Genomic DNA, 64697 nt, shown 5'->3' with positions numbered 1-64697 from the left:
TTACAAGCTCCCTACCAGCGTCCCTGGATATTTTCTCTCTGTCTCTCACTCTGTTTCTCTCTCTGTCTCTCTCTGTCTTTCTTTGGTCCCAGGGGGACATAAGAGACAGCTGTCCTCAGGTAATGGTAAGAGCCAGGCCTGTCAGAAGATGAGAATAATGATAAAAGCTAATAGTTGGCAGACACCCCCAATCCGCCGTGCAAAGCACTGTTCTGAGCACGCTCCGCATATCATCTTATCTAACATACACAACAACCCTATGAAGTAGGAATTATTATCCCCGTAGTATAGTGAGAAGTGGTGGGAGGCGCAGAGGTTAAGTTGCTTCGTAAGGCCACAGGCTAGCACGGAGCCCTGCAGTCCCAGCCCGGATCTTAGCCTCAGCCCCTGGGGGTCCTCCCTCCTGCAGTCTCAGCCTCACTTCTGGGCTCTACCTGAGATGTCCTCGCCAGGATGCCAGGAGTTAGCTCCCAGGGGGTCCATGTGCTGTGAATTTTCCCAGGTTGGCCCAGGACCTGCTGGGACTTCTAAAGGTCTAGAAAAAGGCCTGGGCCTCAGCAGTGCTTTGAGTCCCCATTTAGGGGCCCCTGGCCTTGTCCTCACGTGAGGCATAGGGAGGTGGTGGAGGAGAAGGAGCTTCTGGGGACATCATGACCTGCCCCTGCTTCTATTGCAGACATGGCTGCCCCACTGCCTCCTGCCTAGCTCCCAGGCCACCTGCAGGGGGAGTCGAGAGTGGGAGAAACCGGTTCCTGCTCCCGCCCTAAAGGGAATGCTGGCAATGGGTCTGTGCCCTGGAAAATCCTGGAAGGGCGTCTAGTACCAGGACTGGACTAGACTGCACTGCCTGGTGAGCCACCAGCTGGCTCCCACGGACTCCAGCGTGTGCATGCGTGCTTGTGTGTATGTGTGTGCGTGTGTGTGATTGGATGGTGCTTCCACTGTGTGTGTGTGTGTTTGAGTGGCTCTTCCAGTGTGTGTATGTGAGAGAGATCAGATGGTGCTTCCACTGTGTGTGTGTGTGTATGTGTGTGTGTTTGAGTGAAATCAGATGGTGTTTCCACTCTGTGTGTGTGTGTGTGTGTGTGAGTGAGATCAGATGGTGCTTCCGCTGTGTGTATGTGTGTGTGTTTGAGTGAGATCAGATGGTGCTTCCACTGTGTGTGTGTGTGTGTTTGAGTGAGATCAGATGGTGCTTCCACTCTGTGTGTGTGTGTGTGTGTGTGAGTGAGATCAGATGATGCTTCCAGAGTGTGTGTGCGTGAATGTGTGTGTGTGTGTGTGTGTGTGTGTGAGAGAGAGAGATCAAATGGCGCTTCTAGAGCAAGGCTCGTGTCTCCTCTGGGAAAGAAATCAGGCAGTGGACGTGTGAAAGCCACAAGTATCTGTGCAAGGGAGTACTCAGAGCCATTCACAGTAAACTAAGGGTATATTTATTGACATAGACCAGGGAAAAGCCTGCTGAAATCCATGTGTGTAATATGATCCCACTTGTGGGAAATGCATATTGATATAAATAAAGGATGCTTACACTACAGTAGAATAGAGTGCTATACTAGACACATGAGTAAAGTGATGTGGCAAATAATGACATTTCGGTCACATACGTGGGCATAGACAACAACGGTCCCATAAGATTACAATGGAGTTGAAAACATTCCTATCACTTAGTGATGTCGTACTGAAATGCATCGCTGACGTGTTTGTGTGATGCTGGTGTGAACGGTTGACTGCACTACCAGTCATATGGCACATACAATTGTGTCCAGCACACAATCCCTAATCATGATAAGAATAAATGACTGTTATTGGTTTCTATCTTTTTTTTTTCTTTCTTTGAGATAGAGTCTCACTCTGTTGCCCAGGCTAGAGTGCCGTGGCGTCAGCCTAGCTCACAGCTCACAGCAACCTCAAACTCCTGGCCTCAAGTGATCCTCCTGCCTCAGCCTCCCGAGGAGCTGGAACTACAGGCATGTGCTACCATGCCCGGTTAATTTTTTCTATATATATTTTTAGTTGGCCAATGAATTTATTTCTATTTTTAGTAGAGTCAGGGTCTCGCTCTTGCTCAGGCTGGTTTCGAACTCCTGAGCTCAAAGGATCCCACTGGCTCGGCCTCCCAGAGTGCTAGGATTACAGGCGTGAGCCACCGCACCTGGCCTATTGGTTTCTATATTTACTAACTATATATTTTTTATTTTAATGTACTCTTTCTATTTATTAAAAAAGGCTAACTGTAAAACAGCCTCAGGCAGGTCCTCAGGAGACATTCTCTAAGAAGGCATTGTTAACATAGGAGGCGACAGCTCCATTAGTGTTATTGTCTGAGGACCCTCCAGTGGGACAAGAGGTGGAGGTGGAAGCCGGTGACATCTGCATCCTCACCCTGTGGAGGCCTAGGCTCATGTGTGTGTTTGTATCTTAGTTTTCAATAAAAAAGTTTAAAAGGTATGAAAAACTTAAAAAATGGGAAAAAACTTATAGAAGAAGGATAGAAAGAAAATTATTTTATATAGCTGTACCATGTGTGTTTTAAGCTAAGTGTTATTACAAAAGACTCAAGAAGTTAAAAAAATAAAAGAAGTTTAAAACGTAAAAAGCTTACAGTGAGCTAAAGTTAATTTATTATCGAAGAAAGAAGAACTTTCAAAATAAGTTTAGTGTAGCCCAAGTGTACAGTGTGTATAAAGTCTACAGTCGCGTGCAGTAATGTCCTAGGCCTTCCCACCCACTCACCACTCACTGACTCACCCAGAGCAATCCAGTCCCGCAAGCTCCATTCATGTAAGTGTCCCATACAGGTTCACCATTTTTCATCCTTTATACTGTATTTTTACTGTATCTTTTCTATGTTTAGCTATGTCTAGATACATGAATGCTTACCTCTGTGTTTCAGTGGCCTACAGTGTTCAGTGCGGTAACGTGCTGTACAGGTTTGCAGCCTAGGAGCAGAGGCCATGGCACGCAGCCTAGGTGTGTAGTGGGCTCTGCCATCTGGGTCCGTGTCAGCGCACCCTGCGATGTTCGTACAAGAATCAATAACCTAAGGACTCATTTCTCTGACTGCCTCCTCATCGTGAAATGATGCCTGACAGTGTGTGTATATCCACAGCCATATACATAATCATGACATGCAAACTCCATGCGGGCAAGGACTTTTGTCTGTATTGTTGTACTCCCATTGTTGCATTCCCATTGTTAGATTAGTACCTGGCACAGAGCATCTAATAAATTTGTGTTGACTAAATAATGTTGAAAGATATTTGTGTTTGGAAAAATCTCAAAGTCATAGACCAAAATGTTAATAGTGGCTACTTCTAGGTGGCAGTATTTTTGGAAGAGTTTTATTTTTTTTTAATTTTATTTTACTATCTGTTAAAGTTTTCAGTGAGTTTGTATTATTTGTGTAGAGAAAAAGAAGAGACACAAGGATTGGGATCTTCTTCTTCCTCCAAGACCTTGACTTTAAGAAACCAGGCAGTGGGTGGGATCTGCCTGTTCTGTCCCCTCCACTCTCCCACCCAACATCTTCCTGCCCCAGTCCCCCTCTCCCTGCTCCCTCCTCACCCATACGCTTCAGCTGGCACTGCTTCCGGGCTGGGCTTTCGTGCCACCTTAGCAGGTAAACTCGTCAGAACAATGGATTGGGCTGACTCAGGAGCTCAGAGAGAGCCCTAGGCTGCACCTATACCCTCCCCACCTGCCAGGCCCGGCCAGCAAGCAGCTCTGGGGCCACGAGGAACTGGGCTGGTGTTGCAGCAGGAAGGAGTGAGGTTAGACCTGAGAGCTTCCTGACAGCAAAGGAGCCTGCTGCAGGTCAGCGAGGTCACAGAGCCAGTCTCCTTTCCTGAAGGGCAGCGGGTGCACTCCCTGCTCTAGAGGGGATTATTTGTTGCGTCTGAAGCACTCGGCACAGTGCTTGGCACTAAAAAGTGCCCAGTCATGTTGATGGGTGGATGACAGCATTAATGAGCATGTCTGGAGCGGGGGTGTTGAGCTCCCCTTCCCTGTGTCTCTGTGCTAGTCTCAGGGCTTGTTTGAGGCTGTCCATACTGGAGGATGCAGTGAGTCTTGGCCTGGTGGGCTCTAGTCTCATGTTTGCTGTGTGTCCTTGGCAGGTCAGGTCTCTTTTCCTCTCTGGGCCTCAGTTTCCTCTGCAATGAAACAGGGTGTTGAACAAGACGATCTGTTGGGTCTCACTGCTCTGTCCTTCTACAACTGGCAAGTGTTATGCCCAGGTGGCATGCTTTTGCTGTTAAGTTGCTCTAGTTGCCTGTTGGTCGCCTTAACTAGAGTCCACATTTCCCAAGTGAAGGCACCAGGTTCCGTTGCCACAGCATAGGCAGGGCTGGCCCTCCTGTCGGGACTGTGCCCAGCACCCTGCTGTCTGCCCTCCGGGGCCCAGCTCCCCTCACCCTCCCTGAACCCTACCAGCTGTGTCCTGACCTTGTTACTCTCATGACTCAGGATAGGCTGTCGGGAGGACGGAGCTGTGGCTTATCCTTTTGAGGAGTGGGTGGCCTACAGGGCAGAGCAAATGGCAATTGGTTTAGGGATGAGATTAGTTCTCAGGATTTCCTCCCTTTCAGGATAGATTGGGAGACATTCCTCGGTCCCTTCTTTTCCCTTTCCAACGTGGCTTTTCATCACTTCTCTCCCCGGGGAAAGCCTCCGGGACTAAACCTCTGTTTTCCATCCCCCAGTCCTGACATCTAACGCTGCTGCTGGAGCTGGTCTTATTTTCCTGGGTTTGTGTGTGCCCAGGTGTGGGGACCACCTCCTCTATCAGAGTTTCTTAACCTTTTTCTGGACAATGATCCCTAGTAATAAATTCGTTTTATATCACAATTCTAAACACACACACACACATACACACACACACAAATGTCAAGGTGCAATATTATCCTTACTACCTTGATAGACTCTCATGTGCTGGCAGAGAACCATTAAATTTATTTCACAAATCATTATATGCTTTATAATTTGCAGTTTTGAAAATACTATTCTTTCAGATTGGATTTTCTTGGGAACATGGGCATGCCATCCCCAGGGCAAGGCTTTCTAGATGGCCATGGGAGGGAGGCTGGGAAGAAGGCCGGGCAGGAGGGAGCTGGTCCGTACAATCCCCCGCCCCGTCTCCCAGTCCAGGAGCTCCTGCTGGAGCTTTGACCATACATTTGCAGGGTGTAGGAACTTTCCCCTAGAAGTTGCCTTTTACCCTCTGGGGTGTTGGGAGGTTGTCCTTAGTAACATGCCTTATAATATTTGCCACGTCAGGAGCCGTTGCTAGCAGCAGGGCACCCAACTGGCTGAACCTGCTTGGGTCAGAGTGGCAGTGGCTGGGAGCTGAGCCTTGGTCGGGCAAGTCTAGACTCTCAACTCAAGTGTTCTGGTCTGAACACTTCCCTCTTCCCCTGTCGGGGGCCCCGAAACTCTGCCTCGCCCCTTTCCTCTCTCCAGAGCCAGCAGTTTTTTCCTAGACATGGGTTCCTGACTCCCAGTCCGGGACAGTGTCCCCTCCACCTTCCTCGGCCCTGACCAGTGGTGCTGTGTGAAGCTCTTCCCAACTCTGCATTCAGTGACGTCAACTCGGTAGCTTGAAATCAGCCATGGCAGGAGTATTTACACCAGGGAAAATGGCAAACACTATCAAACAGAGATTTGTCCTCCTCCCCAACAGAGAGCTGGTTGTGTAACAACAGCTACCCCGACCCCCACCCTGGAGCAGAGTGTGTCGGCAGCCTGGCCGACAGAGTGGGAGCAGGCGTCCTCCCCCTTGGGCGCTCCCCCAGCCCGTGGCGCTGGGGAAACTCTGGTCCCCTTTGTTAAATAACGTGACGCATATACATCCATAGTGCATGAAGGCATTTTAGAGGATGCAAACTGTTCCTAAGAAGACTACTGGGATGGTATAAGTTTAGAAAATTTGGGCCGGGCATGGTGGCTCATGCCTGTAATCCTAGCACTCTGGGAGGCCGAGGCGGGCGGATTGCTTGAGGTCAGGAGTTCAAAACCAGCCTGAGCAAGAGTGAGACCCCGTCTCTACTATAAATAGAAAGAAATTAATTGGCCAAATAATATATATAGAAAAAGTTAACCGGGCAAGGTGGCACATGCCCGTAGTCCCAGCTACTCAGGAGGCTGAGGCAGGAGGATCGCTTGAACCCAGGAATTTGAGGTTGCTGTGAGCTAGGCTGATGCCACGGCACTCACTCTAGCCTGGACAACAAAGCGAGATTCTGTCTCAAAAAAAAAAAAAAAAGTTTAGAAGATCTGGGTTCTCATCCTGACTTGGCCTCTTTCCATTGTTGAGATCTTGGGCAATTGCTTTTATTTCTGTGTCTGTAGAGTGATTAAATATAATATCCGCTTCTCATATTGTGGTGAGGATGAATGAAGATGAAGGCTCTGCAAAGGCCCAGCACAGTGATTGGCACTCACAGAGGGTTCCCAAAGAATCTTTAAAAGTGCTTTATAAAACATGATCACGTCAAACATGTAAATGGGTTATTATTATTCCAAAGTTTGGCATCGTCCCTCATTCCCATTCTCAACTTGAAACCCAGAGACATACACTTGAATTCTGAACTCCCAGGCAAAGTTTTGCAAATCCCTTCTCTCCAACGCCTCTGTGAGGGGCTGTACAGCTTGCTCACCTGTGTGGCATCCCTTGCCAGTTGCAATGCGCCCATTGTCTGTGTGGGTGCCACCTTCCTACATTGCCAGTTCAGTGAGGAGAGCAGCGGCTCCCTGCCCCCAGCCCAGCAGGCGGGAGGATCCCGGGGCAGAGAATGCTGGAATGAGCTCTGCCCGGCCTGCACAGAGGAAAGGGCAGACCATTTAATCTGCTCCCTCCTTTCTTCTGCCTGACAGGCCAAGAGAGGTGTAATAGCCACATCCATCCTTTGGGGTGACTTCAAGCCTTCCAGCATCAGTGCGGCAAGCTGCGGTGTGCGAGCTGCCCTGTGCTTGCGAGAGGGAACTGTGCAAGCTATTGGAGGAACACAAGATGGGCTTAGATGGCACAGAGACAAGCACTTTGCATTTTAATCGTTATGTTTTATTTGCATATGAATTAGAAAAGGTAGAATTAGCACACAAAACCCGTGATTTCAAGGATGTTATTGCTTAGGATCAGGATAAGAGAAAAGTGAGCTGATTTAGATTCGATGTAAAGCAAAATCTCAAATATAGAATAGTACCTATGGGATGGTGGTATGACACCATGGCAAAGGTGGAACACAAATGACTGTGATGCTCGCGATAATCAGGATATTCTGGGTTAGAATTTGGCATGTATTTCTCAGCTGCAAAAGTCAAAGACTGAGGGAGGGTTCCATAGTGCCTGGGTCAGGGGAGGTTGTCAGACTGTCTGTGGTGGGAGAGGGGAGGCTGATTGAAGGCAGGGCCCTTTTCTGTGCAGTCCCCCTCAAACAACGTGACAGTAGCCAAGCGTTTCACTGGCCTGTGAAAGCCAGGGAACCCCAGTGATTGTGGGTGGCCTGGCCTGCCCTTGAACACTGGGTGGCTCCATCCCTATTTCCTAGCCTGCATCCTGCTCCGTTTATGCCTGGGGAGGCCCTAGACCCTGGAAGATGATTTCCATTTTTTCTGAAGTTGCCAATAATAGGAACACCACCTGCTACTATTTCAAGACCCGTAGGCCCCCACGATATCTCGTGTATCCCTCCACAATGGTGCCTCCAACACTTTATTGCACTTGCTGGTTTTCACATAGGTGGGTTCCCACCTCTTCCTGCCTCCCTCGTCACACTGTAAGTTCCCCTAAAGGAGGGACTTTTATTTTTTTAATTTTATTTATTTATTTTTATTTCAGAATATTACGGGGATGCAAACGTTTTGATTACATGATTTGCTTTTGTGGGGTTTGAGTCAAAGTTATAAGCATTCCCATCACCAAGAGGGATTCTATTAATGCTCGTTTTACCTGGGGTATCATGGTGCCTGGCATCTGGTAGGTGCTTAATAAATGTTGAGTGAATGGATGAATGTTGAAGGATGGTTTCAGTTTTGGATTCTGCTGTGTGACTTTAGGCAAATTGCTCCACCTCTCTGGGCTTCAATTGGCTAAGGTGTCCTTGTACACTGAAACTCCTGGCTCTCTGAGAGGAGCAATGTAGTGGTGAAGTGCAAGGACTGTGGGGCCCAACTTCCTGTGTCTGAATCCTGCCTCTGTCACTTAACAACTGTGTGGATTTGGGCATGTTATTTGTTCTGTCTGTGCCTCCTTTCTATAAGTTTTCCCTTTTGTAAGATGGTGATAATAAAAGTATCTACTTCATAGGGTTTTCAGGATAAATGCTTTAAAATTGGCACGTAAACTTAAACATTACATGCTTAATATATGTGAAGTTTTTAGAATAGGCCTGTTATATAGGCCCCATTTATTGTTCGATCATTGGATAAAATAGCTCATGAACAGCATTATCTTGATGGTTACTGTAGATAAGACAAAGGCTCTCTGGGATTCAATGAGACATTTGACTAATTTTCTGATGTCCTTGCAGGCAAGATGGGAAAACTGGGGTCTGGATAAAAGGATGGCTGGGTGGATCCCTGAGCAGAGGGGGGTTTGCAGTGGCGTGCCAAAGGGCTCTGTCCCTGATCTCCTCCAAGACCAGGCCACTGGATGTGTGAAAAGAGGGATCTTCCACCATCACCCCAACATGCCAACTTGCAGTCGGGACAGACACTCTCAGGCCCACCCTGCCTTGATTTTTTGTGTTCACGTGTGTCTTTCATGGCGACTCAATATCCTTTCAGGGTGAGAGGGGCCTTATCCATCTCATAGCTCCTGTATCACTTAGCTCAGTGGCTCAGTGTTCAGCCAACTGTAGATGCTAGTAACACACACACACACACACACACACACACACACACACACACACAGAGTAACAAAATCATATTTCTCAAATGTACGGATGCTCCCTTCTTGGGTGGGCAGGAGGGGGGATGCCTAATGTTTCAGGGAAGAGAACTGAGACACAAGCATCTCCAGAGGTTGAAAGATGGCAGGAAATCAACAAGATGAAACTGAGTGGGGATTCATTCATTCAACAAACATTCATTGAGCACCTACTGAATGCCAGGCACTGTTCAAGTGCAAAGGGTATGGAAATGAGCAAAAGAGACAAAATCCCTGCCCTCATGGAGCTCACAGCATGGTGCGGGAAGACTCACAGATCAAATGAGCAAGTGAAGTAATCAATGTGTTAGGAAGTGATAAGTGGTAAGTAGAAAGAAATGAAGCAAAGATGGGGAAAGAAGTGGCAGAGGAGGGGTCACCTCAGTGTTGCATTTTTTTATTTAGGGCAGCCAGGGAAGGTCACTTTTTTTAAACATATATATATTTTTGTTTTTGTTTTTGCATTTTTGTTTTTGAGACAGAGTCTCGCTTTGTTGCCCACCAGGCTAGAGTGAGTGCTGTGGCATCAGCCTAGCTCACAGCAACCTCAAACTCCTGGGCTCAAGCAATCCTCCTGCCTCAGCCTCCTGAGTAGCTGGGACTACAGGCATGCGCCACCACGCCTGGCTAATTTTTTCTATATTTTTAGTTGACCAATTAATTTCTTTCTATTTTTAGTAGAGATGGGGTCTGGCTCTTGCTCAGGCTGGTTTTGAACTGCTGACCTTGAGCTATCCTCCCGCCTAGGCCTCCCAGAGTGCTACGATTACAGGCGTGAGCCACTGTGCCTGGCCAGAAGGTCACTTTTTTTTTTTTTGAGACAGAGTCTTGCTCTGTTACCGGGGCTAGAGTGCTGTGGCGTCAGTCTAGCTCACAGCAACCTCAAACTCCTGAGCACAAGCAATCCTTTTGCCTCAGCCTCCCGAAGAGCTGGGACTACAGGCACGCACCATCATGCCCGGCTAATTTTTTCTATTTTTAGTAGAGACGGTGTCTCACTCTTGCTCAGGCTGGTCTTGAACTCCTGAGCTCAAGGGATCCTCCCGCCTCAACCTCCCAGAACCCTAGGATTACAGGCATGAGCCACTGCTTTTGAATAAAGGCCTGAAGGAGACGAGGGAACAAGCTGTGTGGTTATCTGGGCAGGAGCATTCCAGGAAGAGAAAACAGCAAGTGCAAAAGCCCTGAGGCGGGAGAGTTCCTGGAATGTTTGAATAAATTAGGGGATAAACTAGGTTAGGCCCCTTTCATGTGCTATATTTTTACCTTTTTATCATAATTAAAGACTTATCTGATTACCTTTTTAATGTCTGTTTCCCCGAGACTCTAACTAAGGTCTCTTAGTGCAGGGGTGGAGAACCTGGGGCCTCAAGGCCACATGTGGCCCTCCAGATCACTGAGTGTGGCCCTGCCACTGAATCCAAACTTGAGTCGAAAGGCTGCATTCAAGGATCCAGAAGGCCACATGTGGACCCGAGGCACGGTTCCCCACCCTGGGCGGGGCACTGGAGAGCTGTGCTGGCTGGGGCTTTCCAGAGACAGGGACCAGGGCAGGGTGGGGCTGTAGAGCATGAGGAGTGGCTGAGGATGGTCAGCTTGGAGCAGGGGAAACTGAGGAAAGATACATCCCACAGAGCCTTTGCATTGCAGGATTTAATGTTAAGTCCATGATGTGAGCTAATTGTCCTGCTGCTGCTGCACAGACTGGGGCCTCTTCTGTGCACCTTTGTGTGTAGGGCCAAATCAGCGGTGAGGGGCCTACTTCAGGCTCCAAACTGATTTGTTGTTCTTTCCATGACTGTGTAATTTTTTTATTATTATTTTTAAAAGGGGAAGCGTCTGTTACAGCAGCACCTGCAAACCTGGGCTTTCAAGGTCCCTGGATGTAACTGCCACGGGTTAAGATTCATCTCTTTAAACAGATACTTATTATTGAGATGTAGTGTATGCCAGACCCTGGATGGATACGGCAGACATCATGGGGTTCTGATCAAGTGTTTGGTGGTGTTGTCTTAGGAAGCTTGAAGGGTGGGCATGTGCAGGAGGGAGGAGGTTCACTTTGGGCTGCACCGTGGGGCAATGGTCTGAGCTGGGTGGGGGTGGTGGCTCAGCCTGAGTGGCTGCGTGGGAGACCTTGGACAAGCCCCTCGGACCACAGAGTGATAGGACAAGCAGATTTGGAGGTCATCTGGTGCAACCTTCTTGGTTACCCAAGAGTACACAGTCTTCATGCCCCACCCCACACCCTCTGGGGCCTCAGAGTTCTCAAGTGTAAAACAAAGGCATTGGACCAGGTGACCTTGAACCTTGCTTCTGTCTCCAATATTCTCTAATATTACAAATATGGGGAAGTCCTGTGGTGGTGGATTTGGTCCCATCTCAAGTGTATCCTCCACCCTTAACACTGAGAGGGAGGGCTGGGAGAGTTCCGTCTGGGCAGACCTTTCTCAAGCACATTCGTGGGGTCCAGAAGGAAAACCTTCCATACAAAACCTTGCCTCTGCCAAGTGGTCCCCAGGGGCTAGGGTTTGGAGGTGTGTCCTCAGTGGGAGGGATTCGTCCCATTTCCCAGCTCCCTAGTCTAGACTCTGGGGCTGCTGCGTGCTGCCTCCCTCTCCTTGGAACACCTAAGTCTCCTCCTGGACCTTTTCTTTCCTCTCCTCTTCCTCACCTGGCTCCTCACTCCTGGAACTCCTTTGCTCTCCACTGAAGGCCTTGTCTCTTCTTCCTCTTGAGGTCATCTGTAGTTCAGTTTTGCTCAAGGGTGCTGCCCGATGGGGCTAGGGGAAGGAGGAAGGGGCTTCTAATCCTGTGGCGGTCACACTCACTTTTGACTGGCCTCAGGGTGGAGTATCTACAGGACAGTTCGAGTTGCTAAGACTGACTTCCTCATAGCATGTCTCTTGAGTGTTTGTTACACTGAGCCTGTTTGCCCTTGTTTTGAGCTGTGTTGTCAAAGGCCCCAGTATTCCTGCTTCTGTATGCACCAGGTTCTAGAAAAGGGGAGGGGGACAGGGAGGAATAGCCCTCTTACCATGTACAGAAGAAATTTTAGATATTCTTAAAAAAATCAGAGCCGTCCAACTCTGCTGGCCAGCAGTGGAGGAGTGTAAATGAAGGCTGCTGGATGTCTTCCTGCCAGGAATCCTGTCTGGGGTGGGAGGTTGTGCTAGAACACCAGGTGGACCTTAGAGTGCTCCTCCTCTCGCTAGACTTTTGGGTCGAAGGCAGAATCTGTCCTGTGCAGAATCCCAAATCTCCTGTTTCTGCTCTCAGTCCCCCAGGAGTATTTTTCTTACTGCACATTTTATTTCAGAGCCTGGGGGCCTGGTTTGGAACCTGACAGGTGCAGAGCTGGACCGCAGGTGGATGGGCCTGGCCTGTGGGTTTGTGGACGCAGCAGGGGTGCAGGCTGGGCTGGGAGCTCCTTGTTCCATGCGGATCCTGGATGGAGACGCCTGGTTTCAGTGGGGTGGTGTCTCATGGATGATTGTTGGGTTGGGCAAGAGGAGGGACTTGGACACCCTGTTTTTATGTTTCATTTCCAAATCCTGGAGTGTCTTTTAGGCAACGATGGCAATAACACCTCCATTAACCTCCTGGCTTTGGAGTGCTGCGAAATGCCTTTCTTCTCCAACTCTTTGAGATAGAGTCTCCCTCAAGAAGCTTCACTGGCCTCTGTCTGGCATCCCTAGGGCTCTCTGATGCCTCATCTGAACCCCCTCCATCTTCCTTTCCTCTTGAATGTCCCTCCCTCCTTCCCTATCTCCTTCTCCAGGAAGCCTTCCTTGAATGGCCCTCACTGGCTTGGCTCAGGGAATCCTTCCCCATCGCCCAGCGCTGAAGTCTGAGTCTCCCCTGTCTGCTTCCTTGTTTTCGGGTCATGCCTATCTCTCCACCAGCCTGGGCACTCTGAGGGGAGGGTCTGGGTCTCCTTCCTTGGGCTCTGCACGTGCCAGATGCTTATTCTCCAAGTGTGTCACAGTAAGTCAGCTGGAGCCAAGTGACAGACACAGTCAGGTCAAGAGCATCTTGCTCTCCAAGGCCCAGCCCAAGTATGGGAGGGGATAAAAGTCTCGTGCCGGGGCCCCAGGGCAGGAACTCACACACCTTGGCAATTCGTCTATCTGCAGCCGTGCGACTGCCTGTCTCTGCCATGTCTCTCTCCCTGTGCCGGGCCCAGAGGGGCTTCAGCGCTCGCTCAGCCTGTTCTGGGCGCTCAGGGGGCCGCAGCAGGGGCAGCTTCAGCAGCAGGAGCCTCAGTTCCTCCAGGGGGTGCCCTGGGGGATCTCGTGGGAGGACCTGGGGGTCAGGAGGAAGGCTGGGGGTGCGGTCTGGGGAGGGGAGTGGCAGGTCTGGGTTTTCCCTGTGCCCTCCGGGGGGCATCCAAGAAGTGACTATCAACCCGAATCTGCTGACCCCATTGAAGATTGAGATTGACCCCCAGTTCCAGGTGGTGCGGACACAGGAGACCCAAGAGATCAGAACTCTCAACAACCAGTTCGCTTCCTTCATTGACAAGGTGAGGGTCAACTCAGCCTGGCCCCTGTTTCTGTGCCTTGCTCACAGGAGCTGCTCTTGATGGGCTTGGGAATGGGGAAGTCTGGCATCCTTGCACCAGTTTTCTAATCACTTCTGGGACAAGGAAGTCCCTCCTGTGGTCCGACTGGGGTCTTTCTGGTTATGCTGAGGCCCTGTTGTTCCACAGTTGGGCTTGGGGCAGAGAACAGCCGGCCAGAGAACAGCAGGAGGACCTTCCTTGTTAGTCTGTCCAGTCATTGTGATGTGCTTAGTCTCACCGAAGGGCATGAGGCTCCCCAAACCCAGGTTAGGTTCGGAGGCAGGGGAAAGCTGTGGCTGACTGAGGGGCCCCGAGGCTTTGCTTTCCAGGGGCTGTGCCTAGGGAGTCCCACGGGAGCCCTAGGGACCCTCTGCTTGTGCCGCAGGTGCGGTTCCTGGAGCAGCAGAACAAGGTTCTGGAGACCAAGTGGCACCTGCTGCAGCAGCAGGGCGTGAGTGGCAGCCCCCAGGACCTGCAGCCTGCCTTTGAGGCCTACGTGGCCCAGCTCAGGAAGCAGCTGGAGCAGCTCCAGAGGGACCGAGGGGCCCTGGATGCTGAGCGGAAAGCCTGCCAGGACCAGGAGGAGGAGTACAAGGCCAAGTAGGCAACCTGAGGATCCCCCAGGGGGACAGGCGGGGTCTGGGAGGACGAGGATTGGGTGTATCACCAGGGGTCTCCCACACGCCAAGGCCCAGTGACACGCGACTGGCCTCCCCTCCACCCTCTGCATCCCCATTGGCCTGCCTGTGAGGGTGCCCCCCGCCACAGGTAAAGGAGGCCCCACAGCCCCCCTGCCCAGGTCTGGAGGACCTTGGATGAAGGGCAGGGAGATCCTTCTCTTGTGGCTCTTAGCCCGTTTTCTACAGGCCCCAGCCACGAGGGCCCATGTTCCTGGTCAGGACTGGGAAGGGCTTATTGACACAATGCCTCAGTGGGTTTTTCTCGAGAAGTTCCTGTTTAGCAGGCTATGGACTAAAGTGACTCAGATGTTCTCTGGTCTCAGGGTGGAAGGGACCATCCACAGGCTCAAGGCATGATTCACAGCTGGCTGTGGCTCTGGGCTCCCCACCTAGGTCATCTGGTGGTGTGGACTACCAGGAGGTTTGAGTTGGGGACACTGTGAGCAAGGAGTAGAAGTGTGGCTGCAGCAGAGCATGTCACCTCTCCCAGCCTAGCTTTCTACGTCTATAAGCTGGGAACATGTCATCTGCCTTCTGACCTCCAGGGCTCTGGGAGGATCGGCTGTGAGATAGAGGAAGGAAGGCTCTGGAAGGACCACAGGACTGGGGCCAGGAGACCCCGGCTTTAGGTCTGCTGTGGCAGCCGCACTGTCAGTGGGATCTTGGCCAACGCATATACTCTCTCTGATAAAATCCAGACTGCCCACCCCAGGTGGAGGTTATGAGCAGTGAGTGAGAAAAGGCATTTGAATGTGGCTTATATGCTGTGATGTCACATGGCTGTTGTCAGCAAGGGCACATGGGCTGAGAGAGTGGCACAGGGACATAGCTAAGATGTGGCAGAAACTTCCAAGTAGGAAAGGAGAGAAGAGGGCTGGCATGTGTCCTGCTTGGGAGCGTCTAAAGGCAAGCGGGTCCTTTCCACGGGTCGTGCTTGGAGGCAGGGGCACAGGCTCTGGAAAAGTATGTCCTTTTCTACTCACCTGGCAGGTATGAGGAGGAGGCCCACAAGCACGCCACGGCTGAGAATGACTTTGTGGTCCTCAAGAAGGTGAGGGTGGAGGCCACGTGCCCCACTGGGTCCCGAGTACCCACCTTGCATGGGGCCTGGTCCTGGGCTGGGAGGGCAGAGGTGGGAGGTCCTGATTCAAGACGTGCTGCCACTCTATGCAGGCCCCAGGGAAGTGGGACAGCTGCATGGGCACAGGGCCCCAAGACGGCACCTGACTGAGGAACTGCTGATGAGCTCTGGTGTCATGGCAGGAGAGGGTGGGGAGGGAGTGAAAGCAGCAGAACTGGTTGGATTAATCAGGGAAGAAGGTTTCCTGAAGGCGGTGTGGGTCAGTGTCAGGCCAAGGAGTGAGCAGGGCAGGGCGGGGCTGGAGGAGGGAGGACGGGGTCTCCGGAGACAGCGGTGGGTGCGTGGCGGGCAGTGTGTAAACAGAGCTCCTGAGTAGGCCCACACAGAGAAGTGAGAGGCACACGGGTTCTGTCTCCCTGTCCCCAGGATGTGGATGGAGTTTTCCTGAGCAAGATGGAGTTGGAAGGCAAGCTGGCGGCTCTGAGAGAGCACATCTGCTTCTTGAAGCGTCTGTATGGAGAAGTGAGGCTCTGCCCAGGCCAGGCGGGAGCGAAACGGGGAGGGACAGGGTGGGCGAGCTCCCTGTGGCCCCAGGGGCAGTGACCAGGAGGGATGCCTGTTAGGCTGGCTCAGATTCCAGGTGGGCCAGTCATTTGACAATCAATGACTGTGGCGAACTTACTGCGGATCACTAGCTACTGGGGTACCTCCGTGCACAAGCCGACAAATGGCACACAGCTCGCTTCCTGCTGGGAAACGGACAAGCACTAGCCTCAGCAAAGACGGAAATTATGTAGTATGTTAGATGGTGAGACATGCTATGGAAAAAAGGAAAATGAGAACAGGGAGAGGAGGATTGGAAACGTGGGGCAGGTGGCAATCGCAAATAGTGTGCTCGGGGCCGGTCTTATTTAGGAGATGAGATTTGAGCCAAGGAGACTCACCAAGAAGGTGTGGTTCTGGGGTTCCAGGTGGAACCCACAGCCGGGGCATACCGTCTCTGAGGAGATGCAGGGGGCCAGCAGTGGGAGAGGAGTGTGATGAGAGCTCCAAGGAGTGACGGGACCCGGGGATTTCCGGCCTTGCAGGCCATTTTCCTTTAATGTCCAAGCTGCAAGAGTCACTCGAGAGCACCTCTGTTGGCCCTCATTTTCAGATGAGGAGATCAGGCCTCACGGAGGGCAGGGTGCAGGACATACTCAATGCCACCCAGTGCGAATGAGGGTGGCTTGCTGACGAAATGGGGGCAGAAAAGCAGGAATCCTGCCCACCGACCCTGGGCTCCGAGGGGCGAGAGAGCCAGGGAGCAGGTGGATGCTGAGTCGGTCTTCCCTGCAGGAGCTGGGCCAGCTCCAGACCCAGGTCAGCGACACGTCTGTGGTGCTGTCCATGGACAACAACCGCTGCCTGGACTTCAGCGACATCATCGCCCAGGTCCGCGCCCGGTACGAGCAGATCACCCAGACCAGCAAGGCCGAGGCGGAGGCGCTGTACCAGACCAAGGTGCTGGGGCCACACCATGCTGGAAAGGGCTGGGTCTCCGTGCTCACACCCCAGGGTGGTCGCCCACCTCAGTCCCATTGGGGCAGTTCCAATAACCTGCCCGAAGGTCTGGGCTGGGTGGGCAGGACCATTTCCCCTCTCCAGGAGGGAATAATGCAGGGAAACTATGGAAGAGAAGCTTGGACTTCTGTAAGCACGTCCCACCATGTCCTGTTGCCAGCATTTAACCCACATTTCCAATGAGGATGTGCGGAGGCGTCTCCAGACACCAGGGAGATGGTGTTTCCTGCGGCCTTGGGGTCAAAGGTGGCAGTCTTCTCGACTAATTATGTCATCTCTGTTCTCCTCTCAGTACCAGGAGCTTCAGGTGTCTGTCCAGCTTCATGGGGACAGCATGAAGGAAACCAAAGTCCAGATCTCCCAGCTACACCAGGAGATTCAGAGGCTACAAAGTCAGATCGAGAACCTCAAGAAGCAGGTAGGGTTCCCAGGGCCCTCCCAACACTCTTGTTGCCTTTGTGCCTTTGGCTCTGTCCCCAGTTCCTGGCTTCCCTCTCCCCAGTCAGGGCACCAGTGAGTTTGTGTCAAGGGACCTTAATAACTGTCTGGAGCTTTGGCTAATTTGAGGAGGAGAGAACCTCAAGCCCCATCTTATATGAACTCAGCCGGAATTAGGGGTTAGGGTTCCGGCTCTGCCACGTGTCACCTTTCTGAGCCTCAGTTTCCTCATCTTTAGAGTGAGAACATGTTCCCATCGACAGGGTGCTTGGGTGGGAATAGAATAATGAGCGCCTTTAGGGAATTCCTTCTTTTCTGTGTCAGATGTGAGGATCAATCAACTGTAAGGCCAATTAGATAAGGATCTCATGCTTCCCCTAGGAGTTTTCTAGTAATATTAGATTGGAGAGGTAAGTAAAGAGGTAATATTTTCAAACTCAAAATTGAGGCACATGATTTGATAAACTCTGATAATAGAATAGGACAAAGTATTTGAAATAAGACTGTTCTAGAAAAATGAAGCACTGGCCTGGCACAGTGGCTCACGCCTGTAATCCTAACAGTTTGGGAGGCTGAGGCAGGAGGATTGCTTGAGGTCAGTAGTTTGAGACCAGCCTGAGCAACAGCAAGACCTGTCTCTACTAAAAATACAAAAAATTAGCCGAGCAACTAAAAAAGAAACAAAAAATTAGCCAAGCCTGGTGGTGAGCACCTATAGTCCCAGCTACTCGGGAGGCTGAGGCAGAAGGATTGCTTGAGACCAGGAGTTTGAGGTTGCTGTGAGCTAGGCAGATGCCACGGCACTCTAGCCTGGGCAACACAGCCAGACTGTCTCAAAAAAAAAAAAAAAAAAAAAAAAAAAAAAGAAAGAAATATGAAGCACCATAGCGGCCCCCAAGATGAGTCTTGTAGCCTTGTAGTCCTGTAGTCCTGTAGCCTTGTAGTACTGATCCATATGGGGCAGGAAGAGTGTTCAGTACCTGGCAGAGACTTCAATAAAGTGCGGAGGGTTGAGGGTGTGAGGAAAGAGGGAAAGATCACCTGGGAGGTGGCAAAGGATGTGCATTTGTGTCCTAGGGCTGCCGTAACCGAGGACCACACACTGGGTGGCTTAAAACAGCAGAAATGTATTCTCTTGCAGTTCTGGAGACTTGAAGTCTGAAATCAAGGGGTTGGCAGGTCGTGCTCCATGTGAAGGTGCTTGGGGCAATCCTAGCTTCTGGTGGCTCCAGGAGTCCCTTGGCAGTCCTGCTACATGACTCCGACCTCTGTCTACATCTTCACATGGTCTCTTCTTCTTTTTTTTTTTGAGACTACATGGCCTCTTCTCTCTGTGCCTGTCACTGTCCTATCCTCTGCCTCTAAGGACACCAGTCATTGGTTTTAGGGCTGACCCTAAATACGGTGTGATATGATCATGAAATCCTTAACTAATTACATCTGTAGAGACCCTACTTCCAGATAAGGTCATATTCAAGGTTCTGGGTAGACATGAAAGTTTTGGGGACATCATTCAACCTACTACATGAGACGAGGAAGCAGAGGAAGCAGTATTCTCCCTGGAACGAGAGGACAAGGGGAAGCAGGGTTGTGGTCCCGGATAATTCCGAGCTCATGAGGCTGTGAGCCACCCCAGCCTTCAGGCTGTATCTGCAGTGGATGCTTCGGGGGCCGTGTGGGGCTTACAGCCACTTTCTCCCTCATTTCTCTCCCGTTCCAGAACGCTGACTTGCAGGCCGCCATTGCCAGTGCTGAGCAGCGCGGGGAGGCAGCCCTCAAGGACGCGCAGGCCAAGCTGGACGAGCTGGAGGCTGCTCTGAGAGCGGCCAAGCAGGAGCTGGCCCGGCAGCTGCGCGACTACCAGGAGCTGATGAGCACGAAGCTGTCCCTGGACGTGGAGATCGCCACCTACCGCAGGCTGCTGGAGGGCGAGGAGTGCAGGTGGGGGCAGGTTGGAGGGACAGGTGCATGTGGGACTGAGGTGGGGGCTGAGGATGGGATGCCAGTACAGCGCTCTCCTTGCTAAAGGGGATTCTGAGAGATTTCCCGACAATGAAAGTCACTAAGGGCAACCAACTGTGCAGGGGGGGATTTTAAGCTGGGGGACTGTGGATTTTATCTGCTGAGAGGGTAGGTGACCTGCTCTGAGAGGCTTGCAAGCACATGGGGAGGCAGCTTTTCTTAGCCTATCCTGCTCTTGTCCTTTCTCCCCTAGGATGTCTGGGGAGTGCACCAGCCAGGTCACTGTCTGTGAGTATCAGGGGACTTGGGAGTGGGAGCTCTATGGGGCACTGAGGACCCTGCTGTGACCCTGGTGTGTCTTTTGGCAGCTGTCGTAGGAGGCAGCACCGTCGTGTCTGGAGGAGCTGGTGGAAGCCTGGGGGGCTGTAGTGGACTCAGAGGCGGGAAAGGCAGCTTTGGGTCCTACTGCTCTAGCATCGTGACTGGAGGCTCCAGCGCCATCCTGGGCTCCAAGGAGGGGCCTGTGTGGGGGTCTTGCTCTGTGTCTGGCTCCGGCTCCGGCTCTAGCTGCCGCACCATCCTGAAGAAGACAGTCGAGTCAAGTCTAAAGACGTCCATCACGTATTGAGTGACCCTGTAGCCACCTCCTTCCTGAGCCTGCTCAGCCTGCTCCCACCCCGGCACCCGGCTCTGCAGGGCCAACTCTGCGTCCCCTGCCCACAGCCCAAGCCAGCCCACAGGGGACTCTGTAAAGGTCAATAAAGTGGCCCTGCTGGGTGTTCTGAGCAGTCACCCAGCTGGCCTTGGTCTGCTCTCTGGTTTGCATCTCATTTGTTTGTTGCTGCCGCCCCCCGACTCAAGGCGCCTGGTGCCCCGCCCTCCAGCCTATCTCCTTCACTCTTCTCAAGGCGCCTGGCTGAGCTGGAAAAACTCCAGGTCGGGCTTGGCAGACTGCACCCCCCTTCCAAATGCTGTCCTGCAGGGGACAGGGAGAGGCCTGGGGCCCACTGACCAGAGCCTGGAGGCTGGAACCAAGAACCCTCATCCCCTTCCCTCCCTTCTTTGGGCCTGTTTCTCCAGCTCTCCTGTGACATGAGGAAGCACCCAGCTGGCACCCTGGGGTGGGTCTTTCTTCTTCACCCCCGCTCCCATTCCATCCCTCTTCTCACAAATTTTATTCAGTATGAACCATACTGGAGGCACTGTGTTAGGGCTGGCGCTACTCTGGCAAGCGGTGGGGGCAGCGTCTCTCCCTCCCCGTCTCCCTTCGCTGTCTCCGACATAACTCCCCCACCTCTGAGAGCCAGATCTCCCTTCCTGGAGCCTGGGGCCTCCAGGGCCGGAGGCTGGCCTCCTGTGACTAATTCACATGCCCTGTGCTGGGAACTGTGGGTTTGTGGCAAGGTCCCTTTGTGCCCTGTCCCTTCTTCCAGTCCCAGCCCAGTGATGCCCTGGCCCCACCTCCATCCAGGGCAGCAAGCCTGGTTCTTGTTATCTCCCCGCCCCTCTCACCTCTGAGCCTTCACCTGGCCCTCGCACTCCTGGACAGGGGGCCTGGCAGGATAGCAATTTAGCAGTGATGCTAAGCAGCAGCCTTAAATGTGGGATCACAGGACATCCAGAGGAGAGGCTGAAGGCAGAGACGAAGGCTCCCTTGGCAATATGCAGCCTCTCTCCCACTGCTTCCAGCAACTGAGCTCCGCCCCGGCTGGCACACTTCACCCAGCAGCACGCAAGCTGTGCCGCTGTGCAGGAGGCGCGGTGTGGAGCATGTGGTTGTCCAAGCGTGTCCTATGGGCATCTCACTCCACATCCCAATCAGTGTGTCGCGGGATTATTTCGAACCCTCCAGTGTGTCCCTTGGGATGCCCTCCATCTCCTACACCTCCACTGATGTTTTGGCCGCTCTTGTAGCTTATTTCCTTGTCAATTATAAGAAGATCTAGTCCTGACCTGGGCAGCTGCCTTCGTCCCTGTTCCTCCTTCTTCCCAACTCTGCACATTTTCCTCCTGGAAACCTTCCCTCATTCCCCGTGTCTGAACTTGTGGGACCCTCTCTGTCCCTGGCACAGTCTGGCTAGACTTCTTGCTGTCTCAAGCTCTGTTTCTGGCTGGTTCAGTTGGGGCTCTGAGCTTCTCTGTTAGCCTGAGACCTCTGGGCAGGTCCTTCCCTGCACCCAGGAGGGGGATGTGCAGCTCAGCTTGTGCCTGGGGGCTCTGATGGGGGCTTGGTGCTGGCACTGTCTCCTACCCCTCAGCTCCCAGCCCATCCCCAAGCCAGTCTGAACACAAGGCTGGAAACATCTCCTTCCTCCCCCTTCAGGAAGCTCTGCAGGAAGCCAAGAGTGTGGGAGTCAGGGCTGGCTGCCAGGGAGGGCTGGGCAGGTCACCTCTCCCACCTGCCCCAGCAGCGTGTGGGCTCCTGTGGCTGTTCCTTCCCCTTCAGCCTTTCCAGACCCAGGTGGGGATGTGGCTCACTCCCAGCTCTGTAGCTTGGGCTGCAAGAGGTCGTGCTGTTCCTCTCCTTGCTTTGGGGGCTGGGTCACTCCATCACAATGATCCAAGAAGGCTGTTGAGCCTTGCGCAAAGGAGACACTGGTGGGTGAGAATGTGAGCTCCTTCTTGAGCTCGAGTCCCAGCTCTGCCATTTCCGAGGGGTGTGGCTCTGACCAAGTGGCTGGACCTCTCTGTGCCTCAGTTTCCTCATCTGTAAAAAGAGATTAATTACAATACCTCCCTCACAGGATTGCATGTCGATTGTGCCATTCAGGATCCAGAAGGAAACTAAATTCACCCAAGGTAGCCCAATTCAATTGACTTTCAAAGATGGCATAGTTTCCATTTTATTCTTTTCCCAGAGGATAGCCTTTCTTCAGTGCTCAGGGACTCAGCCCCTTGCGTGGGCTTTGGCAGAAGCCATGGGGCAGCACCACAGGCTTAAATCGGGATGGTGATGTGGTGTCCTTGCAGTGTCACAAGATCGATTCCTAACAGCCCTGCTGTGAGCGGCATGGCTCACGTGGTAGTGGAGTTTCCCACGCAGCTTGGCAAGCACACGGATGTCGAAGAGCCTGGCTTTGGAAATGTCCCTGATGGCTGCGGCCTCTACTATGTTTCGAGTGTTGAACTTCTTTGTGGCCTTGTCCCTGGGCACATCTAGGGTGCAGTTTGTGCAGTGAATAGGCTGCTTATGGCTCCGGCCCTTTTTGGAACTACCGTTGTTCCTTTTCTTTATTATCTTGGAAGCGAAAGCCTGAGAGAGTTCAGTGGATTTTGATGTGAAGGAGTGCAGGGAATACGGCTCCCTAGCATAAAGAGTATTTTTTGCCTGTAATCCTGGCACTCTGGGAGGCTGTGGTGGGAAGATTGCTTGAGGTCAGGAGTTCAAGACCAGCCTGGGCAAGAGCGAGATCTCATTTCTAGTAAAAATAGAAAAATTAGCTGGGTGTGGTGGTGGCACACGGGTGTAGTCCCAGCTACTCAGGAGGCTGAGGCAGAAGGATCACTTGAGCCCAGGAGTTTGAGGTTGCTGTGAGCTAGCCTGACACTCTAGCCCGGGCAACAGAGTGAGATCCTGTCTCAAAAAAAAGAGAAGTATTTTGAATTAAAGTCCCCTATAGATCAACAGACACTAGAAGAGACTTTCCCCTTATCTACAGAAAGACCAGAAAGACCCAACAAGGAGAACAATTGCTTCCCTCAACCCAGCCTCTCAATCTCCCAGTCCTCTACCTCTCCCAAAACACAGCCTGAAGTTCCTTTATCTGCCCGAAGTCCCAACCCACCAAAAGAGGAAAACAGTAAAACAATCACCTCTGGTCCCTTCCCTGAGTTTTCATGAACTGAACCCACATCACTGGAAGGAAGACTAAAGTTTGTCAACAAATCTGGACGGATTTTTGTCACAAACCATTGTCCACTCTGCAGGCCCAACTGATTTTGCCCCAGACCATTGTACATTCCTTAAGCCCATTGAATTCCCCTAACAATAATTTACTATCCCCCTAAAATCATCCACACTTTCCCATCTCCCTTGCCCCTAAGAGGTAGGATATATAAGCCTTTGTACCCCACTGGGATATTGGGTGATCGCTCTGTGGTTCTCTCCATGTACATGGTATTAATAAAATTGTATACTTTTTCTGCTATTAATCTGCATTTCTGTGAGTTTATTTTTTAGTAAATCTTCTGAGGGTGAAGAGGAAGTTTCCCTTTCCCCCCTAAAAATGAAGGGATTCGGTACAGAGGTGGGGGTGGGGCTGAGGAAACGGAGGCTGGAGAGGCCAGAGACTGGCCTTGGCAGGAAGCTGTCCCCGCCATGAGCTAGGGTGGCCAGTTGTCTTGGTTTATCCAGGACCGAGGGGATTTTCAGTGCTGAAACAAGGCAGGCCTGGGAAAACTGGGGTGCGCTGGTCACCTTACACAGAGCTGAAGAACGAGAGAAGCAGTGGAGTGACCAGATAATAGAGTTGCTGGAGCCGGGCGCTGTGGCTCACGCCTGTAATCCTAGCTCTTGGGAGGCCGAGGCGGGCGGATCGCTCAAGGTCAGGAGTTCAAAACCAGCCTGAGCAAGAGCGAGACCCCGTCTCTACTATAAACAGAAAGAAATTAATTGGCCAACTGATATATATATATAAAAAATTAGCCGGGCATAGTGGCACATGCCTGTAGTCCCAGCTACTCGGGAGGCTGAGGCAGAAGGATCACTCGAGCCCAGGAGTTTGAGGTTGCTGTGAGCTAGGCTGACGCCACGGCACTCACTCTAGCCTGGACAACAAAGTGAGACTCTGTCTCAAAAAAAAAAAAAAAAAAATAGAGTTGCTGGCACTGTGGAGGGGTCACCTGGAAGAAGCTGTGATCAGGGTTGGGGAGTGGGTTACAGCCACTGCCCAAGAGGGTGGCCTGAGTGATCTGGGACAGAGGGAGCTGGGAAGAGATACCTGCTGACCTCCTGCTGATGTCTCCCTTGAGTCAACCCACCCTGAAGCCAGAGAGCAAGGGAGCAGCCAAGGTCAGAGGAGGAGGGGACCGGAGCGGGGAGGAGGTGGTGCAGCGCAGTGGCATGGGAACTCAATATGCAACGGCACAGGAAGCGCTTAGGCCACTGCCGGCCACATGGCACATGCACAATCCGTGCAGACTGCAGTAGTGATTATCATCAGCGTGGAGAGCCCTCCCCTCCATGGGGACTCCTGGCACCTGCGTCTTTCCTTTGCTCAGACCCAGCCTGGTGCATGTTAGGTGCTCAGTTGACCTTATCAGCTGTCTCGCCGCCTGCCCTTGGCAGCAGCAGCCTCCAACCCCCTCTGCTCTTGTGTTCTGCTGGCACGGAGGGACTCTGGGCAGGTGACAGTCTCCAGAGAGGGAGCCATCTGGGAAAGAGCAGCAGCTGGGGGCAGCTCTCCCTCTCTGTGGAGGGCACGAGGGGAGGAAACTGCTCTTCCTTGGGCAGCAGAAAGAAGGTCTGAGCGTGGATGTCTTGTATGGAAGTGGAGTGGAGATAAGGGCCGGAGGAGCCAAAGTGGCTTCCCACTCCCCGTCTGCACCGGGACCGGCGAACTGCCCTGCCTGGGTGGGAGCGAGGCTGCCTCCACGCAGCAGCTGTGAATTTCCTGAGAGTGGCCCTGGGCTACCTGTGTGCCTGTCACCGGCGCTCAGCACAAAACCTGGCACAGACAGCGTGTTTGGTGGCTACGTGTGAATGACTGGTGTGCGTGAATGTCAGTCTCTGGGGTGGGGTGGAATTCATGTTTACCAACCAGCGCCCACTCCCACCACCCCTCCACCTGTGACTCAGAGGGCTGACATCACTCCCTTGCCCCCAGCCGCATCCTGGAGGTTGGCCCACTCAACCTCCCTGTCCCACGCTGCCTGGGGAGAGATAAGAGAAGCTGAGAAAGTGATCGCAGCCTGAGGAAAGGAGACAAAGTTCAGTGGGAAGTGACAGCTCAGTCCAGGGATCACATGCCATTGCTTTTCCAAAGGACTTTGTGGCGGGCACTGCTCATCGGCAGAGGAAATGATGCCCAGAGAGGTTGAGGGTTGCCCGAGGACACACAGTAGAGTGGGGATATGTCTCTCAGTTCAGCTCCCCCAAATGCTTGTACCTTAACTCCCAGTGGAGTAAAATGTCCTGTTGGGTTTTCAGGGCTGAGTTCTGCAAGTGCTCCCACCCCACCCCTGTGGGAGCCACTCATAGCCTCCCAGGGGCCTAGGGAAAGATCCTGCAGCCTCCTTTGGCCTGGAGTGGGCTCTTCCCAGCTGTGGGGATCCCCCACCCTCTTTGTGGGGACCCTACGGAGGCCTAGGCTGGTGAATCGAATTGGCCCAGTTCCAGCCTGGCAGGGTGTACGGAGCCCAGCAAGTGCTGTCCTTGCTCCTTCCCTCAGGCGGGCAAGTCTCTGTCCTCTCTGGCCCCTTTTCTTGCTGAGAGATGAAGGGGGTGAGGAGGGTCAGTCTCTAAAGTCACCTCCCCAATCCCCCAGCCCTGACGTCCGAAGTCTCTACGTCTCTGCTGGGGGCTGTGTTTTGCCCCAGGAGCCTGCCGTGTGTAGGGAGTGGGGGGACTTTGTGAAGCGATTAGAGGAGCACCCCCCTTCCGAACCAAACATCTGGCTCCTGGTGGGCAGGGGAAGATGGGAATGATGGGCTTTTGTTGAACACCTGCTTCTTGGGTCTGTACCTATCTCCACCCAGGATGGGGTGTGTCTTCTACCTGCCTCCAGCTCCCTCCAAAGTGGCTGGGCCCTTGCAGGAGGCTCTGCCATGGGGCAGAGGGTCAGGGGTCTCAGGTGATGGGTCAAACCCCCTGGCCTCTCTTCAGCTTGCTGGGTCCCAGGCTGGAGGCCCTGCCCAAGAAGCCCAGGCCTTTTCTACCTTCTCCTCAAGTGCCTGGGCCTGACAGGTGGCAGGGACCCTCCTTCTGTCCTTAGATCCACCTTGTCCTGCACAGGGACTGCCTGCCAGTGTATGGCAAATGCACAGATTGCCTCCAGTGACCCCTGTTGCCTGTGCCCCCCCACCCCTGGCCAAGGAGCGGTGAGGCTGTGGGCTGGAGGGTGGGACAGGAGCACGCCTGGGCGCTCTCTCCAGCAGCCCGTTGCCCAACAAGCCTTCCCTTCCCACCTGCACAGCCTGGGGCCCTGGGCTAGCCTTACCACAGGGCCTGGGACAAACCCTGCCAAACAGAGCCCCATTTACAGGGCCACCAGGGCTGGGTGGGAGGAGACCAAGTCAGCCCCTGGGTGGTGGGGGCGAATGTGGGAGCCCTATCATCCCGTTCCAAGCGAGGAGAGCCCGAGGGGGGAGAAGGTGGCATCCCGCCCCAGCTCTGGAGCACAGGTGATAACTGGGAGTGGCTCCTCCTCCTGCTGGGGGAGGGGGCGCTCCCCAGCCCACAGGGCCCCTCCTCTCCTCCTGGGGCGATGGGGCAGGAGCGCTGTGGGCCCGGAACCAGGCCAGTTGGGGGAAGAATAAAAGCCCATCGGTGGCCCAGCACTGCACTGCGTTTCCTCCCAGCTCTCAGCCTGCTCTCCAGCCCCTCTGACAGCCATGATGTCCTCCAGGTCTCGGCAAACATACACCACCAAAGGGGGCTTCAGCTCCAACTCTGCCAGTGGTGGGGGCGGGTCCCGGGCCCGCACCAGCTTCAGCTCGGTGACAGTGTCCCGCAGCAGTGGCAGTGGTGGGGGGACCCGCCGTGGCCCCAGCATGGGTGGCTTTGGCAGCCAGAGCCTCTATAACCTGGGGGGCAACAGGAGCATCTCGGTCAGTGTGGCGGGAGCGGCCACCTCTGGGCGGGGTCTGGGAGGCTTTGGCCTCGGCAGCGGGGCATTTGTGGGCCTGGGTGCCGGCAGGCAGACGGTTGGGCCTGTCTGTCCTCCCGGAGGGATCCAGGAGGTCACCATCAACCAGAGCCTGCTGACCCCCCTCAATGTGGAGATAGACCCGGAGATCCAGCGGGTGCGCACCCAGGAGCGCGAGCAGATCAAGACCCTCAACAACAAGTTCGCCTCCTTCATCGACAAGGTGGGTCAAGGTGGAAGGAGGTGGGGGCCTTGGAGCAGGGCCTCTAAGGGACAGCGGGCTGGGCAGGGGCTGTCCTAGCCTGTGTGCTGTGGGGTGTGGGCTTGCTGGAGTGACTTCGGAGCCTGGGATGCTGGGAGGTGGATGGTGGAGACCGTCTCCTGGGTCTTTACTGGGACCATGCAGGTGAATCTCTGGTCTACTCATGAGGCCTCTTGGCCAAGCCCACCTTGCCTGTGTTGGAGCCTTTCCTACGGCTGTCATGATACGGTTACAGAAGCCTCAGCTCACAATTAAAGATGGAGTGTTCTCACTGCTCCTCTTGGCGGGGCAGCCCTCATTGTCTTTTGCCAATTTACAGTGGTGGAAACTGTGGTTCAGGAGCCAAACAAGTTGTCCAAGGCTAAGGGTATGGGGACTTGTCTGTCCCGTTCTTTCAGTCTTGGAGGAGGCCTAAGGGCATGCAGCGATCAGAACCCAGTTGGGGATGGTCCCTGGGGAAGTCTCTCTTTTGATTCTCCTTTTCCTTCTCCCTGTTTGAGCCAAGAAGCTGAGTTTGGGGTAGATGAGGAGGAGGGCGGTCACCAGGTTGCTGTGCCTGGGGATGAGGGGTCTGACCTGCTGCAGGTCGGAGTGTCCTGAGTCCTTCCCTTGCCTCCAGGTGGATGAGGGCAGCTCTCATGCTGCTCCCTGGCGTTGCCTTGTCCATTTTGCTGGCATTGTCCACCTGGGCCCTGCGTCCAGGCAGGTGGGAAAGCGCTGGTGGACGACCCGACCTTGGTTCAGTGATGTGTGCTTTTCTAAAGAATGTTCACATACCCCTTCTCATGTGATACTCACAGTGGTCCCACGAGGGGTCAGAGTAGGTGATGTGCCCATTTCTGAGGCAAGAAAGCTGAGGTCTGGAGAGGTCAAGTGGTTTGTCCAGGATCGTGGAGGTCATTGGAGGCAAAGGTGGGACTGGGACCCAGGCCCCCAGACCCCAGGGTCCTGGCACCAGTAGGTGTTGTTGCTCCTTATGGCAGGCGCCCCTGCTGCGTGCTGCTCCCATGCTGTGTGGCTGTGGCCCTGGGTGCTGTGCAGGTGGAACCTGGAGAGACTGGATGGCACAGGGTGAAGCAAGCTGTCCGCCCACCTCCTCACCTGTCCCCTAGTGACTTCTGGTTCTTCTGTGGGACTGTCCCAGAGGTCAAAACAACTGAAACTGTTCTCAGGCTCTCACGATTACCGCCTGAGAGCTGGGCATCTGACAGGTTGTCCTGGAACCCTGGTTGGACACAGAGCCCCCAGGGGGCCTGTTAAACCCACACTATGAGCCTCCTTCTGAGTCTATAGAGGTAGAGTCTCAGTATTTTTAAGATAACCTTGTTTTTGGAAAAAATGTTGAATTTACAGAAAAATGGTAAGAATAGTATAGCATACTCCTGTATACTTTTTCACCTAGGAAGATTTTTTGACATTTTAAACATTTTGCCACATTTGCTTTTTTCTCTCTATTTCTAAGTGTGTGTGTGTATGCATCTGCATTTTTCTTTTTTTAAACAAAGTCTCTCACTGACACACGGGCTAGAGTGCCATGGCATCAGCCTAGCTCATAGCAACCTCAAACTCCTGGGCTCAAGTGATTCTCCTGCCTCAGCTTCTAGAGTGGCTGGGACTACAGGAATGCGTCACCATGCCCAGCTAATTTTTTTTATTTTTAGCAGAGGCGGGGTCTTGCTCTTGCTCAGACTGGTCTCGAACTCCTAACCTCAAACGATCCTCCTGTCTTAGCCTCCCAAAGTGCTAAGATTACAGGCATGAGCCACCATGCCCAGCCTGCATCTGCATGTTTAATAGTTGGCTTTGATGCAGAATTAGAGTTCAGAAACATTGATCTAGCCCAGCTTACCCAAGACAGGTGAGAAGGGGAGACCCAGAGAGAAGTGACCAAGGTCACCATCTAGTAAATGACTGAGCTGGGGCTTCTATGTTAACTCTCTAGAGTCCTTGTTATCAGATTGGGCTGCCATTTCCAGCAAAGCTTGCTCTCCTCAGGAGCGCCTACCCTCAGCAAGGTGTGGGCGCTGCTGCACAGCCCCGTGATGCCCTCGGATGGGGAGTCCAGTCTTGGTCCCTCTTGTGGCTAGGGATGACACCAGCCCACCCTTTTTGCTCTGGCTCAGGTGCGGTTCCTGGAGCAGCAGAACCAGGTGCTGGAGACCAAGTGGGCGCTGCTGCAGGAGCAGGGCCAGAACTCAGGTGCCACCAGGAGCAGCCTGGAGCCCCTCTTTGAGGCCTACCTGAGCAGCCTGCGGAACACGCTTGGTCATTTGCAGAACGAGCGGGGGAGGCTGGACTCGGAGCTGAGGAATGTTCAGGATCTCGTTGAGGACGTAAAGAGCAAGTGAGGAGAGCTGGACAGACTGGGGACATGTGGGGACAGGGAGGGGGCAGCAAGGGACATCTCCCCAGAGAAGGCCACCCCAGACAGAGCTGGTGCCCTTGGGTGCTCTGGTCTAGGACCTGCTGCCATCTGGAGAATTGGCATGTGTTTATGTATTGTTTGTAATTTTAAGAGGTCTTTATTATAAAGTAGAGAGAACAGTATAATAAACCCCCATGTTATCATCTCCCAGCTTTAGTAACGATCAGCTCATGGCCGGTCTTCTTTCATCTCCATCCCTCCTCACGTCCCTTCCTCTCTTATGGCCTTGAAGCCAATCCCGGCCATCCTATCATCTCATTCACAAATATTTCACTGGATACATTCACATAGTTCACGCACATAAATTGACGTAATCAAATGTAAATACAATGCCATGATCACATCTAAAACTTTCAAAATAATAATTCCTCAATATTATCAAATATCCAGTAAGTTTTGAATTTCCAGTCATCCCATAAATGTCACAAATTTTAAAGTTACAGTTTGTTTGAATCAAGCTCCAAATTAGGTTTACATAGTCTGGCTGGTTGATACGTATATTTATAACTTTAAGGCACAATTTTTTATAACTTTTCCCATAACTTGACAGTGGCGATTTCTACACCTTAAAGTCTCAGTAAAAGTGGTTGGGGAGGAGTTAGCTCAGTGATGTCCTGTTGTTGAAAGTGGACACAAAGGTCAGTGACTTTTGCCACATCTTTACTGGTTCCCAAAGCCGCCTAAGGGCTCAGATCCAAAGACATGGCGGCTCTCGATTGCCAGATTATCGCACACGTTCTGTGTTCTTTCCTCAAAAGGGGGTGGGGAGAGAGAATGTTTAAATAAAGGCAGTACCCCCAAGTTTCTTCACTGGTCAGCCGCATTAAAGAACTGCTCCCCAAAGGTGTTCTCGGCCAGTGGAGGACCCATCAAGGATTCTCCAGGACCTAAAAGGCAGGACTGGGGTGGGCCTGGCCTGAGTCTTCTGTGTGTGTGTAACAGGTACGAGGATGAAATCAACAAGCGCACTGCTGCGGAGAACGAGTTTGTGGTGCTCAAGAAGGTGAGCAGGGTGGCAGGGAGTGGGGTGGAGGGTCCCTTCGCTGCCAAGGTGCTGGGCCGACTCGGACAGAGGTGAGATCCCGGAGGGCCGAGCATCTGCCTTGCTCCCTCCCTCACCCCAGGATGTGGATGCCGCGTACATGGGCCGAATGGATCTGCAAGGCAGAGGGGACAACTTGACCCAGGAGATTGACTTCCTGCGGCAGATCTATGAAATGGTGAGATGCCAATGGGCAGGGAAGATTTGTCAACACTTACTACATTTTTCTGTCTTATTTTCAAGAATGCTGTGAAAGAAAGGCTTGGTCAAACAATGTCCACGACAGGCCTTTAGCAATTTGATAATATAATTACAAAAGAAAATGAAATCCTGTGGTTTGACTTTTCCTTAGGGAGCTCTAGATGGCTTCATGCCTCCTATACACATTCATTCTACATGTTTGTAGAAGGTTGATATCAAGCTTAATTTGGAGAATTCTAAATCTCTCCCCTTTGAAAGTCAGGCTATTTTCTGTGTTTGAGGTTCTGGAACCTCCCCTTCCCTCTGTATTTCTCAAGGACCACCAGGGTGCCCCCCAAGAGCCCTGGGGGTGTGGATGTGCTGCTCTGGCCTGGACCCCTGAGATCTCCCCTACGGCCAAGGGCTGCCCGAGTCTCGGTGTCTGCCTTGGGTTCCCATTTCCTCCCAAGCATTTTTCCTGCCCTTTCCAGCTGATGACTCTTCCCCTTGATAGGAAGGAGGCAAATGACAAAGCAGTTGAGCTGTTGGCCTTCCGTAGGGACTAGGCCAGTGCCACCTCCTTTGTTCTTGCCTAGAGTTCGTCTGACAGCCTCTGTCCTCTGTCCTTGGCACTGCCCCTGAGTGTCCTCGCCCTCTCTGCTCCCCGTCCACACCCCTGCGTGGTCTGTCTGGGCGGAGCTTGCTGGCAAGTGTCCTGGGCACTGTGCTGAGTTTTAGGTGCTTCCCCAGTTCCTTTAGTGGGATCACTGAGGGTCACTCGTGGGCTTCCTTGTCCCTCTGGGTTCTAGTCTGTCTCCCCCTCTTCCCTGGATGTTTAGGAATGGGCTTTCCTACTGTGTACACCCAGCATTCCCTTTCTTTGCTATGTCTTGTTCATTTAACACATACTTACTGAGTACCTTCTACAGAACAACAAAGACAAAGTCCCTGCTCTCTGGGAACTGGGGTATCAAGTGATGAGAGCCAGGTTGGGGACAGGCACAAGGTGCAGTGGCACGTGGGGAGGCCGAGGCTGATCCTCCTGGGAGGGCTGGGGGAGCCTTCAGAGGAGATGACATTTGAGTTGGGTCTTGAAGGAAGGGCCCACCAGCCAGGGGCCCCGCCTGTGCAGTGTCGGGCGGCATGACAGAGCACGCTGTTTAGGGACCAGCTGGTGTGTAGGCTGGGCACCGACTGCGTGGGGTGGAAAGGGAAGGAGAGCGTGGAGCAAGTCAGGCCTGTCAAAGCTCCTTATGGCCTGGCAGTGCCTCCCGGGGTAAGAATGAAGGCTGGTATTGTCATTGCCAGGCCGCCTCATGGACTTGCTAGTCATGAATGCCAGTGTGGCACTCAGTAGTCGATTTCATGATCTAGTTTTGGCTAAGCCAGATCTCCTGGAAATCCAGAGGGTGAACCACCCATCACTGGGGCCTCAGAGGGCAGGAGAGCAGCCTCTGTGGCGGGACCCAGGCCCTCCTCTGGTGGTTCCGCTCTGCCCCTCTGGCCCCTGCACCTGGCTGGTCTGAGCAGTGAGAGCGCATTTTACGGAGCACCTGCCCTGGGCCATCGCTGAACCTCAGTCCTCACAGCAGCTGCGGGAGGGAGGTGCTATCAGGGCATTTTACAGAAGGGCGAACTAGGGCCTCGAGGAGCTCAGTGGCCACCTCAGCCCACAGGTAGTGAATGTCAGGTTGTGGACTTGACCTTGGGCTTGTCTGTCTCCAAACTCAGACCTTTCCCCAAACCACACATTTTAGTGCTTGGCTACCCCTGCTCAACCATTCCACCTTTTACAAGACAGTCTACTTTAACAATCCAACTCGATGTCAGTGTGGGTATTGGTCTTGGCTCTGGGATCTCTCTCTCTCTTTTCTCTTTATTTCTGTCTCTCTCTACTTTAGTCTTGTCAGCCCAGGTTCTGGTGTCAGACTGCCGAGACTTGAGACCGGGGTTTGGGCTCAGTCACTTGCAGGTCATGAGTTAGCGCCTGTCGAGTGTCTGACTCCAGGCCTGAGCCACGGCGACGCTGGGCGAGTGGGGCGAGTTGCTGGGCGAGTGGGGCGCGTCTTGATCTGTCACCACCCCCCGGGCTGCCGAGAAGGGCCGGGGTGTGAGAGAGGCTGGGGTCAAGGCAGGATGTGGAAGGTGCTGACTTTCAGAGGCAGCCTCTGAGGAGCGCCGAGTGATGAGTGATTTGTCAGAGCCGGGCTCAGGGCAATGTGTCGGTGCCAGGGCGGGAAGGACCATGGAGGGACGGGGGCAGGGCCCCAGTGGCCAGTGCCGTCCTGACCCAGCGACACAGCAGGTCCCAAGGCCAGAGCACAGAGGCCCTCCACTCCCCGTCACCTAGCCTGCCACCCACGGCATCTTTAAACGCCTGTTCACGTGTGGAAGCGGTGGGCTCAGGAACATCGCACCGTCTATGCCTATCAGTGTTCCTACAGGAAACCCTTGAGCTTTGTGGCTCAATTGACTGGTTCTAGGCTGGGCCCCACCCTTGTCCCTGGTGTCCCCGGATGTGTGACGTCTCCTCTCCCAGCCTCTTTCCTCTGGTCAGGACCATCAGGTGACGGTGTGGGTGGCGACTGGCTGGCACTGGACAGGCTGCTCTGCCTGGCGGTGACTTTTCCCAATTTGCACAAACTCACTGTGGCCAGCTGGGGGCCTGCCTGCCTCACAGGGTGTCCTGAGGACACAGGGCTAAGTGAGGGTGCTGCTGGCACAGCGCCAGGCACCTGAGTTAGCTCAGGAAGTGCAATTCCCCCTTCTCCTTGAATCTCTTGGAAGCCTACAGATTCACAAAAATAAATGGGGCCTGTTGAAATGGGAGCCTGAGGAGCCCCCTTTTCACAGCTGGGGAGACTGAGGCCTTTCCTTGCAGTTGTGCCTGTGCCCTGGGCACCGGCCTCCTGATGCCCCCTGGGGGCCCTGCCCTCCATCCCCTGTTGCCTTCTGGGGCCTGGGGGCGGGGCACTGGTGGCAGCTGTCTCTGTGTCTTCAGGAGCGGAGCCAAGTGCAGACCCACGTGTCTGACACCAATGTGGTGCTGTCCATGGACAACAACCGCAACCTGGACCTGGACAGCATCATCGCCGAGGTCAAGGCCCAGTACGAGCTGATTGCCCAGAGGAGCCGGGCGGAGGCTGAGGCCTGGTACCAGACCAAGGTGAGCGGAATGCTGGCTCAGGCTGGGACTGGACACAGACCTTCCCCCATTGTGAGAGGCCTGGGCCACTGGGACCCTTGGAACCCTGGGGACTGGATACACTCAGCCTGCATAAGGGCCTCCAGCTGCGAGGGTGGGCTCTGTGCCAGTGGTTACCCATGTGGTCCAGGGCTGTCTGAAAACTCACTGCCACTTCTTTGGCCTCCAGTATGAGGAGCTGCAGGTGACAGCTGGGAAGCATGGGGACAACCTGCGGGACACCAAGAACGAGATTGCTGAGCTCACCCGCACTATTCAGAGGCTGCAGGGTGAAGCAGATGCAGCCAAGAAGCAGGTGGGCTTCGTCCTGGGGCCTGGGGGTCAGGCGTGGTGTTGGCAGGGCCAGAGGGCAAGACCTGCTCTTCTCCTGGTAGATGGGACGCACTCAAATGTTGGACCATCAAGATCCAACAGGCTCCTTTCACAGGGGAGGGAACTGAGGCCTGGGGCGGGGGTATTGTCCAAGGTCACATAGCATGTAGGTGGTAGAGCAGGTGGGGAGACCTCCTTCAAGGAGCCCATTCCATCTCCAGGAGGGCAGAGCAGGAAGCGAAGGGTTCAAGGGTCCAGGTCACAGATGCTGACCCCATCTAGGGTATGTGGATTCTTGTCCAGATCAAAATGAAGCATTTGGTTAGTAGAGAGGCTATATTACTTATTTTGTCTCTTCTGGGCACTGGCCTGAGCTACAGCAGGAGGAATTGAGGTTAGACTTCAGTAAGGACTTTCCCAGTGGTGCTACCTGATCCCACTTGTGTAATAGCATCTCTTATGAATAGCATCTCAGATGAATATTTCTTCTTTCCCAGTTGGTCAGGGGCAGGGGTGCGGGGATGGTGATGCCTGGCTAGAGTGCAGAGAGATGATGGGATGACTCTGGGAGCTATTCCTAACACTTCTCACCCTGGGGCAGTGTCAGCAGCTGCAGACGGCCATTGCAGAGGCAGAGCAGCGTGGGGAGCTGGCGCTCAAGGATGCAAAGAAGAAGCTTGGGGATCTGGACGTGGCCTTGCACCAGGCCAAGGAGGACCTGGCCCGGCTGCTGCGTGACTACCAGGACCTCATGAATGTGAAGCTGGCCTTGGACATGGAGATCGCCACCTACCGCAAGCTGCTGGAGAGCGAGGAGAGCAGGTGGTGGCCCCTCCTGCCCCGATGAGAGGGCTTCCCAGGCTTCCCCTGTGGGACAGCCCGAGTACTCTGCTCTGGGCCAGAGCAGGGAGTGAGGGGGACCAGAGAGCAGGCTCCCGACTCATCTCAGGGAAGACTCTCCCGTCCGCTGCCTCTGCCGCTTCTCGCCTTGGTTGGCACTGCCCTTGTTAATCCTATGGTGGCTGGCAGCCCAGTAAAGAATGAAGCTTCCCCTTCCACCCCCTGATTTCACCGCCAGTGGAAGCTTTGGGAAAAAATCCATCATCTCTATCCTTGGGGAAGGCACGAGAAAGAGAGCCAGTGGGCAGACACTGGGCAGCTCTGTCTGGCCATGGGCTTGGGCCCACTGGGGTGGGGTCGCTGCCTGGGAGGGGGAGAGGACAGGGAAGAGAGGATGGGGGTGGCACGGCCTCTGCAGCTCTGGCTTTCGGACCTGGGCACAGCCATGTGCACAGACTTCACGTGTCTCCTGGTCTTGTCATCTGGACCCACTGAGTGGCCCAGTGTAAAGGCAGAGGGAGAGAGAGGGTTCCACTTGGGCTCCTGGGACCACTGACCCTCTCCTGGCCTTTCTGTTTCCCCCAGGATGTCTGGAGAGTGTCCCAGTACAGTCAGCATTTGTGAGTATTCGCTGCCCTGTGCTCACCCACCCCTGGCCTGGCCCCAGAACTCTGCTCAGTCCATGCAGCCTGGGCTTGGCCCAAAGCATGCTCCCTCCATCTGAGCCCCTGGAGACAGGTTCAGAGGGTTCCAGACAATGAGCTGCCTATATGGGCCTCTCTGTCCATTTCTCGTGGCTTTGCTGCTGGATGTTGTTCTGACCCCTCATTGATTTCTGGGTGCCCCCAGCCCCCTCCTGGCATGGCCGCTCTGACTAATGCAAACCCTTTGTCTTGCAGCTGTGACGGGCAACTCCACTACTGTGTGCGGAGGTGGCGCAGCTGGCTTTGGGGGTGGCATCTCCCTGGGTGGGAGTGGGGGGGCCAACAAGGGCGGATTCGGCACAAGTGGGGGCTACAGCACTGTCAAGGGAGGGCTGGCCTCTGGGGGCACTTCCATCCTGCGGAAGACCACCACGGTCAAGACGTCCAGCCGGAGATACTAGCTGCTGAGCCCTGCACACTGGGGGCCCCTGCCATCCTCTCCCCACCCCACTCACCCTCCCCTGCTGCCCTCCCCACCCACCTTCCTAGGAGCAGGAGCAGCCCAGGGGACCACAAATCCAGCATATTTTATACCAGGATATTTGCATACAATTTACATTTTAGGAAGGGCTTGGGTCTACTCAAGTTTTCGGTTTTATCTTTAGTTCAAGTCACCAGCTTGAGTGATGTGCCTGGGTGATTTGGGGGTTACATTTTTTTTTTTTTAGACAGAGTCTCACTCTGTTGCTTGGGCTAGAGTGCTGTGGTGTCAGCCTAGCTCACAGCAACCTCAAACTCTGGGATCCTCCTGCCTCAGCCTCCCGAGTAGCTGGGACTACAGGCATGTGCCACCATGTCTGGCTAATTTTTTCTATATATTTTTAGTTGATCAATTAATTTGTTTCTATTTTTTTTTTTTTTTTTTTTAGTAAAGATTGGGGTCTCACTCTTGGCTCAGGCTGGTTTCAAACTCCTGACCTTGAGCAATCCTCCCGCCTCAGCCTCCCAGAGAGCTAGGATTACAGGTGTGAGGGGGATTACGTTTTGATCCTTGAGAGGAGACTGGATTCCCCAGGCCATCATGGTTTCCCTCACCTTCTCTGTCTGTCTGCCTTGAGTTCAGGGCAGGCTGGGGGAGGGGAGAGGGAAGTCAGGAGTGGTCCCCAAAGACCCTTCAACCTACCCGGTGCCCCACCAGACCTACCCCTCCCTGAATCTACCCACATCCTCCGGCCCTGTCTGTGCCTGTGATGTGTCTCAATCAATAAACGGCAACTACAGCCAGCTGTCTGTGGCTGCAGTCTGTCCTGCCTGGAACTGAAATTGTGTCAGTCGATTCATGCCCCGAAGGTTGAGGCAACAATAGCAAACACACTGTCCCAGTCACCACGCCAGCTTGAGCAGGTAGCTCAGTACCATTCCCACTCCAGTGCTCCTGCAGAGTTCCCAGAAGACTGAGGCTCAGAGGGAATATGGAAGCTGCTGCAGGCAGGGCCCAGCTCTGAGTGGCTGCCTACTACCCAGCCCACCCCCTGGCGCCTATTTAGCTCCCCCTCCACACTCTGGGGGGCAGGCAGCATGACTTGCTCAGTGGAGAGATCTGAGGCTCTGGAACTAGGCAGACTTGGGTTTAAATCCCAGTTCTGCCACTTACTAGCTGTGTGACCTTGGGCAAGTTACTTAACGTCTCTGAGCCTCAGTGCCCTCCTCTGTAAAAGCAGAGTTGTGATAAAAACGTGAGTAAAGCATCTGGCTTATGGCGGCCTCACAAGAATCGGTACCCTTTGCTTCCCTTCCCCTGCTCCGGATTCCCAGCTCATCCTCTTGGAGTCAGGCGATTTCTCTCTCAGCCCCCACATCCCATCATTAATAAAATCTCACACTTAATTGGATGCTGTGGTTTACAAGTACATTACTTTGCCTGTGACCTTCACAGTGGGGGGCTCAGAGAGGGGAAGAACTTGTCCAAAAGCCACAGTGAACTAATGGCAGAGTAAAAAAAAATAGTTTCATTGAAATTATATTTAAAGCTTAAAAACTGAACAATAGAGACAGTTTCAATTGTCATGCAATAAAGCTCAGAGATTCAATCACAGTCCAGGAGGAGCCACTAACAACGTGTTGCTCAGAAATAGTCACTGAAGGATGGGAACGGCCCCGACCCAGGGGTTTCCACACGGAGTTCCTGGAGCCTGAGGACCCCAGGGGCTGCTTTCAGGGGGCGTCAGCAGGAGAGAAGGCTCATGGCCCCTCCTCAGCGCCAACCGCCAACCGGAGCGTCTCTCCTTGTCTGTTTCGCACACGGAGCTGCACAGTGGCTTTGTTTGCAAGGATGTTCTTGCTGCCAGAACACACCGGGAAGCCCCTGCTTGCACACGCCCACCACAGGGGCCCAGGAGAGGCTGCTCTCTGGCCCTGGGAAAGAGGAAGCCCCGGGCACAGACCCCCACGCCTAGTTCCCAGGAGTCCCCATACTCCATCGCCCTCCCTGACCGCTTCCTGAAATGCTGACAGCCCTTTTCTGCACAATCTCTGATCCCCATGCTGGCTCTGGCTCTCTCAGAGTGACTCAGGCCCGGTGGGGCCATCGAGGTTGACCCAATAAGGGGAGGGCACCGGCATGGCCAGGGAGGGCGGGAGCGCCTTCCCGCACCACTCGGCAGGGTTGGGGCTGAGAGCAGCAGAAGCCCTCAGGATCCCGTAATCCCGGGGCTGAATGCGAGGCTTGCCTCCCCCACCCAGAAAGCCCTAAGCAAACACACAGTCTCAGCGCAGATCCACGCCCCTGTCAGCTGCTCATCCCTCTGTGACAAGACGGGGAACGGCTGCCAAAGGGTCACAGAGGGCAGTAGCAAAAGCTGTGTGTGTGCCGGGGGTCTGGGCAGGGGGTGTGTGCCGGGGGTGGGGAGTGGGGGACCAGCGTTTAGCTGCTGCTGCCAGGTAGAGGCACCTTGCTCAGTCACCTGACTCTGGCCCAGGGGACATCTTTCCCATTTTCAGGGAAACACTTCTCTCTACCTCTCTCACTCTAGGGCGGAAAAGCACTTTCCATAAGAAGTTCTTCCTCATGTCTACCTTCAGTTTCTCATGTTACGGTTTGAGAATTTTATGAGCTTCTGGCAATTCTAATTTAATAATAAGGACACAGGATATGGCCTTAGACTAGAACTTTCTTCCTGTTTGGTTTGGGTTTGTCATGGGATTTGTAATTAAATTAATTTGGATTTAGTTAATTGGAGGACATAGAATTGGCCCCTCAGGACAGTGTCAGACCTTGTTGGGTACTTGTAAAGACAGGGCCACGTAAACCAAGCACCCAGTCATGTGACAAGAGTAAGGACAGAGAGGAGCTGAGCCGTGTCTGCAGAGCGCACGGCACGCTGGCCGAGACCCCGTCCTGCTCTGGGGGGCTGTAAGCTACCGTGTAATTGGCTGTATTTTTTTTTCCTGCAGATTTTGTGTGGGGCAGAGTCACCCGTATAAAACATTGTAGTAGAGATTAAGGTCACAAGTCAGACAGCTAGGACTGCCTTCCCACATATACCACTTCCTAGCTGTGTGATCTCAGGCAAGTTACATAACCTCTCTGAGCCTCAGTGTCTGCAGCTCCAAACTGAGCATAGAAATCCTTCTTTGGCAGTTTTATGGTGAGGAATGGAACCGTCATAAGAAAAGCACCCAGTGTTCAGCACATGACAGCAGTTCTAAGTGCGAGGCCCTTCTACCCGATGGGCAGCACCACCTTTTCCCCATCTTATGTGTTGCCTCAGGGCTGCCATATGCTTCGAGTTGCCAGTACCTGAATCATGGCGCCATGGTTTGCAGGCACACACTAAGACTGACTGCATATTATTTATTATTTCCCCATTTCCCCAAACCCCCTCCACCCATTTGTGTCTCAGGCACTGGACGCAACTCTAGCTACAACACCCCTGCATCATTTTCTCCTGGTATTGGAGTGTTCCAGCCACAGAGTAAGAGACTCGACAGACATGTGGTGAGCCATCTTGGGGCTTCATCTCTGCTGATGCCACCCCCATGCTAGCCCATGAAAGTCCCCATCAAACTCTCAGGGGCCAGCAGAGAATGAAGCACTGACTGGGAGGTGCAGAGACCAAGGCGAAGCAGCCGGGGGTCTGAGCCGTGAGCCCTCACTCAGGTGAGACCTGGCTGCCCTCCCACCTCCTCTCTGGGCAGGAAACCAGATAATGGAACCTCAGCTCCCCTAACCGGTGGCTCCCAGGTCCGCAGCCCCCAGAGACCTGGAGCAGCTCCCCCTTTCCTTCCCAGCCGTGCCCACTCCTAGGGGCCAGGGTGGAACGTGGCAGATCCAGAGCCCCTTTGGAGCAGTGGGTTCCATCAGGTTCGTTCAGGCTCCCAGCTCCGGACCGGCTGCTGCACAAATTAGACCTACTGACTTCACGCCAAGCAGCACGGTGTGGGGAAGGCTGTAGAGTGCAGAGCCTTTGGGACCAGACTGACGCGGGTTTGAGTCCTGGCTCTACCACATGCTGCTGTGTGACCCTGGGAGCTACTCTGCCCCTCTGAGCCCCCAGGCCACCCTCTGCAAGCAAGGCTCATGGTGTTGACTGCATGGAGCCTTTGAGAAGGTTAGTTGATCAAGTGCATGAAGCATCAGCACAGCTCCTGGCACGGAGCTGGTGCTCAGGGGATACTGGCTGAGAGGACGAGTGAAAGTCCAATCCCTTCCCTTGTAGGAGGCGGTCCTGGCTCCAAACTGCTGGACACAGGTAGACTGACCCACCACTCGGGCATTCTCCTTGATGCGGCCCAGGGCCTCTGGTCCTTATGGCCACAGCCCCTGCAGCCCTCTCCACTTACTTAGAGGCCGCCTGGGCAGAGGCAGATCAGAGGTGGGGGCGGGAGGGATTGGGGAAAAGGGGAGCAGAGAGGAGGTAGGGAGGGAGGAGGAGCTGGCTGAGCTCCCGGCCAGTCTGGCTTCTGTGCAGCCTTGTCCCTGGGGCTGGCCACTCTGTCCTCAGCACTGCCTCTGCCCTCTGCCTTTGCATGAGGGAGCCATTGACTTTTGTCCTGGTCTGCCATTGTTCGGGCAGGGGCCCGTGGGAACCATCCAGCGCTGTGATTTGGGGTCATTTCCTCCATGAGGGATGGAGGGGAGGAGGGAGAACACAGATCCACTGAACTTCTCCTCACATCAGCGGCAACAGCAAAGCCCGGGCAGGAGGAGAATGAATGCCTGTCGGCCTCCCATGTGCCGGCACCTTGGGCAAATCATCTAGTATCTGTGGGGAACATATCCCATTTTATAGATGAGAAGATGGGTTGGATGGGTTCAGAGGGGTTAGGCGATCTGCCCAAGGCTACACAGCTAGTTAGTGGCAATGGGTGGGATTTGAACACAGATCTGTTGCACTCAGTGGGGAAGAATTTAAGTTAGGGGTTAAAACTAGTATTTTGCATTTAAAAAACATCATTCTGAGAAAGAACACATAGGTTTCATCATTTTTTCAAAGGGGTCCCCAGCAGTCCCCACAAAGTTTATAAGCTCCTGCCCTGAATGCTGGGACTGTTATGGAAAAACAGAACATGCTTTCCTCCAGGAGTGCCAAGCAAACATCCGAAAACAAACAGAGCAGCAGAGAGCGCAGTCGGGGCCCGCTGGACAGCATGTATCTAGAGTCCTGCAAGCTTGGAAGGGATGCAGGCCTGAGTCCCGAGGGTTGAGGTAGGGAGCTGGGATTTTCTTAGGGGAGGGTTTTTCTCCCCCTCACCTCTGTCTACTCAGTACCTGGCTCCACGCCTGACAGGTTCTTAGTAGCTGTGCACTTGAACCCAGAATTCTGCTGTGTGACAGAATGGGCAATGTGGTGTCTTGTCTGGCACAGGGAGCTGCACTGAGGCTGGTGACATGGAGCGGCAGTGGGTGGGGGCCTGGAGGGCTGGACCCAGACAGGGGCTCTGATCCAGGAGGAGGCCCTGGGGCGCTGGTTCAGGTTCTTCTAGAGGGGAGTGTGATGGGCTCCCATAACCCGTGCCCTCCGAATGACTTCTGTAGGTGTGTTTAGTGACATGCTCAGCAGGTGCGAGAAGCATGGGCCTGTGCCAAAAGCCAAGCCCAGGGATGTTTTAGATTTTTCCCTTTATGCCCCTGCAACCAAGCCCTGCTGCTCCAGCACATATAAGAGACCCAGACTGAGGGCTCCAGCATTCACTGACCTGCCCCTTCGCTTCTCTCTGACAGCTCCAAGCTCACTCTCCTCTCTGCAGCCATGATTGCCAGACAGCAAGGTGTCCGAGGCGGGTCCCGGGGCTTCAGCTGTGGCTCTGCCGTCGTAGGTGGAGGCAAGAGGTCTGCCTTCAGCTCGGTCTCCGTGTCTGGGGGTGCAGGCCGCTGCTCTTCTGGGGGCTTTGGCAGCAGGAGCCTCTACAACCTTGGAGGGAACAAGAGCATTTCCATGAGCGTGGCTGGGTCCCGACAAGGCACCTGCTTTGGGGGTGCTGGAGGCTTCGGCGCTGGCGGCTTTGGTGCTGGAGGCTTTGGTGCTGGTGGCTTTGGTGCTGGTTTTGGCACTGGCAGCTTTGGCGGTGGATTTGGGGGCTCCTTCGGTGGCCGGGGTGGTTCTGGCTTCCCCGTCTGCCCTGCTGGGGGGATCCAAGAGGTCACCATCAACCAGAGCCTGCTGACCCCACTCCACGTGGAGATCGACCCTGAAATCCAGAAAGTCCGGACTGAGGAACGTGAGCAGATCAAGATCCTGAACAACAAGTTCGCCTCCTTCATTGACAAGGTGAGCTGTGTCCTTGGCCAGAGACGGTGGTAGAAGCCAGGGTGCCCGAGCCCAGGGATCTCAGACCTGAGCCTGCCACAGGCGTTGGGAAAACCACTGAACTTCTCTGGGCCTCAATCTTTCAGCTACTGAAGGGGAACCACCACTCTGAGTCTTTCTCTTTTGTCCCCTGGCTTATGGGAAGACGGGATACTCAAGGCAGTTAAATGTCTGGACTTCCCTAGATATGCTGTGTGGTACTGGGCAAGTCATTTGGCTTTTCTGGCTCTAGTCACCCCAGCTATAAAGCAGGTTCATTATTTCTCTGCTTTTTCTCAGATTTTGGCATTGGAAATAACGCAGTTAACTCCGTGAATAATGTAGCTATTGGCACTTCTGTCCTCCGAGCAGAAGAGAACCAAGCTGATTTTGCAAATGAAAAAGGGACTGATTCTCATGACAGGTTCTAGGTCTCTCCAGGACCTTGGGAGCTTCCCTGTTCATTCCCTTGACTTTGGGCAAAACTGCTCATTTCTGGGTCTGTTTGAGAGGAGGAGATGGGTCTCACTTTTCCTTTTGTAGTCCAACTTCCTTTATCATGCAAGGTCTAGAGTTTCAAGTCCTTTGAGCTCAATTAAAGTCAAGTGTGATGGATGATGGTGAGCAGTTCAGCCCCAGAAAGCTGAGTTATCCAAAGATTAATGACTGGACAGGTGGGTGTAGCCTTTTGGTCCAGGAGGCCCTGGCTGGCCCCTTGGATGTATGGGGCAAGAATGAACAACCTTGGAGCAGATTGAGGGGGCATATTTGCTCTTCTTGCTAGTTTGAATAAAGCCATAGTAGCTTCAAGAGGCTTTATTGCAACTATAGGACATTCAGATATGACAGCAAGACCTTGGCTCTTCGGCGCTTCCTTGTCACATCTTACCTCATTTCACCTTTCGTGTTCAAAATGTGATCAGTCTCCCTCACCTCCTTTCCTTTCAATTCCGAAGCACATGAAGTGGTACCGTCATGCTAAGCTGCTACCTTGGTTTATCTGGCTAGACTTTTTATGGAGGGAAAGTTCAGGAAAGTCTCTTGCAGAATGGAGTCTACCTGAGACTCAGAATATGTATAGGGCCTTGGTCATAAATAGCTAATCTCACTTGAGCAGAGGTTCATAGGGACACCCCAGGCCCATTGATAAGGAAGCTTGTTTTAAAAGTCTTTAGGGAATTTATCTGTCCTTTGCCTTGGGTTAGGATCACTTTGAATGCAAGAGCTTCCAGACTGGGGCATCTCCTAATTTTATTTTGTTTTATTATTTCATAGAAGTTTGATGTTATTCTTTAGTAACTCATGCCAGGGCCTTTAGATTCCTGTGGTTAGGCAGTTGCTCTTGCTGCATTGTCAGTCCTGGCATGCTGGCTGTGCTCTGTCTCCACAACCCACGTGGTCCATGTTGGTCCTAGTGAATGATGCCCTGGAGTTGCACCCTGGTGGCTGTACTTGGGTGGCTCTTAGGCCTTGAATCGCCTGGGTTGGTGTTGGCCTTGGCTGGCCCTCCTGCCAAAGCTTCAGGTCCTCATTAGTTGGTTGGTGCCTGTCTTTTCCAATACAGGTGCGGTTCTTAGAGCAACAGAATAAGGTCCTGGAGACCAAATGGAACCTCCTCCAGCAGCAAACGACCACCACGTCCAGCAAAAACCTTGAGCCCTTCTTTGAGACCTACCTCAGTGCACTCAGGCAGCAGCTGGATGCCTTTGCCAATGACAAAGGGCGCCTGCAGTCTGAGCTGAAGACCATGCAGGACAGCGTAGAGGACTTCAAGACCAAGTACGTGGGGAGGAAGGAAGGGACAGCATCTGACATACCTGCCCAGCCCTGCCCCAGCCTCCCTGGGCTCCTCCCCAGTGGTTCAGAATCTCAGGCTCTGAAGAGATCTAGGGGACCAGGAAGGTCCTCTAGTCTGTTTTCTGCGTCCATAGTCACTTTTCATGGGGTGAGGTCTAGTGCCACAAGTTGCCCCAATCAGAAAATTAGTGATAGATCCAGGGATCTGGGTTTGCCATATACCAACAAGATCAGAAATAAAACAAATGAAAAGCAGTATAGCATGGGCAGAAGAATACATGTTGTAGAGAAAGATGGATCTGGTTTGAATACTGATTCCTCACTTACTAGTTGTGTGACCTTGGGTAAGTTACTTAACCTCTCTGAGCTTCAGTTTTCTTCATCTTCAAAATGGGCATGATATTCCTACCTTATGGGTTGTGAGAATTAAATGACATTAAATGAGATAGAGAAAGCATGGAGTCTTGTGTGGTACATATGGCAAGCACCCAATACATAGTAGCTCTTACACTCACTATGGGATGGGACTGACAAAATAAATACCAGCCCTCTCCCTCAATTCATTTACACACCAAACAAAGGGAACTGGAGTATTGGCAGCTTCCTGAGAATTTAATCTTCCAAAATGGCCCAAAGGACAGTCCTTCCATGGACATAAAAACAGCTAGATCATCGCTGGCTCTTCTCCTTACACCTCATGTCTTGAAAACAGTCTTTTCAAAGCTCGGTTTTCATGTGTCTGAATAAACCAGGACCTAGACTGGTACCTTACATATAGTAATTATTTAATAAATGCAGGTTGAATGAATATACGAACAAGTGAAATGGAGTTAATTACCTGGATATTTCTAAATATGTTTGAAAACAGGCAGCAGAGGCCTGAGAAACACTAGCTCACTGTGAGCTTTTGTCTTTTCTTTCCTGTCCCTGTCCCTAGGTATGAAGAAGAGATCAACAAACGCACAGCGGCTGAGAATGACTTTGTGGTCCTCAAGAAGGTATGAGATGAAGGGTGGTGGGGAGAACCTTCAGGGTGCCCCTTCCCCTGGAGAGTGGTCTTTGGCTTAAATCATGGGTTTGGTCCATCTCTGCCTCATCCCCACCTCAGCTGGTACTGTACATATCTATGCAGTCAAAAAAGTGGGTAACCGAACCAGTTTCTAAAGAATTAAGGTTTGGAGGAAAGCCTATTTGGATAATTAACTTCCATGTCTTCTGGTAGCTTTAGGGGCAGAATATGTCAAATAATTGGCCCTTTACCACCTTGCCTGGTGCTGTGTGAATTTTCCTAAACACTGCTAAGAACACCTTTAGGTGTCACTTAACACCCTGTCCCCATTGTAATTCCTGCTCCTTTTCTCCTTCCTCCTCTATAGGACGTGGACGCTGCCTACATGACCAAGGTGGAGTTGGAGGCCAAGGTGGATGGTCTTAATGATGAGATCAACTTCCTGAAGGTCCTCTACGATGCGGTGAGGGCTCCACCCACCCTTCCATTCTGGGAAAGGGGGTGCCCGTCCATGAGGCTGCTGGTTGGGATTCACGGTTCTTTGACAGACTCTGGCTCTCTTATTTCAAGGCAATAGGTTCTTAGCAAGGTCATGGATAGAAAGGTTTGAAGTGAGAAATTCAATTGGGAGGTTCTTAAAACCAGATGCTGATGTAGAAGAGGTGATTAGATCTAAAGACTGCATGGGATGGAATTTATTGCTGTGTAGCCTTTTTCTGGTGAAATGGGCCCATTCCATTCCCTTCTATACAACTTAGTGAGCACCCACTACATTAGACATAGAGTGGCTCATGGTTCCCAGGGACCAGTAAAGACTAGAAGCGTTGCTTTTCTGTCCTGAGATGTCACAGACCACTTGAATCTCTACTTAGAAACCTACCCCTCTCTCCCCTCCCTACATATTGGGAAGGCTGGCTCATGGCTATGTCCATGAAAACAGCAGATATCCGGCATCAGACGTCAGCGAAGGCTCTTCTCGGGGACTGATGTGAGATCCTTGCCTTGCAGGAGCTGTCCCAGATGCAGACCCATGTCAGTGACACATCTGTGGTCTTGTCCATGGACAACAACCGCAACCTGGACCTGGACAGCATCATAGCCGAGGTCCGTGCCCAGTACGAGGAGATCGCCCAGAAGAGCAAGGCCGAGGCTGAGGGGCTGTACCAGATCAAGGTGAGTGGTGTGGATTTCTCACGCGATGCAGGTGTCTTTGGGGGTCTGCTTTGGATGTCCATGAACAGGTAATTGTCAGCTCAAGCCCAAGAGAGGCCAGAAATGAACCAGTTCTCCCAAGCATGGCTGATCCTGTTCTGATTTGGGATTATTTGACAATTTGTGTTATCCCTACCACTTGGGGCTGTTCTAACTGAGTTCACTTGAGAATGGACCCCACCCAAGCACCTCTGATGCCTGGTTCCCTGCATCTCTTTGGGTATTAGGTCCAGCAGCTCCAGATCTCAGTTGACCAACATGGGGACAACCTGAAGAACACCAAGATTGAAATCGCAGAGCTCAACAGGATGATCCAGAGGCTGCGGGCTGAGATTGAGAACGTGAAGAAGCAGGTAGGTGTCACCATCTTCCAGGTGGAGTCCAAGGTCTTCATAGTGGACACGAACTTAAAGCATCAGGCCAGAAGACCCAGAGCTTATCTGTAGGGCATCCAAAGCTCTTTGCCCAAGACATGCTCAGATCTTTTCGGCAGTGTCCTAGTTACCATGTCACGACACCCAGTGCATAGGTTTCTTGGCTCTTCTTCATTGGTTTTTGCTCCTCTTTATCTAATGTCCCACCCTCCCAGTGCAGTGGGGCATTGGTGGGCTCTGGCTGCAGTGAACAAAATGCATAAGAGTCAGGGAAGGTGGTGAGAAGGACAGACAGAATCCTGACATCTTAACCCAAGAAAAGCTGGCCCAAGAGAGGGGACAGGTGTAGAAGCCTTGAAGGCAGGGCACTGCTGACCGCCTGGCCAATGCCCTTGTCCACAGTGCCAGACTCTGCAGACGTCCGTGGCTGATGCTGAGCAGCGAGGCGAGAACGCCCTCAAGGATGCCTATAGCAAACGCACAGAGCTGGAGGCCGCCCTGCAGCGAGCCAAGGAGGAGCTAGCACGGATACTGCGAGACTACCAGGAGCTGATGAGCGTGAAGCTGGCCCTGGACGTGGAGATCGCCACCTACCGCAAGCTGCTAGAGGGCGAGGAGTGCAGGTGGGTGGGGCAGAACTTGTGAGAGGGGCAGAGAGGCCCGGGCCCTGAATTTGCGCCTCTGCTGGGCTGCTTGCTTCAGTGCTGTGCTGGTGCATTATAACCAGGACAGTGTAGATAACAGGTTCCTATTCAGTCCTTAAAATCTGGAGGCTCAAGGATGGAATAGGTGCTTGAGATCTGCTAGTTCTGTGGCTCACTGTCCTTTCTCTTCCCCACAGAATGTCTGGAGAATGCCAGAGCGCTGTGAGCATCTGTAAGTACCTTCTGTCCCTGCAGTGGCCATGTGTTCACCCTGGTCTGGGCCGAGATCCCCGGTCGCTGGCACTGTTGGAATAACTGTGTCCTTTGCCTCTTTCTTGCAGCCATGGTTGGAGGTGGCTCCAGTGCTGGAGGCATCGGCAGAGGATTAGGAAGCTCCTCCGGGTTTGGCCTGGGTGGTGGCTTTGGCTCCGGCTCTGGAAGCGGCTTTGGATTTGGTGGTGGTGTCTCTGGCAGTTCCAGCAGCAAGATCATCTCTACCACCTCCCTGACCAAGAAATCCTACCGGTAGAGGAGACGAGGTCCTGCAGCCCCCTGAGCCCAGCCGGGCCCAACCCTGGTGTCTCTTTGCTCCCTTTGCCTGGCCTCACTACTCCCTACCCTGCGGCTTGTCTTACCAGTGCCACCTCCACTCTCCCCTGGGCTCTCTCTGCTCCAGGATGATCTTCTGTGCTGGGACAGGGACTCTGTCCTCTTGGAGTTTGGCAGCCTTTTCTTGATTTGGGCCTGGAGACCCACCTGGAATGGGATGGGTGTCAGCTGACTTTTCACCTGCCATGGACAGAGGAGAAAATGACCAGGAGCTTCATCTCCAAATTATCAGGGTCACATATGTCCCCTCCAATGCCATCTCCCACCAGATCCTGGATGTTCATCTATACCAGACCAAACTCATTGTCCATTTCCTTGCAACTGGCCCCGCAAGGTTAGGACAAGAACCACTCAGTGCCTCATTCTACTCTCTCATTCCCTCTCTCCATCTTCAGGTGAATCTTCAATAAAACGCTTTTGTCATTCATTCCGAGCAAGTGTCTTTTTTTCCCTGGGGAGAAGTCTCTAGAATCCTGTATAACCAGATAATTTTGGTGAAAGTAGGTACTGGGAGTCTGAAGGATCTGTCTATGCAGATCAAGGTCATCCACTCATTTCTCAGGTTGCCCAGATTATCGAGTGAGAAGTGAGTGTGTAGAGGCTGCAGGCTGCCTACGGGGCAGTGTACAGGCTCAAGACCAGCACTTATACAAGCATTGCCTGCTGTAGGGTGACCCAGGGCAGCACCATCTCAGTGCTGATCCTGGAGGAAGCCTGGAGGGAAGGTGCCCAAGTCTGCAGGTGGGTGGTGTGTAACCGGTGTGAGGACAGGCAGTCCAGGGGTCTCCGTTTACCAAAGAGCAAGAGGCTATGGAGATTACGAGAGTGTTTATACTCAGTGTCTAGCAAGGCCTCCTGTGTTTGTGAACTTCCATGCATGGGGCTAAATCTCACTGGACCAACAAGGCTTTCCGGAATCTGTTCCAAGAGTCAACAAGGTCACGGTTGTTGGCTGGAGGAGTGCAAGTATGTAGTTCTCCTGGAGCTTTCATGGATTACTCACCTCCGGCCTCTTCCAGGGTACCTGGGGATGTGTCCGAGTGCTGTCCCTGAGTGGCAGGAGAGTGGCGGAGGTAGGCAGGTCTTCTGGAGCAGCTGCCTGACTGCAGGGGTGTGGGGAGGACAGATAGGGGGAGGGTCTGAGTAGAGCCTCTAAGGACACCCTTTTTCTCTGCTGGACTCATTCTGAGATACCTGGAGCAGCGCGATCACCCTTTTTCCAGAGAAGGACTTCCCAGCTCCCCGGGTGCAGCTTGACCTAAATCCCTGCTACTGTGGATGCAGAATCCACTCTTTCTTTTGGCCACCCGGTTGTTGCCTCCCTCCCTTGACTGCCAGGGAGTTCCTCTAGACTCCGACTTCTGCAGTGCAGTGCCCACGGGGCCTAACTGTGTGCAGAGAGAAGGGCACTGGTTTGCCCAGGGCCAGTCCCTGCTCAGGAAGCCCCTGCAGACCCAAGGCAGGCTTGGGGCTGCCCCGCCTCTGGGAAAGCAGGGGCAGAGCAGCAAGGGGTTAATCTCAGGGGTTTGTGCTCTCTGGGCAGGGCTTTTACCTTGAGCAGCCGCTCCCTGGGCTGGCTCTGTCCTTCTCAAGCCTGGTCCTAATCTCCCCATTGTCTCAGGGTTCTTTGAGCCCGTGTGTCAGAACAGGAAGTCAGGCAGCTCTGATTTCTTCTCACCACGATACCCCTCCCCTGGGAAAATGCTGCATTGGCTCGCTCTTTGGGTTTCTGGGGTGAGGAGGAGGAATTAAGGGGTTGGAAGCAGGGGCAGAGTTTCTCAAGTTCACACCCCAGGAGGCTGCAGTGGTGTTGGCCACGCTGAGGGGCGAGGAGGGGGGGGCGGGAAGCGTCTCCCATGCCCCCGCCTGGGAGGGTGGGTGCAGACAGCCTGAGCAGCCTGGGCTCTCGGGGCCCTTCGGCTGAACTCAGCAATAAGGCAGCAAAGCCAGGCCATGGATTACGTATGCAGGCATGTCTTAGAATAAATGTGTTTGTATTTGTAGGCAAATGGCCGTATGAGTGTGTTTGTGTTTGTTATTGATATAAAAAGACTCTTGTTTTACATAAAAGAGGAAAAGCACTCATGTTGGCCTCTATTTCCAGAACAGTCCAGGAGAGTGGATCCTGGCCTTAATCCACAGGTTTTTGTTTGTTTGTTTTTGAGACAGAGTCTCACTCTGTTGCTTGGGCTAGAGTGCTGTGGCATCAGCCTAGCTCACAGCAACCTCAAACTCCTGGGCTCAAGCAATCCTACTGCCTCAGCCTCCCGAGTTGCTGGGACTACAGGCACGAGCCACCATGCCCGGCTAATTTTATATATATATTAGTTGGCTAATTAATTTCTTTCTATTTTTATAGTAGAGACAGCGTCTCGCTCAGGCTGGTTTTGAACTCCTGACCTTGAGCAATCCGCCCGCCTTGGCCTCCCAGAGTGCTAGGATTACAAGTGTGAGCCACCGCGCCCAGCCCCGGCTAATTTTTTCTATATATATTAGTTGGCCAATTAATTTCTTTCTATTTATAGTAGAGACAGGGTCTTGCTCTTGTTCAGGCTGGTCTTGAACTCCTGATCTGGAGCCATCTGCCTACCTCCCAGAGTGCTAGGATTACAGGTGTAAGCCACTGTACCCGGCCAACTATAACTTCTTTGATGGCAGGGACCATGACATTATTCATCTTGATATCCCAGGGCCACTGTGCTTGCCATAGAGTAGCTCTTTAACAAATGTTGACTAAATGAATGAAAAAGTATTTATTGAGTGTTCAGTCTGTGCAAGAATTAGACTCTGCTTTCAAGGAGCTTTCAATTACTTTCAATAATATCTAGGTAAAAACATGCACATAAATAACTTGATAACCACAAAGATAGATGAGTGACCCTGGGAGTTAGAAACAAAGGCTATGGAAGTTGGGGGGGGGTGGGAGGAAGAATTAGTTCTAGTCTTGGGTGAGGGGCTTGTTAATCACAGGAGACTGCTATTAGTTCCATTTTACAGATGAGAAAACAGGCTTGGAGGGTTTTAATAACTTGCTCATGATTGCACAGTAAGTAAGAAGCAGAGTCAGGATTCGAACCCAGGACTACCCAGGCCCATTGGCAGGAGTTTGAGACTGGAGGCTGAAGGGCCCCAGTTAGGGTTGCTCTTCTGTCAGTGCTGCAAGGGTTCCAAGAACCTACTTGTACGCAAGTGTCTGTAGCTGGAATGAATACTATGTCTTTTCACTCATGTGTATTACCATTTCCCAAAGTATGTGATTAGAAATTGCATTTTTACTTAAAAGTATTGCTGAATTCATGGTAAAAATATACACTCTCAAAGGATATTGAAAGTATAAGTTCTGACAAGTGTGGAGATCAGTACAATTTTTTTGTGTTAAAAGGGGACTTCAGACCCATAGAGGTGTAGACGCCATATGGTGATGGACAGGTGATGGAGGGCCCTGCCCACCCCAACTTCACTGACCCCATGAAGAGGAGTCAGGCCCCCACTGGATGGAGCAGACGCATTAAAGCTACCATGTTTCCCCGAAAATAAGACAGGATCTTATATTTATTTTTCCTGAAGAAGACACCCTAGGGCTTATTTTTAGGGGATGTGTTATTTTTTTTAAGTACAGTACAACAATCTACATTTATTCAAATATAGTTAAGTCATCCTCTTCTGGAACATCATCATAACTCTCCAAACCCCGAATTCCATCCTGAATTTCTTGCAACTCTATTTCCTTTAGAACCATTGGCCCCAATATCTCATGTCGAGCTCTCATGGGGCAGATGAGAAGGGGTGCTCATCTTCTTTATCTCTTCATGACAAAATGCATGGGTTGTGCAGATACACTGCGTAGCCATGCCCATCAGTAGGTCTTATTTTGGGTGTAGGGCTTCTATTGCGCAAATGCTTAGAAATCCTGCTAGGGCTTATTTTATGGGTAGGTCTTATTTTCGGGAAAACACGGTGGATCCACTAAGACCTCCGTTGGGTCCAGGTGGTGCCTTGCTGGCCTGGGCAAGTCAGGAGATTTGATGAATCGCCTTGCACAGGGATCCTGAGGAGTAGGAGAGGCCAGTGATGTCTGCCCCGAGGCAGAGGAGGGGACTGGAGAGCCTCCTGCTGCAGCACCTGTGAGTGTCTGATTTTATACGTTGCAATCCAGTGACTCACCCTTTTCTCCAGAGAGAAAGCACTTAAGATACTTAGTTAATAACTTCAGATAATCCAGGTGTTGGGGGTGAGTGTAAGCCAACTCTGTTTTCTCAAAATATTTATCAGGTCCTCCATATTCAGAGGGCTGGGTCCAATCATCAAGAATTTCAAGTCGTCTACGGCCATACCTCCCTGTTGCTGGCTGCCTCCCTCTTCCATCACGCCCTTCACTCATGACTGAGCAGAACTGGCATCCTGGTCTTGCTGATGTATCCCCCAGTCTCTGTTTTGCTGCCTGTCCCCTCCACCACCAAGCCCTGCCTTCTCTGCTATGCCAACCCCCAGGGTAAGTATGCATTATGCCCTTCTTCCCACTCCTTTCCCCATCTGCAGGGGACGTCCCACACAGGGACTAGTTGATGACAATGGCAGCTGTCCTTTGCTTTTCAAGTTAATTCCTCTAAAGGAACGACCAGCACGGTTCAGAATCAGTGGGCTCTGGCAATGGCTGGGGTCTCCCCCAGTGGGGGCACTAAGGTACCCTGATTCAAGTGGGTTTGGGAATTCCTAGAGAGCCATCGCCCTGGCCTTGAGTCCCCATATCTGGCCATGCAGCAGCCTCATTTCTGTCTGGCATGAGTCGGCCCTCCATCCTGCTTTTTTAAATATTAAAAGAAAGAATATGGCCTAATTCTTGTGATGTGTTTCTTGGAACACTGACAGAGATTTCATTCATCTAGCTATGTCCCTGTGAGATCCAGAGGGCTGAGATCACTGATGACGCTGAAACACAGAGTTTCGCTACCTTGGTCATGGCTAGTCATAGGGAGGATCTGGTCCAGCCTGGGTTTGGTTAATTTCCTCTGAGGGACCATAGAGGAGAGGGGTCTGTGTGGCCAGCCTCTGAGCCTGGGCTGACTCCACATTCCGTTCAGCCCTGGGCAGCAGCTGTGGAAGACCAGGGGCATGAGTCAGAAATGCTGGAGAGGGGATCCCAGCCACACCAGGGGCAGATAGTGTGACCTCAAATGCCCAGTCAACCTCAACTTGATTCTGCGATTGATTGATTCTTGATGGATTGGCTCTTGATTCTGTGATTCTACATTTTTTCCCACTGGAGAGGAAGTGATACTCATTTTGCATATATGTTTTTCTAAATCTGAACACGAAATTTGAGAAGTCTGTACTTCTCATGTTAAAATGATCTCAATTAGCTTGGGCTACCACACGTAATGGGAGTTGGACTGGCATTCAGCCAGTTTTATCTGGTTGGAATACAGTATAAGGGCTTAATTAATTCATTAATAATTGATTGACATTAACTTATTCAACCAACCAACCATTGTGAGCACCTATATTATCGGCAAAGCACCGTGCTTCTGGTCCAGGGGATCCAGTGTACTAATGAGACTGAGCGCCTGGTAACTTTATGGTTTTATCCTGGGGAAGGGGCTGGGATGTCACACAGCACATAGGGGGTAACGTATGGGAGTGAAAGGGACAAAATGGGAGAACCAGGGCATGGAAGAAAATTTCATTTCCTTCCCACTTGGGCCACCCCCCACCCAGCCCTACCCGATGAGTATTGAAGTCCCTGTCCTTTCCTTCTTTCTCCCAATTCTGGAGGGTCTCCAGAACACAGGCTGCACCCTTGGCAGGGTCTAATATGTAGCGGGCAGAACACAAAAGGCCTGTCCTGGAGAGATAAGCAGCTGACTTGGCAGGCTCCAGAGCTGCGAGGGATGGTTTCCTCTCGGGCAAACCGAGCCTGGTGCCTAAGCCTTTGAAACGCACCAGGCTGACAGACTGTCAGGCTTTTGGAGCAGACATGCAGACATGCTCACCAGTGCTGCCATCTCGGCCAGATCTGGCCTCCTGGGGCTGGGGATGGCTCTCAGGAGCACGCCCTTCACAGGAGAATGGTCCCACAGGGGCTCCTGTGTCGTACCCATGACTGGGTCTCCAGGGCTTTGCACAGTGTCTGGCACGTTAGGCAATCTGTAAATATTAGTTGAATTTGCTGTTGAATTGACGTTTGAGTTTCCTGTTCCCTGAGACTTAGGCTAAAACCAGAGAAATGCCAAAATGTGGAGAGCAAGAAAGGAAACCATAGAGAAACCAAGATGCGTAATAGTGTACGGTTTCTCTGGGAAGCGTTCACAACAAACCAACAAACGTTTGGCATGCTGGACTTTGCCAATGTCTGATCAACATGCGCAGGTATTGACTTCACTTTTTCTCAGAAGACAGTCATAACCAAAAGGCCACTGGTTCCTGAACTAACGCTTGGGAGAGAGGCGGAACCCAGGAGTTCTAGGCTTTGCTTCCAGGAATGGAGAAGGAGAGGTCACCACTTCACCCCCAAGCCCAGCACAGAGTTGAGCACACAGTGGGCACTCAGCCACCACGTGCAGGCTGGGGAGCGGGTCGTATCACCCCTTCTGTTGAGACGCTTGCCCACAGTTGTGGGTGGGCTTCTCTGTCTCCACGATTCCGAGAACCAGAACCGCCCCCACCCCACCTTCCACTCCATCCTTTCCAGAGCTGAGTGCAGCCCTGGCAGGGCCCTCGGGCAGCTGATAGGCAGAGAGACAGCTGCTGGGCACCCGACGCAGGTCAGCGAGCTTCCTGAGTCCCATGAACAAAGCTAGGAGGCAGCCATGCCCAAGCACGGGGCAACGCCAGGCACCACCCCTGCCAGGCAAGCCTGCCACCCTAGCACTTTTACCGTTTCAGATTATTTTCAAGGTGTGTTTGGTAGCCTGGAACAAACTTATTGCCTTAGAGGCAAACCCAACCCATAAATATTTGGGATTAATTATCTCTCCTTCGTTTGAGCCCAACAACCTCCTCAAACATATATAAAGGGATTTATTTTGCACAGGTCTTCAGAGTTCCCCTCCTTCTTCCTCTGACTCTCAGTGTCCCTGCTTGACTCTCACACATTTCTCTTCGTTGAGCTCCTCACCATGAACAGACAAGTCTGCAGGACATCTGGTGGCGGGAGCCAGGGCTTCTCCGGCCGCTCTGCTGTGGTCTCCGGCAGCACCAGGATGAGCTGTGTGGCCCGCTCTGGGGGAGCCAGCGGAGGGGCCTGTGGGTTCCGGAGTGGAGCAGGTGGCTTTGGCAGTCGCAGCCTCTACAACCTGGGAGGCAACAAGAGCATCTCCATCAGTGTGGCAGGTGGTAGCTCCCGGGCTGGTGGCTTTGGTGGAGGGCGTAGCAGCTGTGGCTTTGGTAGCGGTTATGGAAGTGGCTTTGGGGGAGGTTATGGAGGTGGCTTTGGTGGTGGTAGAGGAATGGGAGGTGGCTTTGGGGGAGCTGGTGGCTTTGGAGGGGCTGGTGGCTTTGGAGGAGCTGGTGGTTTGGGTGGTCCTGGTGGCTTTGGTGGGCCTGGTGGCTTTGGAGGAGCTGGTGGTTTGGGTGGTCCTGGTGGCTTTGGTGGGCCTAGTGGGTTTGGTGGTCCTGGTGGCTTCCCTGGGGGAATCCAGGAAGTGACTGTCAACCAGAGCCTCCTGCAGCCCCTCAATGTGGAAATCGACCCCCAGATTGGGCAAGTAAAGGCCCAGGAGCGGGAGCAGATCAAGACTCTCAACAACAAGTTCGCCTCCTTTATCGACAAGGTAATGAAGCTCTGACTTTGCCCTCATTCCTAGGCTGGGGACTTTGTATTTGACCTCTGGACACAGAGTTTAAATATGTCCCGAATGGGCCAGGCTAGAGGGGAAGGATTCAGGCAGAACTCTAGGGTGCTGAAGGGTCGTCCACATAGGTAAGTGAGTGGAGCTGTGAAAAGAAAATAGTCCCCTGTTTGGACCCAAACACCATTGAATCTTGCCTGTCTGAACAAGTGAATTCCCAACCTGTGGCCTTATTTAGGCCTGGGCTGGCAGAGCTGGCAGCCCAAGGCAAGGACCACAGCCCGTGGCAGGGCTGGGTCTACCCAGAACTGGGGGCTTTCCAAACATGAGCCGTCCCCTGAGGCTCTCCAGGAGGCCTTTCCTCTGCATGCTGCTGTGCCGTGCAAGCGAAGCTGGCGCCCTGGAGAAGGGATTAAGGAGGCATAAGTAGAACTTTAGTCTCACGGAGCTATGGAGAAGTGGGCAACTTACTTTGCACCCCTCCTCAACCTAGACAGGAAGAGAAAGGTGCTTGCTTCGCCAGGCCAGGACAGCTCAGGTGGGGCTGCCACTCTTCCGAACTCAAGAAAGGTGCTGTCCTGCTGACTGTGGCATGTCAGTGTCATTTCCCAGTGATTCACAGCCTTCAAAAGGCTGGAGCGTCAGTGGAGTCTTAGGTGGAAATGAAGCTGTTGAGGTCTATGTACATTTCTGCAGAGTGCACTGAAGTTTTGGAAGTTGAGATAGAGTCATGAAGTCCCCAGGAACATCAAGGGGTTATCTTTACAATTCTTTTCCTTTTCAGGAAAGGGCTGCTTCTAGTTACCCCTGCCCTTCTCTCCTTCCTTGGTAACTTTCTAAACCATGCTCTGTGATTAGTGTCCTGACTGATCAACCATTTGACCATAATCTCCCCAGCTGTAGTAGGAGCCTCTCTTTGCCTCCTGTCTAGGCCTTTGTGCTGGGGGAGCACAGGTTACAGAAACCCGGTCTTACCTGAGCTAAAGCCCTCCTCTCTTCTGCTACAAGTGCTGCCCCATGTTGCTGTCCCCAATGCATTGCAGGTGCGCTTCCTGGAGCAACAGAACAAAGTCCTGGAGACCAAGTGGAACCTGCTCCAGCAGCAGGGCACACACTCCACCACAGGCACCAACAACCTTGAGCCTCTTTTTGAGAACCGCATCAACTACCTGCGGAGTTACCTGGACAGCATCCTGGGGGAGAGAGGCCGCCTGGACTCGGAGCTGAGGAACATGCAGGACCTGGTGGAGGACTTCAAGAAGAAGTGAGTGACATGGCAGGAGTGGGATGATGCCATGGGCCATCCTGTCTCAGAGTCCCAGCCCTTTCTGCATTCCTCCTGACTGCTGGGCAGTGTGTCACCTGGCCTGTTCCCCTCTCCTTACCTTCATGGAGGACAGCTTGGTTCAATTAGGCTCCCCTTGCCTTTCTTCTCTAGGCATAGTCCTTTACAAATAAAGTTGTGGAAAAAGAGGGATGAGTTCAGAGTTGATGAAGCTCTTCCTCAGGAGCCAGGTTGAGGAAGATCCTGGTTCTAGGATCAGAAAGATTCTGAGCCAACTCATGGTACCATGCCCAACCAGGAGGTCTGCCTGGGACTGAGGGGTTTCCCAGAGCACAGAACTTTTAGTGCTAAAACCTAGACAGTTTGCCTGGGCCAATTGGGATGGTTGGTCCCCCTAACTAATAGGGAGGTCTCAAGAGGATGTGTTCACCTTAGAGCAGCGGGATAGGGATGCAGGGGTGGAAGAGATGAACTTCCAGGGCTTCAGGAAGGAAACAGTGGGGTTTACAACCACCTGAAACCCAAACTCAGCTATTTCTTTTTAACTCTGACAGGTATGAGGATGAAATCAATAAACGTACAGCTGCTGAGAATGAATTTGTGACCCTGAAGAAGGTAAAGGCTGTGTGTAAGGTTTTGGGCGAGGGGCCGCAGGTTGCTGGCTGGGTTGGGGGAATCTCCTTACTCCACTGCCACAGAGCTGCCAAGTTCAGGCCTTTGGAGCAATGACAGCAGCCAGCTTCATCTTAATCTGGAAGATCCCTAAAAGAGTCAGTTTATTGGTCTTCAGCTTTTCAGTGGGATTAAATGTAAACCATCCCAGTGAGATGCGAATCGTGGAGACCAGTCTTGAACAAGGACCATCACCAGGACTGGTCCTTCCTGGCTCTCTCTCACTGCATTTGCAGTTTGTTGTTTGTTCCTTGGGGGAATAGGGCCTTTATGCACCTGTCTTCTTAGGATGTGGATGCCGCATATATGAACAAGGTGGAGCTTCAGGCCAAGGTGGATGCCCTGATGGATGAGATCAACTTCTTGAGGACCCTCTACGATGCGGTGAGGATGTTACCTACTAAGAGGCAAGGGAGGGTGAGAGGTTTCCAGATTTGAGGCTGGGGCATTTTGGTGTCTAGGCCCCAGAAGGCTATCTAGGATGAGCCTAGAGATGAGGCCCCTAGCAGGGATCCTGCAGGATGGGACACAGACCTGGAATCCTCTGTGTGTGTGGGGCAGGGTGGGAAGATGCACATTTAGAGCTAAGAGTCAGTGAATGAGACCATTGATTGGGCATCTCCCCAGGTCTCTGTGTGCTTGTGCAGAGACCCTGAAAGTGAATAGGCTCCTTCTGTGTTGGCAGGAGCTGTCCCAGATGCAGAGCCATGTCAGTGACACGTCTGTGGTCCTGTCCATGGACAACAACCGCTGCCTGGACCTGGACAGCATCATAGCTGACGTCCGTGCCCAGTACGAGGACATCGCCCAGAGGAGCAAGGCTGAGGCCGAGGCCCTGTACCAGACCAAGGTGGGTGGTAGGCACCTCTTGGAGGAGCCATGGGAGTCTCAGAGGCTATGGACTATGGGACAGCTGGATGGTGAGTTCCCAGTGGTCACTGGTGGAATCTCTCTGTGTTCTACCCTCTGGAGACATCTCTGTAATGGTTGTTCAGCTGCACAAAGTCTTTTCCCCAGGGTGGAGGTGGTGGGATGGACTCTAGCTTGCTCAGGGACTGCAGGGTAAGAAAATCTTGTACTATAACAACACAGATGTTCTTTTCCTTCATGCCTTGGAGGTGTCCCTGCTGGAATTGACAATGCTGAAATTGACACAATTCAGTGTAATTTCAGCAAATGCTTATTGAACTTCTCAAGGTTTGGGGGGTGATGTTGGGGTTACAGAAACAAGTCAGGCAAAGCTGCATCAATACCACATCTTCCCTTCTGTTCTCTAGCTGGGAGAGCTGCAGACCACGGCTGGCAGACATGGGGATGACCTAAGGAGCACCAAGAGTGAGATCGTGGAGCTCAACAGGATGATCCAGAGGCTGCGTGCAGAGATTGAGAATGTCAAGAAGCAGGTGGGATGGCCATGGATGCTGGTGCTGGGGCTGACTGGTGAGGGCTGGGGGCAAGGATCTCAGGACTCCTAGCCTGGAACGGACTTTTGAAGGTCATCTCAGGCAGCATCAGCTTCCAGGGAGTTCAAAGATCAAGCCAGTGTAGATGGCTGGCTAATCCAATGGACAATATCTCCATGGATGGAAACAAGATGGTGGTACTAGGGGAGGTGGGATGTTCCCTGACTTTAAGATGGAATAATTCATTGTAAGGTGCAGAGGACCTGGGACCCTCTTACTGTGCTCAGCCCTTCTACTTCTTGCCCCAGAATGCCAACCTGCAGACGGCCATTGCAGAAGCTGAGCAGCGTGGGGAGATGGCCCTCAAGGATGCCAACGCCAAGCTCCAAGAGCTGCAGGCTGCCCTACAGCAGGCCAAGGATGACCTGGCCCGGCTGCTGCGTGACTACCAGGAGCTGATGAACGTGAAGCTGGCCCTGGACGTGGAGATTGCCACCTACCGCAAGCTGCTGGAGGGCGAGGAGTACAGGTGAGCCTCCAGTCCCATCTCCCCACATCCCCTAACCCAAGCCATATGTGGAGGGCCAGATAAGTGAGCAAGTAAATGGGCATGGAGGCCTGCTGTGCAAAGAGAGGCCACCATCTTCCATGGGCCTTGCAGAGAAGCACTTGTCTCCACCAGACCACTCCCTCCACAGGTAGCCAAAGCGCATATGCACCCAGTGCTTACAGGGTCTCCTTGTCATGGCCCATAGAAGGGTGGAGAAAGTTTACTGACCTGCCAGGCTTCTGAGTTCAGTTCTGGTTGCTATTCATCACCTGGATCTGTGGACTTGTTGGAGATGTGATGGAGCTATATTTCTCTTGCTTTCTCAAACAGGATGTCTGGAGAGTGCCCGAGTGCTGTCAGCATCTGTAAGTAGCCAAAGTAGCTGTGACAATGACAGTTAATGCTGAAATATCTGCACTAACACAGGGATATAGCTACTAATTTAAAAATATTCCCATGGAAGTTGGAGGGGTATTCTGAGAGTGGAGGGACAGTGGATTGGCTTTTGCAATTCTTCTGGATTCAGAGCACTTTTAATAGGTCTAGGTGGCCAATTGGGAATATCAATGGGAGGAGAAATTCCAATGGGAGGCTGGATAACCTCTAAGGGGTTCATCAAGACTCGGGTATGTGGGAGGAACCATTGGATAATTCATAACGACTTAACACCGTGGGCGTTAGAATGGCTCACGGTGGTCATCAGGTGCAAAGCAGTGGTGATCCCAACCATCCTGGGCCCAGGGGGTCATTGGCTAATGACAATCGGGCGCTGATGGCTGTCCTGTCCTCTCTCCCTGCAGCGGTGGTCAGCAACAGCAGCACGACTTCCGCCTCGGCAGGGGGTTACGGAGGAGGCTACGGCGGTGGCTTGGGAGGTGGCGCAGGCAGCGGCTTCGGCCGGGGCGGCGGCAGCGGGTTCGGGGGCGGCAGCGGGTTCGGGGGCGGCAGCGGGTTCGGGGGCGGCAGCGGGTTCGGGGGCGGCAGCGGGTTCGGCACCGGCGGCAGCGGGTTCGGCACCGGCGGCAGCGGGTTCGGCGGCGGCACCAGCGGCGGGTTCGGCACCGGCGGCGGGTTTGGCGGCGGCAGCAGCTTTGGCTCCGGCTCCGGGGGTCGCTGTGGAGTCAGCGGCGGAGGCTTCAGCTCGGGCAGCAACCGGGGAGGCAGCGTCACGTTCTCCCAGTCCTCCCAGCGCTGCTCCAGATAAAGAACGGGCCTCAGCACCGCAGCCAGCCCAGCGCCTGCGCCCCATCGCTCCCCGCCATCAGCAACACCCCAGCGCCACCCACCTGTCCCCAAGGGAGCCGCTCTTGGTCGCTGGAAAGCCGGGGCCTCTTGCTCCTCCATCCAGAGCCCTGGCCGAGCCCAAACACGAGAATTTCAGGCTGTCTTCCTTGCGGCTCCAGCCTGTGCCTGTGATTGTCTGGGTGTGGCCCCAGCCACCACCTTCTGCTGTCCTTAGGGTCCCCTGCCTGGGTGGGGTGGTCAGCACGGCTCTGATGTATGTAACAGGCAGTCCCCTCTGCCCACTAGCCTCCCAATAAAGTGCACTGTTGCACACCAGGCTCTGAGTATTGTCTCCACACGCTTCTCCCCGCTGGACCGACTTTTCTGGTCACCCACTCCCCCAACCTCCCTACCCTTTGCTTCTGCCACTTGGGCATTGTGGTGTGCAGAGCACCTGGACTACTGTTCCTCTGAGACGAAGGCAGTTCGTCCCCACTGCCCATTGTAAGATGTTCATTTATTCTCTGTGGGGAGGGTGCCGGGCCGCTCCAGGAGGCTGTGTGGCCTCACAGCCGTTAGCAGGAAGCCTGGGCCATGCAGACATCTATTTCCTCGCTGCCCTTTCCCATTGGGGGACCTAAGAGGACCTTGGAGACAGAGGGTTTCTTCCCTTGTGCCCACTCCAGCTGACATCTTAAAATCTTTCCCATGTCAAAGTACACCTGGGAAAGTGTGAGCTGCTAGGCCCCCAGGGCTGGAGGCATTTCCCGAGAGCAGCCTATTTCCAAGTCTGACCCAGGAACACCAGTCCATTGAGACACTCTGCAATAAACGGTTCATGCCCATTACATCTTCTCTCTTTGGAGCACATATTAGAGTTTCTGAGAAGTTCTGTAGCAAAGAAAACCTGTTAGCTTTCTTTAAGCCAGCATTTCCCACGGAGGCCCCCTTCCTGGAAAACAGCTGTCAACACTCCTCAGAGAAAAACCCGGCACCTGAGCACGGACTGCATGCACGTGGGCCTCCAGGTGTGGGCACCAGCCACGAAAGCTCAGTCATCTTGGCCTCTGCCCTGCACAAGAAGCGCTGATAAAGTGTTAGTTGGCCACGAGAGTGCTGTCCAGAGGGTCACTGTCAGAAAGGACTCAGGAGCAAGGAGGCCAAGCCCTTCATTTGCAAATGAGAAGACTGAGGCTCAGAGAGGTGGATTGACTCACTTAGGGTCCTGGAGCACATGAAGCTTTGTGCTAAGAGTGGACCCAAGTACCCTGAGTCCAGGGCTCCCTCTGCTTCTCCACACTGTCTGGGGCTGCAGGTGCTGCCTTCCCGGTATGCCATGCTGCCTCGGCACTCGGACAGAACACCCGGGCTGTGGCATAGAAATATCTAGTCAGACCAGGCCAAAGAAGCAGTATTTCCATCCTAGGCCAAAGCTGAACTTATTTCCGAGATGGTGAATGGCCATTGAACAAATCAAACCTGCACCGGGAGTGGAGGAGATTCAGAACAGAGATCTAGCTGCTGGTTCCGCTGCTGATCCAGGAAGGCTTGGTGAAGCAGGTGGTGTTTAGCCACTGCTACCTCATTTTTGGGCAGAAATGTGCCTTTTCTGGTTGGTGTCCCTCTGTGGAAAAGGGGAAGGAGACACAGGTAGGACCCAGCCGGAGGGTTGGCCAGGCCAGTCATGGGGCAGCTGCTTCACCCTGGACAAAGCCATTATTAATGAATTCCTTCCTCCACTCATTCAACCGATATTCATTGAGCTTTCATCCTCTGTTGGGCGTGAGGCTCAATTCTGGAGATGAACTGGTAAGCAAAACTCGGACTCTGACCCCACTCTCATTTTAGTAAGGGAGCCTGACACAAAAAGTAAACAAGTAAATGAATAACATCATTTTAAGTTGTGATAAGTATGTGGGGAAACCAGGGGCTGAGTCGGAGAAATGACAGGACTTGTTAATGGACTGGATGGTGGGGGAGGGGGTGGAAGGGGAAGGGAAGAGTCAGCCATGATGCTCAGTTCCCAGTGTGGGCAACTGGGTGGTGGGTGGTACAATTTACCGAGGTGAGAGGAGGGGTGGGGGGTTGCTGTGCGAGGAACCCCAGGAGCTCTACTCTGAAAAGGGGTAGCTGCTCCTGAGACAGCCCTGGGCGGTCTGGACGGCAGCTGGAGACGTGAGCGTGGATTCAGAAGGGAGTCCCGCCAGGGCTGGAGACTCACACCCAGGCCTCACCAGCACAGGGCGGTGAGGGGACTGATGAGTTCTTCCAGACAGAGGGAAGAGAAGAGGGCCAAGACTGAGTTCCAAGGAAGTGTGAAATGTGGAGTCGAGGAGAGAGGCACAGTCAACTACGCAATAGAGCCTGGTTCAAGTTTTCTAGAATATCTCCACCTGAGAAGTTAAGGGGTTTCTAAAGTGGTTCCAAGGAAAGCCCAGAGCAGGCCTAGCCTTCCTTGGGTCTCAAATCTCACATTCAGACAGTGGGCTCTGTCCTTTGCTGCTCCTCCCTGGACTCTAACCCAGCAGTCCCCAACCTTTTTGGCACCAGGGACCACTTTCATGGAAGGCAATTTTTTTTTTTTTTTTTTTTTTGAGACAGAGTCTCGCTTTGTTTTCCAGGCTAGAGTGAGTGCCGTGGCGTCAGCCTAGCTCACAGCAACCTCAAACTCCTGGGCTTGAGTGATCCTCCTGCCTCAGCCTCCCGAGTAGCTGGGACTACAGGCATGCGCCACCATGCCCGGCTAATTTTTTATATATATATCAGTTGGCCAATTAATTTCTTTCTATTTATAGTAGAGACGGGGGTCTCGCTCTTGCTCAGGCTGGTTTTGAACTCCTGACCTTGAGCAATCCGCCCGCCTCGGCCTCCCAAGAGCTAGGATTACAGGCGTGAGCCACAGCGCCCGGCCTCATGGAAGGCAATTTTTTCATAGACCAGGGGTGGGCATGATTTTGGGATGATTCAAGTGCATTACCTTTATTGTGTACTTTATTTCTATTGTTATTGCATTATAATATATAATGGAATAATTATACAACTCACCATAATGCAGAATCTAATGCCACCGCTATCTGACAGGAGGTGGAGCTCAGGCGGTGATTCGAGCCATGGGGAGGGGCTGAACTACAAAGCTTTGCTCACTTGCCCACTGCTCGCCTCCTGCTGTGTGGCCCGGTTCCTAACACACCACTACCAGTGCCAGTATGTGGCCTGGGGATGGGGAACCACAGTTTAACCTATGCCCACAGGCCCTTGTTCATCCTGTGGGGGTTTATAGGAGCCCCCACTACCTAAGCAGCCCTGTAGTGGTGGAGTGGTGGGGTGGGGCTCCATGCACCTTCTTAAAAGGAAAGCCTGGCTCAGGAGGAATGGGGTGGTGGAGTGGGCTATTTCTTGGAGGTGTCATTGTTCCAG

The 64697-nt window shown here is 53.0% G+C and overlaps 4 protein-coding genes across 5 annotated transcripts; all 4 read left to right on the top strand.

The window, feature by feature from the left end:
* Positions 1-13022: 13022 nt before the first annotated feature.
* Positions 13023-19998, top strand: KRT78 (keratin 78). The gene is made up of 9 exons (XM_012763207.2): positions 13023-13448; positions 13873-14087; positions 15158-15218; positions 15675-15770; positions 16587-16751; positions 17104-17229; positions 18970-19190; positions 19465-19499; positions 19580-19998. Exons 1-9 carry the CDS (start codon positions 13083-13085, stop codon positions 19837-19839), a joined length of 1545 nt encoding a protein of 514 aa, XP_012618661.2. The 5' UTR covers positions 13023-13082; the 3' UTR covers positions 19840-19998.
* A 6764-nt stretch (positions 19999-26762) lies between these two features.
* Positions 26763-36387, top strand: KRT79 (keratin 79). Its single transcript, XM_012763194.2, has 9 exons — positions 26763-27239; positions 29402-29622; positions 30646-30706; positions 30828-30923; positions 33927-34091; positions 34300-34425; positions 35044-35264; positions 35868-35902; positions 36182-36387. Exons 1-9 carry the CDS (start codon positions 26763-26765, stop codon positions 36385-36387), a joined length of 1608 nt encoding a protein of 535 aa, XP_012618648.2.
* Positions 36388-42065: 5678 nt separating this feature from the next.
* KRT4 (keratin 4) lies at positions 42066-48786 on the top strand. The gene is made up of 9 exons (XM_012763161.3): positions 42066-42696; positions 44279-44493; positions 45449-45509; positions 45888-45983; positions 46529-46693; positions 46960-47085; positions 47509-47729; positions 47948-47982; positions 48092-48786. The coding sequence occupies exons 1-9, from the start codon at positions 42178-42180 to the stop codon at positions 48277-48279; spliced, it is 1626 nt and encodes a 541-aa protein (XP_012618615.2). The 5' UTR covers positions 42066-42177; the 3' UTR covers positions 48280-48786.
* Positions 48787-55370: 6584 nt separating this feature from the next.
* KRT3 (keratin 3) lies at positions 55371-61260 on the top strand. Of its 2 annotated transcripts, none has more exons than XM_076006810.1 (10): positions 55371-56128; positions 57190-57410; positions 57986-58046; positions 58392-58487; positions 58789-58953; positions 59381-59506; positions 59815-60035; positions 60387-60421; positions 60857-61007; positions 61104-61260. In XM_076006810.1, the coding sequence occupies exons 1-10, from the start codon at positions 55475-55477 to the stop codon at positions 61258-61260; spliced, it is 1887 nt and encodes a 628-aa protein (XP_075862925.1). In that variant the 5' UTR covers positions 55371-55474. The 2 variants fall into 2 exon arrangements, with proteins under 2 accessions (XP_075862925.1, XP_075862924.1); XM_076006809.1 differs by having other exon boundaries at positions 60857-61085; positions 61146-61260.
* Positions 61261-64697: the final 3437 nt, after the last annotated feature.

Source organism: Microcebus murinus, chromosome 10 (genome assembly GCF_040939455.1).
Source record: "Microcebus murinus isolate Inina chromosome 10, M.murinus_Inina_mat1.0, whole genome shotgun sequence".
Taxonomy (NCBI): Eukaryota; Metazoa; Chordata; class Mammalia; order Primates; family Cheirogaleidae; genus Microcebus; species Microcebus murinus.
This window is presented reverse-complemented; position numbering and strand designations above follow the sequence as displayed.

Bases quoted from the DNA above. Each gene is read 5' to 3' on its own strand.
- KRT78 (XM_012763207.2), top strand. From the start codon at position 13,083: ATGTCTCTCTCCCTGTGCCGGGCCCAGAGGGGCTTCAGCGCTCGCTCA. The intron at 15,219-15,674 runs GTGAGGGTGGAG...CCCTGTCCCCAG, and splicing joins ACTTTGTGGTCCTCAAGAAG to GATGTGGATGGAGTTTTCCT. The intron at 19,500-19,579 runs GTGAGTATCAGG...GTCTTTTGGCAG, and splicing joins CACCAGCCAGGTCACTGTCT to CTGTCGTAGGAGGCAGCACC.
- KRT79 (XM_012763194.2), top strand. From the start codon at position 26,763: ATGATGTCCTCCAGGTCTCGGCAAACATACACCACCAAAGGGGGCTTC. The intron at 30,924-33,926 runs GTGAGATGCCAA...CTGTGTCTTCAG, and splicing joins TGCGGCAGATCTATGAAATG to GAGCGGAGCCAAGTGCAGAC. The intron at 35,903-36,181 runs GTGAGTATTCGC...TTTGTCTTGCAG, and splicing joins TCCCAGTACAGTCAGCATTT to CTGTGACGGGCAACTCCACT.
- KRT4 (XM_012763161.3), top strand. From the start codon at position 42,178: ATGATTGCCAGACAGCAAGGTGTCCGAGGCGGGTCCCGGGGCTTCAGC. The intron at 44,494-45,448 runs GTACGTGGGGAG...CCCTGTCCCTAG, and splicing joins GTAGAGGACTTCAAGACCAA to GTATGAAGAAGAGATCAACA. The intron at 47,086-47,508 runs GTAGGTGTCACC...CCTTGTCCACAG, and splicing joins TTGAGAACGTGAAGAAGCAG to TGCCAGACTCTGCAGACGTC.
- KRT3 (XM_076006809.1), top strand. From the start codon at position 55,475: ATGAACAGACAAGTCTGCAGGACATCTGGTGGCGGGAGCCAGGGCTTC. The intron at 57,411-57,985 runs GTGAGTGACATG...TAACTCTGACAG, and splicing joins GTGGAGGACTTCAAGAAGAA to GTATGAGGATGAAATCAATA. The intron at 61,086-61,145 runs GTTCGGCGGCGG...CGGCGGCAGCAG, and splicing joins TTCGGCACCGGCGGCAGCGG to CTTTGGCTCCGGCTCCGGGG.